This window comes from Olea europaea, chromosome 2 (genome assembly GCF_002742605.1).
Source record: "Olea europaea var. sylvestris chromosome 2, O_europaea_v1, whole genome shotgun sequence".
NCBI classification, from domain to species: Eukaryota; Viridiplantae; Streptophyta; class Magnoliopsida; order Lamiales; family Oleaceae; genus Olea; species Olea europaea.
Window position 1 is genome coordinate 1228265 of NC_036238.1, and position 72089 is coordinate 1300353.

At 31.9% G+C, this 72089-nt stretch overlaps 3 protein-coding genes across 3 annotated transcripts; all 3 read left to right on the forward strand.

Annotated features, from left to right (window-relative positions):
• Nucleotides 1-25263: 25263 nt before the first annotated feature.
• On the forward strand, nt 25264-25857 carry LOC111370910 (ankyrin repeat-containing protein NPR4-like). The gene has a single exon (XM_022992815.1). The coding sequence runs from the start codon at nt 25264-25266 to the stop codon at nt 25855-25857; it is 594 nt and encodes a 197-aa protein (XP_022848583.1).
• Nucleotides 25858-33703: 7846 nt separating this feature from the next.
• On the forward strand, nt 33704-35757 carry LOC111370920 (UDP-glucuronate:xylan alpha-glucuronosyltransferase 1-like). The gene is made up of 3 exons (XM_022992826.1): nt 33704-34352; nt 34502-35152; nt 35375-35757. The coding sequence occupies exons 1-3, from the start codon at nt 33704-33706 to the stop codon at nt 35755-35757; spliced, it is 1683 nt and encodes a 560-aa protein (XP_022848594.1).
• Nucleotides 35758-51063: 15306 nt separating this feature from the next.
• Nucleotides 51064-59107, forward strand: LOC111375514 (ankyrin repeat-containing protein ITN1-like). Its single transcript, XM_022998350.1, has 2 exons — nt 51064-51486; nt 58326-59107. Exons 1-2 carry the CDS (start codon nt 51163-51165, stop codon nt 58971-58973), a joined length of 972 nt encoding a protein of 323 aa, XP_022854118.1. The 5' UTR covers nt 51064-51162; the 3' UTR covers nt 58974-59107.
• The last annotated feature ends 12982 nt before the right edge of the window (nt 59108-72089 follow it).

Genomic DNA, 72089 nt, shown 5'->3' on the forward strand with positions numbered 1-72089 from the left:
AACTCTTAACTTATCGAGATGTTCATCCATATAATTAGATCTTACTCATTTGCACATCAAATATTCTAAAGTTCACAAATAGTGAACACTACCTCTGTTTTGAATTCAAGTAAACTATATCTAAAATAGTTATTTAGAGTTTAATTCTTTGCATGATCATTCCATAGAATTAAGCTCTATCAATATATTCTATCTGATGCCCTTCGAGATACATTCAGTGGACTAGTGTTACAACCCCTGAGATCGTCTCGCCACGACTCACGATCAAGACTAATCACATATTCCAATAGCTAATCCCATGACTTTATTAAAACAAAGTGTTAAAGTTTGCTCATTAGTCTAGGGCAATTAATTTTCAATTAGTATATAAATTGTGGATGGCTATACTTTTTAATGCAAATACCCTATTTTTATATCACCCATCAATGGAAGACACTCGGTTAAATGCTCAATAAATGCATCAATTTGTTTAAGAAAAAAAATAATAAATATATAGTCAACATTAAAAATTTTCCACTATTACAGTAAAATTTTAATTTTTTATAGTGATTTTTTTGGAGAATGTGTGATTAGAAAAAGAGATTTTTTTTTCTTTTTCTTTTTTTTTTCTTTTTTTGAATTTGAGGGTAAATTTATTTGAAGGGAAAATGTATTGCTGAAAATGTATTTTAGAAAAAATAGTTTTGGAAAAAATGGAGCTGCTAAACTTGCAAAACAAACGCAATGAAGAAACTAATATTTCTCTTTCTTGGCCTTTTTCTTATAAGTTAGGTAATTGATTGGAACACTTGCACTTTAATAAATAGAGCGAGACACTTTTAAATGCAGTGCATTAAAAGTTGCTTACTTAGGCCATCTCCAATGGTGACACCAAACCACCAAATTGCACCAAAAAATGATGTAAAACTACTCCAATGCAACACCAAACTTTGCACTATTTAGGTGCAAATGGTCCAAAGTCATTTTTACCCAAATAGGTTGATTAAGGGTATTTGTGTCATTTGTGCTATATATATTTTAATACAATAAATTATTATTATTATTATTATTATTATTATTATTATTATTATTATTATTATTATTATTATTATTATTATTATTATTATTATTATTTGCATTTAAAATAAATTTTAAATGTAAAAAATAATAATTAATTAATTAATTAAAATAAGAATACAAAAAAATTAAAATATAACAGACACGATTATCTAAAGTTAACACGAAATATATTAAACAACGACATACATAAATTAATCGATCATTTATGGGAAGAACATACGAATCTCAAGAATTAAATTGTAATGATATTTCGGCTTCGTAATATCATAATATCCAAATTTGAAATGCATTGCACTATTTTTTAAATGGCATGATTTAATATTTTTATTTTTGTAGTGTTCTTAATAATTTTACTATGTTTTTTTATATTTATTAATGATTTTAATCTTTTCCTTAATTTAACATAATTATTTATTTAGTAATTTATGTATTTGAAAAATAAATAATATTTTCAAATAGATAAATTATTAAGGAAAAAAAAGAAAATAAATAGTTAAACACTGTTCATTTGGTGTAAGTTTTGGTGTAATGATTGAAGATGAATTTTAGTTTGGTGCAAAGCTGGAGACGGCCTTACTATCAAAGTGTGCAATTATCCTATTAAATGGTCCATGATATTGCAAATTGATTTACGATATTAATACTGATGTAGAGCAAAGTGGTATCACGCTATAAAAGAATAATACAACCAACTATTTGTTGATTATGCGAATACCTGAATATTTGGAGACAATAATTTATTTATTCGATACTGAAATTGATAAAGAGAATTGACTTTCTAACTGAAAACCTGGTGAAGTTTGAACTAATAAAAAAAGCTAATAGAAGAGAAGAAGCCAGAGACATTTCCTGTTACTGTAATATGTAAGAAGCCTCATGAAGGGTAGGTTAAATTAAATATTGATGGTACCCTTAAGGATGATCTATAAGCGGCTGGCGGGGGTGTGATAAGTAACAACTCAAGTGATATGTTCTGGGGATTTCAAAAATTTAATGGGGTTTGCTCAATTCTGGAAGTTGAGATAAAAGCTCCTGCCACAAGCCTGAAAATCCGTTATCAATAACGATACTCTGGAACTTGAGCAGATGAGGATTCGAAGATTGCTTACATGTTAATCCAACAAAGAAATAGAAAAATGGATGTAAAAATTACTCGCATATGGAGGGAAGACAATAGTGTCGTTGACTAGATTGCCAGCTGTAACAAGGATTTTCAAAAATTAAAAGTTACTTTTGAACCTATATGGATTTTTTTCTGAAAATGCTTTATTTAAGTATAAGATGTTTTAGAGAAAACTGACCTGCACGAAGTTTTTTTACAAGAAGCATACCCTATAAACTGGCCAAACAGGCACTGCAAAGGTTGGTTATAAAGGGAAGTGCTTTAAAATGAGGTAACTAGATGCATTTGAAGGATTGGAGAAGGACATATCAGATTTGATAAGCGGGGCTTGACATCGATTAGAATGACAAATCATATTTGAAGATCAAGGACAAGATGATATATGGTTTCTAGTGATATTTATAGTATATATTTGTTAGTTTTATCTGTCCTTATTATTGTATGCTTTGACATTGTAAAAAAGCATAAGTTGTTTAGAGTCTTCATCGTTCCATTATTCCGCGAAAGATGTAATAGTGGAGGTGAGGTAAGGTGAAGTTTCACTCCTTGTGTACACTTCTTTGCAACGTATATTAGAGGTTGGGGAATCCAAAACGTATGAAGGTTTAGACTGATAGCCTACTAATGTCTAAGTTGGAATGGCCTTAAAAAAAAGGATGAATACCTAAATATTGTTAAGTTTAGAAAACTCTTAATGCATAATGTTTTATTTAAACACATCCTCTCTAAACCTAACAACCTTATACCTAAAAAAAAAATAAATAAATAAATAAATAATAAAAAATAAAAAAGCGGTGGCAACATAAGATGTTAACAGGGTCTCCATTCCAAAATCAAGAAAGAGGAAAGGGGAAAACAGTAACACAATGAACCAACTGGATCACATCTCTTGTCATTTAACCTGCTTTGCACATGAATATATGTTTCAGTAGCATATTATTACTTCTATTCGCTTATTTAACAACTGATTCCAGTATAGTTATCCATAACTAACAAGCGCAAAGTTCTAAATCAATACACATTTCAAAAAATTTAACATATAAAATACAAATTAAATAAAATCGTAATATCTGTTTTTTCCTTTAAGAAGTCCTTGTCCTCAACGGTGAATTTTGGGACAACTTTACCTTTATATCTTTGTTCCTCTGTTTCACACTTACTGTTCTCCTTCACTTTTAGCACGTTTGGTGTTTGATCGTGCTTGAACAACATTCCCTTTTACCATATTCTTAACAACGTTGACTTTTGCCAATAAAGAAACTTGGAGCACAGTTGTAGCCATAATAGTAACAACTGCTTCTGATACAGATCCACAAAGATAGACAACGTTCTTGCACTGGGAAGTTATATCAAAGAAGAATAAGTTACCAAGGACTCAAGAAGAAGAGCTTTTGATTGTCAAAGTTAAACCCTCAAACAAAAGTACTTGTATAGATACATATTCGTGTTAATAATGTTAGGCAAAAGCCATAGGCTGATGCATAAACTGTATAAAAAATAGGATAATTGCTAGTGTCATTTGAAAATTCCTACTCCCAAATGTGACTCAAAACTCAGAATCTTACCTATGGTATGTGTACAGATGTATTAAAAATACACATGTTTTCTGCCTAAATCTGAACATGGTAGGATAATAAAATAAATCGATAAAATATGCAAGAGAGGATGAGATTAATGATCCACAGTTAACATCCATTCCACAAATGAGATACACGATAAAGTATGATTTTGTTTGATTAATCATCTCCCCATACACCGCAGGTTTGACGAAATTCATCAAGACAACGTACAGGCTTGACAAAATTAAATAACGTAAGTGAATTGTCTTTAATTTCTTCTAGGCGTTCATCGACTTGCATGCCTTCCTCACGCTCCTTGGAACTAGAACATAGTCTGTTTCACATTAAATGATTCACTTTTGATTCTCGTAGTTGTATAGTTGAGAAGCCAAATATGTCCTTGTGACATTTGGAAGGAACTTTTCAGGCATATCTTGAATCTTATCATTGATTATGAACTCTATATACTTTATCACAAAAACTGTCATATGCGGTGTCTCTGTTTACTCAAGCCGAAAATCAGACTTCACATCAATTTGAAAATCTATAATCTGTTCTTCTTTCTGTTGGATTCTTGGACACGATTAGTTAAGTCTTTGAGTACAGTCATAATGCTAGGCTGGAGAAAAATAGAGAATGGATAAGATAGCAAGAAGCAACGCCATTGCAGGATAAGTTAACTTAATTGAAGATTTCAGATACATTACACACTATCGTGGCTTCTGATCATGTTGATGCGAGCTGTAAGATCAAAGACATCATAATTAATTCAATTGACTCAATTTTATCAAGACGTGGCATGGTTTGGGCACATGAATAATGGTACGAGTTCCGGATATCTTTGAAACAATATAGAAATCATTTTATTGCATAGCAACATGAGGTAATAAGATGGAACGTATATGTTAGAGTTGTGACTCAAATAGGAGTCTTGAATCGCGTGTTGTTGGTGTTGGAAAGGAGTCTAACTGCATTCAATAACAAAGAAATAAAATCTCATTAAAATTGGGTCTCATAATTGTAATATTTTTTTCCTTTTAGGACTCTTCTAGGATTTGGAACGTGGCCTATAAATACAAGGCTCCTTTGTCAGTTTAGAATAAGTAACCAAGAAGCATTTATTGCTGTTCTCTAATATTTTCTCCATATTGTTTAATAATAAATATCGTTCCTCAGCATTTAATCCTTCTTGTTCCTCTTTACAACTAAATCTTGTTATTTGTGGTGTGATCTTGTTTACTTCATAATATTATCATTAAATTTCATTCTTTACAATCCGTTGGAATCAACAAGTTGTATTCGAGCTTCCGCACCCAACAGTATCTTGAGTGTACAATATTACAATCATTGGACGTGTAACCGATACATAGTTTAAAAATTGTTAAGGGAATATAATCCCACATCGGTAAAATACCGAAATAATGACCAATATATAAAGGATTGAGACACTTCTCTTAACAAGGTTGACCTTATTAAGATGGACCCCAAATCTTAACATGGTATCAAAGCCCATTAAGCTCCAACGAGCGATTCGATCCGATTAAGTCTCTAAAAATGAGCACACGGATTTCAAGATTGGTCTGCTCAAATAAGCCACCATCTTGCGGGGGCATGTTAAGGGAATATAATCCCACATCGGTAAAATATCGAAATAATGACCAATATAAAAAGAATTGGGACACTCCTCTTAATAAGGTTGACCTTATTAAGATGGACCCCAAGTCTTAACAAAAATCGTCAAATCAGGTACGTATGACATTCAGTCTTCTCAACATTTGCTTCCCGCTTTTCACCACCAAAATCGCTTCCCTATTGTTAATGAATAAAATTTCACATCAAATAAAGATCAAAATATAGACCAACTTATAAAAGATTAAACTACTCTTCTTAATGAGGTTGACATTTTTAGACGGAACATCAAATTTTAATATGGTATCGGAGCTCATTAAACTCTAATAAGTAATTCAATCCAATTAAAACTAAAAAATGAGCATATGAATTTCATAATTGATCTACTCAAACAAGCCACATCTTGCAGAGGCAAGTTAAAAAATAAAATCTCACATCAAATAAAGATGAAAATATAGATGAAGTTATAAAAGATTGGATTACTTCTATTAATAATGTTGACTTTTTAAGATAGAACGCCAAATCTTAATACCCATTTTGCTACCTCTCTAAATCCTCCAATTTAGCATCAATTCCATTACTACTCACCAAGTCCTCATCTTTCCCTAAAGAATTAATATCACTCTCGTCACTCCTGAATTCCAAAAATTCGTTTTCAAATCCTTTGCTTCATTGGTTCTATCTCTACCAATAGAAATCTCTATTTTCTCTTCTTCGTTATTGGAATTTTGGCTTTTCTTAAGTTGACTATCCCATCTTCTTCTGCCCTCACCCCTCCCCCCCATAAACCCTAAATTTCGATCATTAAATTATACTCGTCAGAACAAAAGGGAATTGGATTTTGAATGGGTCTTATTTTCTAAAGTTCATTTTCAGTAGGGAAATGCAAATGCTTGAAACAATTGATAATCTAGAACAACTATTTAGCCACAAGTAGCGAATTGAGGAGAAAGAATGAAATGATAAATTTTCAAATATATATGGTATACATGACATGAGATCATGATAGAAATAATATAAATTTAGCATTTGAGATAAGCGGAGATATTTGGGGCGTGATTGAATACTATGAAAGAGTGGACGGTTTCCATCCATTTGGACTTCGGCCACACGAACTTGAATGGCTTAGGACCATGGTTGCAAGAAATGAAATTTAAAAGGTTTGGAAGCATAGCTGCAATTTTCCCTTGATGATTTATCATTCTTACTTCTTTATTTCAGTATTTGTAGGATAAGAAAATGTGAAATTGGTCCATAATTTGATGCTTAGCACTTGGCCTAGCATGATTAGGCAATTAAATCAACATTATAATCCCGAGGGAAAAAAATCCACGTCCAATATCAAAAAACTTGAGGACTACTTTTCAAAATTCAGGTCATAAATAATATTTTAATTAAATTTATTACAAATTAATGAAGGGAAACTGAAATAGGTATATTTTACAATCAAATTCCATCTCTCCGTTCAACTGGACGGAAATCTCATTCGAAATTATCTCCCAATTCATCTATCTTCTCTTAATTTCTTCCTCACTTCATTCTATTAATTTTGTGTATAATGTAGTCTTATTAATTTCGGTGTAAATAATTTTAATTTACTTAATGGAGGCAATGGTAAGTTCAACAGCCCCGGCCTCGTATATAGGGTGGGAGGAGGTGGTGGTTTTCAGTGAGAACGTAAAGCGACAGGTCCATTATTATTTGAAGCGAAGCGGCAGTGGCGATCCAGATCTGGTCATCGTCGGGAAGGAGAAGTACCCACGTAGTGGTTGTATTATTATGGGATTAGAGATAAGAAAGAGTACTGCTATTTTCTTTTACATTTTTTATAAGTACATCCCACTCTAAATTCATCCCTAATAAAATTTTAAAAACTTACAAAAATACTATTTACATCCATGTCATATTCCAATCTTATTACAAAAATACTATTTACATCCATGTCATATTCCAATCTTATCCTTATTAAATTCATTCATTTAAATAATATATATCCATATGAATTGTATGTATTCATCCCACTTTAAATATATCCCTAACACTATAGATTTGCCCAATCCCTAAAATCATAAATTCTTAAACCAAATGAATTAAATAAGAACGAAACTGAATTGATTGAACATTAAATTAACATGAAATAAATTCTTTGTTTATTGAAGTTTTGAGTATTAGAATATTTCAAACAACAAAAGATAAAGAAACAAAGAAGAATAAAGTCCAATTTAAGCAAGCAGAATTTTACTAACTTTGTTGGCTACAATTATTCTTCTTTCTTGATTAAATGATGAAACCGCATCAGATTTCGTTTGAATGCAAATGAAATCTGATATGATTCCTGTAATACATTAGTTTAATTAAAAGAAAAGTCAAAAATCAAAACATTAGTTTAATTAAAAGAAAAGTCAAAACTATTAAAAAAAGTGAGGCAGTGCATTTATTTTATATCAATCCATTGCCAAACAAATCCATTTGCCTACACGTACAAAAACATGCAGAGAGACATGGAAACAGGGAGAAAGAAAGAGAATGAAGAAGGGGGGAAGAAGGAGAAAAAGAAAAGAAAAAAAAAAGGAAAACTCGCTAACGTGTTAGAAAATAAGTTCTTCTACTATTAGGCTTAAATTCTTCGAAGTTAAAGGTAAGTAAAAAGCTACTTATTGTCAAGTTATGTTTAATTTTATAGTTGTTAAATTGTTAGATTAAATTCAATTTTAGTAAAGGGGTTAAATATAATAAACTATGAAATTGAGTAAAATGAAAGAAAAACTAATTTTAGTGATTAAAGAGGTTTTACAAATCGCTTAAACATGAAATGATTAAGTTTGAATATCGTCTATTTAATTATTGAGATTACTTAAAATAGTTAATTGTTGATTTAAAAATTATATCATATTTCAGACGGCGATACAGATATCGAGACAGCTTACCAATCGAGTTGATATTGGTGTATATAGCTCTGTGAGTGAAAAAAAAATATATTTTTTTAAAGTATGTATAAATTAAGTATATTATTAAAGTATGTGCAATTATGTGTTCGAATTACATGATTATTATGGAAATATCTTTTATTATGATACATGTGAAATTTCAAGGATTATTTATTGTACATTTGTGACTTGGTATATGAGACATGTGATATTGAGATTTGTTTGGTATGTGAGACGTGATATTGAGATCGACCAGAAAAGTACCGGTGATTATGTACTTCTTTTAGTTCACAAAGGAGCCTTGGCCGTGTTCTATACTACACTGAGGGACTGGGGATGAAGGGGTCGTGACCGTGTATATATAGTGCACTGAGGGGCCTTGGGGTGTTCTAGAATTGATTATCAGAGATCTTGAGATCCGCTTTCGTTCACGAAGGGGCCTAAGACCCCTGGCGAAAGTTCTTAGCCCGAGGGGCGGATTACAGATTTTAGTCAGAGGATACATTTTTGGTGAATTATTCAGTACATTTGATGTGGTGAGATTATAGCATGATTACCAGCTTATATTTGTATCATGACTTGAGATGATATTTTACCATGTTATGTGAATGTCTCACGTTTTGGGTATAATTATATGACATTATCTAGCGAGTTATTAATGATATGAACTCGATTTTCGATAAAAATGTAAAAATGAAAAAGTATAATTATTTTCGAACTTCTCCACTCACTGAGCTATCCACTCATATATTTTCCTGTAATTTTCCTACAGGTGGAAATTGATTCTTTTTAGCTTGAAGAGCCTAATGATTTCGGAATGAGAGCCGCACGACATGTTGAGTGTTATAACTCATTTTGATGAAGCACAATGTAAATAATTTGGGCCCATCGCATTATGTTTTACATAAGCATTTGATTTTGTTGTATTTTTTGAAATAACTCATAGTCAGCCTTGGTGATAGATTTGACATCTAGTCAGCATCTATCATCGGCGCACGTCACGTTTTAGGTCCACTAGGGTGATTCGGGACTGGTCGTGTCAAAGTGGTATCAGAGCATGGTTTTGAAAATTTTTATGGTTCATGCATGTTCAGTGGATATGATTGCATGTCGTGGTGGCAGAAATCACAGGCTCTCTAACTCAAATGTATGGAACCAAAAATGATATAAAGATATTTTTAACAGATCCAGAAAAGACTAGTATAATGATCCGATGGTTGGAAATGTTATTAGTTGTTGGGTTGAAACTATGTGTATATGTAACCTATTAAGATTTGAACAGATTTTGATGATTTTGCGGGGCATTCGAAGTTATAGATTTTACAACTAGCGTGGAATTTTAATTATTTTTGAAGCCAAATGGTCTTTGGTGTTATCAGAATTTTGTGGTGATTTGTGGCCACTTATAAGGGATGATAATAGAAATCATAATGGTGTATATTTATGCTATATGATAAGAAATTGTGGACGACAAAATGATGATTTGTTGATTGATAGATGACAATGTGTTATGGTGTATTTTAGGCATTGAGAAAATTAATGGTAATTCCAATTATTTCGATTATTTATGAGCGGTTTGATTACAAGGAATGTGAGAATAATAGGAATGAATTTCATAATGATTACCTATTATGGGGTGATTTGTTGCTTTAAAAATAGAATTAAATGGATATGTGCATTTAGATATGTTTATGTGGAAAAAAAAAATAGAGAATGGTAGAATTGAAATTTGTTGAGATTGGAAAATTAACATGCGGTATATTGATGTGTGAAATGTTCACTTGATAAATATGAAGGTTATCATCTTATGATATTAAGGAAAATTGACATAATTAAATGTTTTAGGTCATACGATATGACGATAAACGCCAAGTTACATGATCATAACATGATATGGTGAATAGCATGTAAATGAATATAATGGTTGTCCTATAGCAAAATAATGTGATGATAAATTTGGGTTATCAAGTTAATTAATTTTGTTAAGGCCATTCATTGGATTATTGTGTTATATTCCATACAATTGAGAAGCATTGAGTTAAATTTTGAAGTTAAGATGAATTTATTGAAATTTTAGTGATGTAATTTTTGGGCTATTTTCAATTGTATGGATTATGAACAAAGTATTCCATTTTTATCAAAATATATTTGTTAAGGAATATAAGTAGGACATGTTGGCTATGTCTAAAGTTTAAGATGATCATCAAATATAGATTTTACTCATTGTGAAATAGTATCTTTAGGTTATATCATCTTAATTAAAGATCTTTATGTGATATACAAGAAGGATGATGCATTAATGATAGATCAACGACCTATTTATGGAATAAGAAAATAGATTTTTATGGATTAAATGTTATTATTGTCTCTTTATAGAAAGAAAGAACAAAATTTGTATGGGTATAGAAATGTCAAAAGTTTTGCTATTGGGAAATTATGAGGAAATATTTGCTCTTATATTTAAAGATGATATCAATAATGATTTATGTTAAGGTTTAGAACGTATTCTGAAGTAAACTTATAAATTATGGATGATACTGTAGATTGTTAAAGATGCATGATTAAAACATGATTTGAAGTTGGTTATATTGGGATTTTGTCATCACATTGAGAAAAATATCAATAGTTTTCAATCATCAGACTTTAAGGTATATTTTATTCGAAATAGTGGAAATGGAAATTGTGTATATATTATCATTGGGTGATATAGAATTAAAGGAAAAGAACACCATATTGAGCTATCTCAATTGTTTTGTTGAGGATAACTAGAATTTTACAAAATCATGAACAATTGAATTTTTGGAGATATTGTTAATTTAAAATGGAGGCAATTACCCTCAAATATTTTTGTTTGGGGATTCCAAATACACGGAATGGAGGCAAAATAGTAATTAAATTATTGTGGATATATTAATTAAGGTTACAAGATTCTTTTTAAATGATATAGTCAGTTCATAGGATAGACTTGTAAAATTATATATAGATAATATTGATAATTACATGGTGGAATTGGAATATTTATCTTTGATTAGTTGTAAGAACTTATATAATTAAATTACATTGTGCATCTTCTTTTGGTAGAATGCTAGACACTATAAAGACAAGTTCAAAAAAATAGAACGTTAGACACTCTGAAGATAAGTTCAAAAGGGAGGTTATCAATTATGGTTGGTTAATTAAAGGAGAATCGGATAACTATTTATTTTCATGGAATTGACATATAAAAACTAGACACAAGTGACAATAATTGATGTTATATATAATATTGAAATATTCCAAGGACGTATGATGAAATGGGCAAAAGAATGTTGTTCGATCTTAGTATGTAACCATTGTTATAGAAAAAGAATGTGTTTGGAAAAAAAAAAGAAAGAAAAATGAAAGATGAGAATATCATATATTGGCTTAGGAAGTTATTAAAAGTATGATAGGAAAAATTAAATTTTGGGACTAAAAATTCGTTGTAGAAATCATGTTGTAGAAGAGGCGACATGGGAGAGGGAAAAGCAGATGCGTTCTCAATATCCACGACTTTTCCGCACTTAATTAATTGAATTTCGAGGACAAAAATCTTTTAAGGGGGTGAGTTTTGTAATACATTAGTTTAATTAAAAGAAAAGTCAAAAAAACAAAACATTAGTTTAATTAAAAGAAAAGTCAAAAGTATTAAAAAAAAAAAAAGGCAAACAAAAAAGGTGAGGTGGTGCATTTATTTTATATCAATCCATTGCCAAACAAATCCATTTGCCTACACATACAAAAACACGCATAGAGAAACGGAAACAGGGAGAAAGAAAGAGAAAGAAGAAGGAAAAAACAAAAGAAGGAGAAAAGGAAAAAAAAATGGAAAATTCGCTAACGTGTTAGAAAATAAGTTCTTCTACTATTAGGCTTAAATTCTTCAAAGTTAAAGGTAAGTAAAAAGTTACTTATTATCAAATTATGTTTAATTTTATAGTTGTTAAATTGTTAGATTAAATTCAATTTTATTAAAGGGGTTAAATATAATAAACTATGAAATTGAGTAAAATGAAAGAAAAACTAGTTTTAGTGATTAAAGAGGTTTTAGAAATCGCTTAAAAATGAAATGATTAAGTTTGGGTATCGCCTATTTAATTATTGAGATTACTTAAAATAGTTAATTGTTAATTTAAAAATTATATTATATTTCAAACGGCGATACAGATATCGGGACAGCTTACCAATCGAGTTGATATTGGTGTACATAGCTCTATGAGTGGAAAAATATATATACTTTTAAAGTATGTATGAATTAAGTATATTGTTAAAGTATGTACAATTATGTGTTCGAATTACATGATTATTATGGAAATCTCTTTTATTATGATACATGTGAAATTTCAAGGATTATTTATTGTACATTTGTAACTTGGTATATGAGACATGTGATATTGAGATTTGTTTGGTATGTGAGACGTGATATTGAGATCGACCAGAAAAGTACTCGTGATTATGTACTTCTTCTAGTTCACAGAGGGGCCTTGGTCGTGTTCTATACTACACTGAGGGGTCGACTGGAGATGAAGGGATCGTGATCGTGTATATATAGTTCACTAAGGGGCCTTGGCCGTGTTCTAGAATTGATTATTAGAGGTTTTGAGACCCGCTTTCGTTCACAGAGGGGCCAAAGGCCTGTGGCGAAAGTTTTTAGCCCGAGAGGTGGATTACAGATTTTAGTCAAATGGTATATTTTTAATGAATTTTCCAATACATTTGATGTGATGAGATTATAGCATGATTACCAGCTTATGATTATATCATGACTTGAAATGATATTTTACCACGTTATGCGAATGTCTCATGTCTTGGCTATAATTATATGATGTTATATTACGAGTTATCAATTATATGAACTCGATTTTTGATAAAAATGTAAAAATGAAAAAGTATAATTATTTTTGAACTTCTCCACTCACCGAGCTATCAACTCATATATTTTTCCATAATTTTCCTACAGGTGGAAATTGATTCTTTTTAACTGGAAGAGCCTAATGATTTCGGAATGAGAGCCACACGACATGTTGAGTGTTATAACTCATTTTGATGAAGCACAAAGTAAATAATTTGGGCCCATCGTATTATGTCAGCCTTGATGATAGCCTTGACATCTAGTCAGCATTTATCCTCGGCGCACGTCACGATTCCAGTCCACTAGGGTGATTCGGAACAAGTCGTGTCAATTCCCGACACAGAAATCACATTTAGGGCCACCATCACCTATAATTTTATTCATGTATTTTTTTCTCTTTCTATTAGGATTATAGTCAAGCATAAATGAAAATAAAAACTAGTGGATCAATTTAGAGTTATGTAGTTTTATTTAATTTTGTTTATATCTATTTAAGTAAATTTACATAGGATTTTAAAATATAATAAAATTTAATTTTTAAAAGTGGATGTATATATAAAAAGTGTTGATGGAAATAGTGGTACCGGATAAGAAATTGTGTTTCATCCTTGAAATACGCCACTGTTTAGCAATGAAGGATTCCCCGTCGAACATCTAAATCATACGGATAAATCACCAGATTGTTCAACAACAAAGCAATTATTGTCTCATGCTCAGAGCCTGTCTACTAGATGTGCATGAAATGATACAAAAAGTAATAGTGTCTGCTTAGTCTATTGTTTTTTAATAGTGTGAGAACTTTTTGTTGGAGATATACAGCGAGAATTGGTTATTAACTTGGTTTGCAACAATTATTATGTATTGGTCATTCAATTGAATGGGGGGAATTGAGGTTGAAGAAGGAGACAGATGAGGGAGAAATGTAAAGGATTTAGTATTATTCTTTATATTTTATTTTAATTGTTTAAAGGGTTAAAATCTGTTTTGAAACTTGATTGTTGTTGGAAAGTGCAATTTTTTATTTTCTTTGAATTTCGAATTAGGGGTACTTTTAAATGGATATTGAGTAGAATTTCATAAATTTTGTGTAATTACAAAGACAAGATTCTCTGTAATCAATTTTTTCTGTATAAATTCTTCGAAAATATTTTTCTTTAGTTTGACATGTAACCTAGGAGCTATAATCAAATATATCTTGTCGTTACATGTTATCAATGCATAATGTGACCTGTGATATAGGGCATTTTGATCTATAACCTATTACCTTATAGCTGTAACTAAATACCTATCTAGTTGTGATTTGTTATCAATGACATGTGACCAGTGACCTGGAAGTTGTAATCAATTATATGTTTAGTTGTGAGTTGTTATCAGTGTATAATGTGACCTGGGATTTGTGACCAAATATGTCTTATTGTGACCTTTTATCAATTCTAATGTGACTTGATACTTGTGACCAATGACATCTAACTTGTAACCAGTGACCTAGAAGATGTAATTGGATATACGTCTAGTTGTGACATGTTATTTATCGGTCACAATTTCTCAAATTTATCGCTCATAATAACAAACTTTATAAGTCACAACTTATTCACGATCACAAATTGGTCGTAAGTTAATTCTCGATTACAATTTATCAAATTAATTACAACTTATTTCTCAATTACAAATCGCAAATTTTATAGGTCACAACATATTTCATGATCACAAATTATCAAATTAATTGGTGAAAACTCATTTCTCGATCACAAAAAATATAAATTGTCACAATTACAAATTTAGTCACAGGTCACATATTTTTAGGTCAAATGTTATTTATTAACCACAATTTATTCTTTTTATTGATCACAATTATCTGGCTACAACAACTCTTTCTCAAACCTATCCCTCCCCGCTCCTGCTTCCATTCCCACCACCACCCGCATCAACCCTAACACTTCAAAACCAATACCACCTCAATCAAAACTACCATCATCATCACCATCTCTACATCAAATCCTCCACCACCTCCAACCCAACATCACCAACTACACCTCAAATGCCGCATTAACCACCACCACCAAATAATTCACAAATGCCTATTTTCTGCACTAAATTTCTTTCTACCACCACAGCGCCACAACCTGCATCACCACCACAACATCCTCAATTACAACCATCATCACCACCTCTACAATGAGAAATGAGAATATATATGAAGAAGAGAAAGCCTAGACGAAGAAAGGGAAGCCCAATGCAAATCTATGAAGAAGATGAAACAGGAATTTGGTGGTTTTATGCTTTGCAGAAGCTACATTTCCCAATCTCATCTTAGCACATTCATTCCCTTTCGAATTTCAGCAGAATGAAAAAGTCCCAAAAACACTAAACTAGTGCATCAACGACAATGTGAATATTTGCATGTGAGAGAGAGATCTAGGTTTTGAAGATTTTGAAATTAGTTAATCAACTTGCAAATCTGGGTTAATTACTAATCCTACCTTATTTGATAATATAATTAACACCTAATCTTTGAATAAAATTAGTTAAAACTTGATTAATGATAATATAATTTTAATTACATGTTTTCCTATAATGCGAAGTGCCTAAGTTCATTTAAAGAAATGGGCCTACCTTGCTCCAATGTTGTCCTGCCAACAGAGGCTGAAGCCCTGTTTGAGCTCTTTGCGAAAAAATAAATTTTATAATAATAATTTTTTGGAGATTGTGCAGTTAGAGAATAGGAAAAATTTTAGATTTACAAGTAAAATTATTTTATTGAAAGTAGTAAAAATGAGTTATGGAAAAAATTAATTTTTTAAATTAATGAGGGTTAAATCTTTTTAAACCAGTCCAAATCACTATTATTTTGTGAAATTTGAGCTAAATGGCTGCTGTAATTTATATAATTTTCTCTAAATAAAATGTTGTTTTTACAATTATTTAAATTAGTTTAAAAATTTGTAAAAAGAACATTTTATTTAGAGCAAATTACATGAACTTTCCAGGCTATTGTATAAATTTTCTTATTTCACTCGCATACTACAAAACTTATAAAGAGGTGTAGCATAATCTCTTATACTTTTACTATTATCTGCATATCTAAAGAATTTGAGATTTTACCCATCAGAAAATTAATTAGTCCAAAGTTAAGTTACATGTTTTCCTCGTAAATTTGTATTTTATTTTTATTTTTCAGTAAATAAATACTTTTAATTTGTCGTGGTTAATTTAATTAAAAAGAAAAAAAAAGGAAAATTTGAAAACATTTCAATTAGGAACTTTTTTTTTCTAATTTTTTTGGGTAAATATTGTTTTTCTGCACAATGTGCAGCACATTGTTGCCTTGTTGGATCCAAGAAGTTGAGAATAATTGCTAAGGAAGGCACCAGGTCTGTGGACAGCAAAGAAGGAGACAAAAAGAGAGAAGATAGAAAGTAAATGTAAAAATATATATAATAATAATAATAATAATAATAATAATAGTGTACCTTACTTGAGCATAGGGCAATACTATAGAGTGCATGTATAAACACTGCTTGCCTTTCTCGATGATAATAGCATGTTTACAATTGTTCTTCGTCGTGAGAGAAAATGACAGAATTAGAGTCAAGTAAGATGCCTCAACTTACTTTGCGTTATTTTATTTTATTATTATTAATTTTTTTTGTTCATTTGTGGTTGTTGTCTCAAGTTTCCTTTTTCAACTTGAGCTCTATTATTCAATTGCTAGTTCACGAATAAACTTGCGAAGCAACAAAGAAGATAGTACTTTTTATGGTCCATTCACAGGGCCAGGAACAGCAACTTTTCTTGACCAGTTTGAAAAACTGCTTGCCACACTCAACTTATAGCATTGTTTCATTTAGTCATCAAACTTTCTTTTCTTTTGCTTTAAATTTGTCACTGAACTTTCATTTTTTGATTGGCGAATAGATAACACAAAGCTTAATCTAGCAGGTGTGGCTATTGTGCTGGAGGAGCTAACTGAGGATAGTTTTGAAACCTGGAAAAATTGCTTGAAAAATTATTTCATTGGGAATGGGCTTTGGGATGTTGTCTCTAAGGAGAGTAAACCAGATAAGACAAATAAACATGAGCGTGAAAAATGGAAGAAAAAGAATGCTTTGGCTCTGCATGCAATTCAACTTTCATGTGGATCAGCAATATACTCTAAGTTTAAAGACCACATTTCTGCTCACTATGTATGGACTCATTTGACTGAGAGGGATTGGGCTCGGCTTCGACAACCAGCGCCAAGCTCAGATCACGATGAAGAGAGTCATGTCGAAGATAATGGTACTATTTCAATGAACTAGTTTGTCTAAAAACTTATCATGTTATAAGAAACACGAAATTGCATTGTTTGTTCTCATTTATTTAAAAATGAGTAAGTTAGTCATCAACCATTTATTACAGTTGCACAATCAGTTCTCAAAGACGAAAATTGTTCAAATCTTTGTTAAATTGTCATGTAAACTTCAGTAACTATCTATAAAATTTAACTCTTAGATATTCTTCCACAAGAACAATGTGGTGGCGCCAATTTTCCCTTTTATTTAATGAATTCAACACAAGCCCGTCACATACAGGTCGACAACATTGTTTGCAGGGTCGAGAAAGCACCTTGCTTACGAGCACTTATACAAGGCAATTGAAGAAGGTAAGTGGCATTCTATAGAAGAAATCCTTCGGCAGAATCAAGATGCGATTAGGGAAATAGTTTCATCACACAAAGATACAGCTCTGCACATTGCAATTTTGTCTGGACACATTGAAATTGCAGAAAAACTTGTAATCATGATGGATGCAGCTGACTTAGAACTGAAAAATGAATACGGAGCTACGGCCTTATCTCTTGCTGCGATCTGTGGTGCAAAGAAACTGGCCAAGGCAATGGTATGTAAGAACAAAAAATTAGTTACAATAGAAACTGCAGATCATGAAGATGGGCATCTTCCTTTGATTGTGGCTGCATTGTATGGAAAAAAGGAAATGGTTCGTTATTTATATAAAGTGACGCCAAAAGATGAGCTCAGTCCTGAAAAGGGTGAAAATGGAGTCACACTACTCAATTCCCTTATTACTGCTATAATTTATGGTATGTGAATGGATAATGAGTGGAGTCCAATCACACTTTTGAATAATTCCCTCAAATGCAAATAAACCTAATATTTTTGCATATATACTGCATATTTTAGGTGGCCATTTTTTACCACAGTAATGAAGACAGAGTATTCACGTTGAGTGTGAAGTACTAGAAATCACTGTTTGAATGCAATTTATAAACTGGTTTTAAATTCAGTCAGAATCTAACATAATTTCAAATACGAATTCAAAATTACCACTCATTATTATCCACAATTTTTTGTGGAATTCACTACTATTTCTCACTATAAATTGATCTATAAATTTTCTAGACGAGGGCTATATGTTTTTTGATTTCAGTTTACCAAAAGTTTTAGTAGCAATTGAGATTAGGGCTTAATCCCTATGATATGGATACCTAATTCACGCTTTTTTGCTTATTGTAGATGTTGCTTCTATGCTATTGAAAAGGTATCCAAAGTTGGGTGTTACCCCAGATCATGGTGGTAATTACACACTCAAAATATTGGCTCACAAGCCTTCCGCATTTCTTAGTGGGACTAAGCTTACATTTTGGGAAAGATGGATCTACCATTGTAAGTACATAAATGCTCTCCTATTAATTTCATTCACAAACAATTTTACCTCAAGGGCACATTTAGATAAATTTTGGTTTCTTTTTCATACTATCTAGTGCAATATATAAACATGCTTTAAATGCAAATGTTGAACGTTAATCATTTTGAAAAGTAATCTGAACTTTTTACACAAGGTGTAAGTGTATACACACCTTGGGACAACGAGCATGTAGAAATGCAAACATCAGGTACTACTGATCATCACATCATTCAAATTGATGAATCTGTTGATGATTTAAAGATTTAATGTTGTCACTTTTGTTGCCATTTTGTTTTTGTAATTGTTTAAGTTCAAGTCAGCCAAGTTATTATTATAAAATTGTAATATGCTATCATGTATAGTGTAATCTGTCACAAGGTAAGGTGTAGTAGGTTGGAGGGATGGTTGACAATCTTTTGTGTAATTTATATATACATAGTTGGTAGAGCCAGCCATATATATCAACCAAGTGGATAAAAGTTTAAAAAGATTTTTCTGGTTTTTTGATCTCCATCTTGCTCTTTCTTTTTTGGTTAAAATCCATCATGGTATCAGAGCTGTACTGATCTTTGAAGTGGGATCTGTGAGATCAAAAAGAAGAGAAAACAAGTAAGAAACCTGAACATAAAAAACCTTCATCATATCAGTCGTAATATAGGATCAGATCCAGATGGCATCAACTGGATTTTCAGCACCTTTACCTTCGGTTTTCACAGGAGAGAACTATGACTTTTGGGCAACAAAGATGAAGGCTTATTTAAAGGCTTATGACCTGTGGGAAATCACAGAATCAGGTGTTGAACCACCGGCCTTAAGAGCAAATCCTACAATTACTCAACTGAAGCAACATAGTGAGGAGGTTGCAAAAAAGTTCAAAGCCTTGTCTTGTATCCAGTCGGCTGTGTCTGATGGAATATTCACCAGGATAATAACCTATGAATCAGCAAAGGAGGCCTGGGACAGGTTGCAGGAGGAGTTCAGAGGCAATGCAAGAACAAGACAAATGCAAGTCTTGAACTTAAGAAGAGAATACGAAGGCCTGAAGATGAAGGACACTGAATCTGTCAAAGACTATGCTGATAGACTGATGAAGGTTGTGAACAAAATAAGGTTGTTAGGAGATGACCTTCCTGATAGGAGAATAGTGGAAAAGGTTTTGATAAGCTTACCAGAAAAATTTGAGGCTAAGATATCATCTCTTGAAGACTCAAGAGATCTTTCCACTATAACTCTAGCTGAATTGATAAATGCTCTCCATGCCACTGAACAGAGGAGGCAGCTGAGGCAAGAAGAAGAACAGGTCGAAGGAGCTTTGTTTGCAAAAGGGAAGTACAAAGCTCAAACAAGTCTTAATATGAAGAAAGCAGGATCTGAGAAAAAGAAGGGGGAAAGCAGCAAGTCTGCTGATACAGCAAACTCATATCCACCATGTCCACATTGCAAAAAGACTGGACATTCACCAAAATGGTGCTGGTATAGACCAGGAGTTCAGTGTCGAAACTGTAAACAATTTGGTCATGTGCAAAAGGTGTGTAAATCACAAAAGGAAAGACATGAAAAGAAGCAGGCTCAGATGGCAGACGATCAGCTGCAACATCAGGAGGAGCATCTCTTCACTGCCAATAATTTCAAAGGCTGCAACAGTGATAAAACCTGGTTACTGGACAGTGGCTGCACCCACCACATGGTCTCTAATTCAAGCACCTTTGTTGAATTAGATCGAACATATAAATCGAGGGTAAGAGTAGGCAATGGAGATTATGTCAAAGTGGAAGGGATTGGAGTGATTGTTGTACACACTCCATCAGGTATTAAACGAGTTTCAGATGTTCTTTTTGTACCTAAAATTGACCAGAATTTAATTAGTGTTGGTCAATTAATTGAGAAGCAATATACATTGATTTTCAAAGGAGATGGCTGCACCATACTTGATCCAAAAAATCAGGAGTTAATGTCTGTTGAAATGAAGCAAAGAAGCTTCCCTTTAGAATGGAAAAATTTGACATCTCATGCATACTCTTGTACTGATATGAAATCTACACTTTGGCACAAAAGGTTTGGTCATGCAAACTTCACTTCACTTAAGCAAATGCATAAGATGAATCTTGTTGAAAACTTGCCTGACATATGTGATGATAGCTGTGTATGTGATATCTGTCAACTTGGAAAGCAAGCGAGACTACCATTTCCTAAAAATCAGTCAAGAAGAGCATCAAAAAAGCTGGAATTAATACACTCTGATGTTTGTGGTCCAATGAGAACACAAACACTAAATGGTAGTAGATACTTTATACTCTTCATTGATGATTTAACAAGGATGTGTTGGGTTTATTTTTTAAAGAAGAAGTCAGAGGTTGCTGGTGTATTTCAGAAGTTCAAAAATCTGGTGGAAAATGAGTGCAATTGTAAGATCAAAGCCATCAGAACAGATAATGGAACTGAGTTCAAGAATGATCAGTTCGATAAGTTCTGTAATGCTGTTGGAATCAAACATCAGTTGACAATACCGTATTCACCACAACAAAATGGAGTTTGTGAAAGGAAAAATAGGACGGTGATGGAGATGGCAAGATGCTTGATGCTTGAGAAGAAAATTCCAAAGGATTTTTGGGCTGAAGCTGTGAATACAGCAATCTACCTTCTGAACAGATTACCAACAACAGCTTTGAACAAACTAACTCCTTTTGAGGCTTGGTATGGAGTTAAGCCAAATGTCTCGCATTTGAAAGTGTTTGGAAGTATATGTTATACTCATATACCTGATGCAAAAAGGGATAAATTGAGTCCAAAGGCAAAGCTTGGAATTCTAGTTGGCTATTGTGACAATGCAAAAGGGTATAGAGTCTACAATCCTCAAACCAAGAAGATGATATCCAGCATGGATATCAAGGTGGATGAAAATAATTCATGGAATTGGGAAGCAAGTACCTTGGATAAACCTCAAGTTCCAAGGTTGGTAGCTCAAGAAAATGAAGACATCATCAATGAGGATGAACCGGAACATGACAGTGGTTCTGATTCAGAAAATGAAGTGCTGAGGACCAGAACTCTTGTAGATGTTTATGCCAGATGTAATTTAGCCATGTTGGAGCCTTCAAACTTCAATGAGGCAATGAATTCACATGATTGGATGACTGCAATGAAGGAGGAGATTAATATGATAGAAAAGAATGAAACTTGGGTGCTAGTTGATAGACCAAAAGAAAAAAATGTGATTGGTGTTAAATGGGTGTACAAGACCAAACTGAATTATGATGGGTCCATTAACAAGCTCAAAACCAGATTAGTTGCAAAGGGTTATGCTCAACAAATGGGTGTTGATTACTCCGACACATTTGCTCCGGTGGCTAGGTATGAAACCATCAGATTACTGCTGGCAATGGCTGCTCAAAGTGGCTGGAAAATTCATCAATTGGATGTGAAGTCTGCCTTCCTAAGTGGTTATCTAAATGAAGAAATTTTCATTGAACAACCCGAAGGCTTCTTGCTGGAAGGAAATGAAGAGAAGGTATATCTATTGAAGAAGGCACTATATGGATTGAAGCAGGCTCCAAGAGCCTGGTACAGCACGGTAGATGAGCATTTGAGCCGTCTTGGTTTTGTGAAAAGTGTCAATGAGCAAACCTTATACATTAAGCAAGTGGAAGAAGAATCAGTCATTATTTCTCTATATGTTGATGATCTTCTAGTAACCGGCAGCAATGAATCTTTAATTGACAAAGTAAAGGCTGAAATGATGTTGGCATTTGAGATGACTGATTTGGGGGAGATGAAATATTTTCTTGGAATGGAAGTTGATCAATCTCAAGAAGGTATTTTTATCTGTCAAAGGAAGTATGCCAAAGAAATCTTGAAGATATTCAGCATGGAAAATTGCAAACAGGTAAGCACTCCTCTGCCCCAAAACTTAAAGCTCGTTAAGGATGATGGAAACAAGAAAACTGATGAAAAGGTATATAGAAGTTTGGTCGGACACCTAATGTATTTGACAATTACAAGACCAGACATCACTTTTGCTGTAAACTTGCTCTCCAGATTTAGACAAGAACCAAGTGAGTTGCATTTTCAAGCGGCAAAGAGAGTCCTGAGGTACATCAGAGGGAATGCTGAAATGGGAATCTGGTTTAGAAAGTCTGAAATTGTGGATCTGATTGGGTATACTGATAGTGATTGGGCTGGATCCTTAGATGATATGAAGAGCACCTCTGGATATGTTTTTTATCTGGGATCAAGTCCAGTTTGCTGGAACTCAATTAAGCAAAAAACAGTTGCTCAATCAACAGCAGAGGCAGAATATGTGGCTGCATCAGAAACAACAAATCAGGCGGTCTGGCTAAGGAAAGTCTTGAAGGATTTAAATCACAATCAATCAAATCCAACTGTGATTTATTGTGACAATCAATCGGCTGTTGCTATGGTTAAAAATCCCGTGTTTCATGGAAGGACAAAACATATCAAGATTAAGTATCATTCAATCAGGGAAGCACAAGAAAAACAGGAAGTGAAGCTGGTGAACTGCAAGTCTGAAGTTCAGTTTGCTGATATCTTAACTAAGAGCCTGGGAAAAGAAAGGTTTGAAACACTAAGAAAATGTCTTGGTGTTTCCAACAAAAGTGTCAAGAAGGAGTGTTGATGATTTAAAGATTTAATGTTGTCACTTTTGTTGCCATTTTGTTTTTGTAATTGTTTAAGTTCAAGTCAGCCAAGTTATTATTATAAAATTGTAATATGCTATCATGTATAGTGTAATCTGTCACAAGGTAAGGTGTAGTAGGTTGGAGGGATGGTTGACAATCTTTTGTGTAATTTATATATACATAGTTGGTAGAGCCAGCCGTATATATCAACCAAGTGGATAAAGTTTAAAAAGATTTTTCTGGTTTTTTGATCTCCATCTTGCTCTTTCTTTTTTGGTTAAAATCCATCAGAATCAAGCGACGAAGATCTGATGGGAAGGATTTCTATGACTACTCGAGATACGTCAAATACCACCACATTCCTCCCTTTCCTAAATTTAATTTAGAGGCATCAATCAGGCCATGATGACTCATCGACTATCTCTGGCTCGGCTCGGCCAGTTCATCCCATGCCTAAGTCTTTTTCCAAATTTAGTTTGAACACATGGCCCCATGATCTGTCACGGTTGAGCCTGGCCAACTGTAGATGTGGGCTGACCACAACATGGCCTGTGATGGGTCTAGCTGGCTTTCATGCATTATGTATTCCTAGGCTTTGATAACCAAGTACATTTTGACACTCTAAGTAAAATCCTGTTGTACAGCTCTAGAGTTGGTGCGCAAATTCGGTTGGGGGATATTGCAATTTCTTGGTATGTATCATCTTCCTCTATAAACATATAATTTCCGTTACACATGAATTGGAAATTAATAACACATGATTGGCTATTTAACATTAGTTTTCTTAGTTTTTCAGTTCCAGAGATCAATTACATACACCAGAGGAAGTTAGTCCATGTCGAAGTCGTGAAATTCCTAAGTCACGTGTTTAAAGAAGTGCGACATCTGAACAAATCAGATCTTTAAAAAAATGGACATGGATACAATAATATATGATGCCATAAAGCATGGAATTTCTGAATTTATAGAAGAAATGATTAAATATAAACCCGAAATTATATGGAGAAAAGATCAAAAAGGGAAAACAATTTTTTCACATGCAATAGTTTTGCGTCAAGAGAAGATTTTTAGCCTTATATTTACTTTAGGAACAAAGAAGAGTATAATGGCAAGGAGGCATGATATGTTTAAGAACAATTATTTACATCTTGCTGCAAAAATATCTCCTCCTTCTCAACTTCAAAGGGTATCTGGAGCAGCCCTACAAATGCAAAGGGAACTCCAATGGTACAAGGTAATGTATGTGTGTGGATGTGAGCATGCATGTTACTGTTGTTGTTGTTATTCAAGTCATAATATCTAAAAGTTTAAGCTGTTCAGAGATATCGTATACTTATTTATTTGAATTTTATTTTCAACACGCTCCCTCTCTACAACACGTACAATTTTCATAAATAGGTGATAGTTATTGAACACTTAATTCACATATATAAGTTTGTCTTGTTTCCAAAAGTTTAAGCTTTATATGAGGTGATTCGATATGGTATTATTTAGGAAATGAACTTGAGTTCAAATTGTGAAAAAATTGTGCACACGATTTTATCCCAAAAAAAAGTAGTCCAAAGTGACAGATAATATAGTGTAATTTTTTTCTCTCCTACTCACAAGTGTTCTTGAATTCACGACATTTTATCTACTCTAATGGTACATCAATCTGTCTTATCTAAAATTTTGAATCCTCATCTTAAGTTGTTTCTTCCAATAAACAGGAAGTCGAGAGCATAGTACAACCCAAACTCAAAGAGGAAAAAATGCCATCAACAAAACACCCGAAATGTTATTCACTGATGAACACAAGAAATTAACCAAAGATGCAGAGAACTGGATGAAAAGCACAGCAGGATCAAGCATGATAGTAGGCACTCTAATTGCTGCTGTAATGTTCACAACAGCTTTCACAGTACCAGGTGGTAATAAAGAAAACTCAGGATTGCCAACAATGCTAGAAACTCAAAGAACTCCATTCTTGATTTTCATGATTTCAAATGCCTTGTCAATGTTCAGTTCGAGTACGTCGCTGTTGATGTTCTTAGGAATTCATACGGCGCGTTATGCAGAAGAAGATTTTCTCAAGTCTTTACCGACGAAATTAATATTTGGATTGACATGTTTGTTCTTTTCGATCGTTACGATGATGGCATCCTTTGGTTCTGTATTGTATCTGATTCTACATGAGAAGTTGTCTTGGGTTACCACTCCGATCATCATCCTTTCAACGATTCCGATAGTTCTTTTCTCCATCTTGCAGTTCCCTCTCTTGATTGAGATGACATATCAGACTTATGGATCTGGGATATTTGATAAACCTAAGAAGAAATCCTATTTTGCTAAGTTCCCAGCATGTTTGGTTTGGTGGTGGAATAAATAGTGTTTGCCACTATTGAGGAAGAAAAGAAATTGAAATCTTATCGTATAGTAATATTGAATGTGATGTTCCAAATGTGCTCTCTAGTTCGTTTCGGTCTCTGTCATTTTAATTGTTGATGTATCCATGGTGTTTTTTCATATGAATTCAACCTGCTGGAATGTTTTCCTTATAGCCACATGGCACGCCATTGTTGAATTCTATTTCGCATGTTGCAGTATTTTATAACACAAAATAAGAAGTTAATTTCAGATTATATATCTTACAAATTATCTTGCCTTCAAACCGGTAATAGCGCTTTGAAAAAATTAATTTAAAAAACAATGTCCAAGAATCTTGTTTCCCTTGTGCCTCATTATAATGGAAAAAATTTGATTATTATTTCATTCATCAGCCATATATACATTCAGTCATCCATAAATAAATCCAATCATTCAAATAAATGCATAGAACCCCCGAGGAATCGCACAACTTCAAAATCATGCAATAAATCAAATTTTGGAGTGGGCAGACCCAGGATTAATTAGACCTTGAAATAATGATAGAAAGCAGAAACATATTGTTGAGAAAAATTTAAAACAAAATAGAAAACTAAAAAAGTAATAGTGATTTAATAGGGCACCCAGGATTAATTAGACAGGGGCTTGCAAGTTCTTCTTTAAAAGATGACTTTGGCAATACAAGGAACCGTAAAAAGCAAAAAACTTAAAATAAGATGCCAAAAATCAATTAAAAAAAAAAAGGAGGATGATGAAAATGAGGGCATCGTGTGGCATGGTGAACCTTACCTTTAAATTTGCGTAATTAATGCAATACATTACCTTAAATGACTAAAAAAAAAAAGAAATCGAAAATATTACAAAAGTATCAAAAACATGAAATACTAGTACCTTAAAAAACTGCTATATGGGATGTACTTAATTGAGACTTTTAAAATCTATTTGAAATTTAAAAAGTTTAAAAGTATTTAATATGAACCTTTTGAGACTTTCTAAAAGTATTGGTGTATTCAATGAAAACTTATAGACTTCTAAAGAATCTTTAAAAATCACGTGGGATATCAATGAGCCGAATCAAGCTGGCTTACGAGCTGAAACTTGAGGTTCCAGGCTCAACTCGAGTAAAATTGGTTCAAGTTTTTTTAGGCTCAAGCTTTTCTTCGACCAAAAAATCTAGGCTCGGGCCTTATTGAGCCGAGTTGGGCCTGCTCAAATTTTTTTAAATATATACACAAACAGCCTGCAAGCAAGCAATAGTGCAGGCAGCTACATTGCTGCAATAATTTTTTTAAGAATCTGCTCGTCACTAATCGAAAATTGGCTGTGACACGAGCTGGCAGTGTGGTTTGTCGAGCCACATGGGCTGGCTCTGGCTATGGCTCTAGCTCGGGCTTGGGCTCGAGCCACTGCTCCAAAATGGGACTTGACTAGAGCCTCGAGCCTGGCCGACTAAAGTTTTTCTGAGTCTAACACGAGCGACCCAAACCGACAAGTCTAATTGACACCCTCTAAAATCGCGGCATAGTCAACTAAATTTTTTTAAAAAGTTTGGAGGACGTAAATTGTCAATGACTTATAATTTTTTTTTATAAAAGTCTATAACATACTAACTTTTAAGGAGACAGTAGAAAAGTAAAATATTAAAATTTGTCTCTCATTCATTCTAAAATTTTGGGAAACTTTTACAAATAAAAAATATATATTATTATGTATTTTTTATCTCTTTCAATATTTCTATTTCCTTTTTCCCTTCTATGGACATTAGAGTCATGATTAAAATATTATTTTTTTCTACGGGTTATATTTGTTTCTATTTTTCTTTTTTCTATATTATTGTTTATTTCTATTTTCTATGAAAATAAATTGTAATTAAAGATTCTTATAAAAAAATTTAACAATTTGTTATGAAAAATATCTATATAGTTAAATTATAAGATTTTTATATAAAAAAAGTACTAATTTAAAATTAAACTTATATATTGATTTTCTATATATGTGTGAGCGCGCGTATGTTATTTTGATTACTATTTATTTAATTGAGGTTACTCAAATTTTTGTTGTTTTAAAAATATTTTTTATTACATAAAGAGAGGAAAGAGAATGTAGAAACCAATGAACCACAACACACATACGATGTGAGAAGTGAGAACTTCACACTGTTGCATTAGACTAACGTGAATTTCATTTTAAATGAAAATTTTCAAAAGTCTTTTGAATTCTACAAAAGTTTTAGAATGAAAGTCTATAGAAGTCTACGAACGACTTCCATTAATTTCATACAAATCTATAGAAAAGTCCAAAAAAATTACAAAAATTATCAAGTGAATTGCCCAAATGGTCACTGAATTTTGTAAAAAGTTTGCAGTGGGTCACTGAACTTTAAAAATCACCTAAATAGTCACTGAACTTTGTAAAAGGTTTCTATAAGGTCACTGTACTTTAAAAATCACCTAAATGATCACCGAACTTTGTAAAAAGTTTCCACGAGATCACCGAACTTCACAAAAGGTTTCCACGAGGTCACCAAATTCAGTGATTCCTGGGAAACATTTTACAAAGTTCAGTGACCATTTAGGTAATTTTTAAAGTTCAATGACCCCCTAAAAATATTTTACAAAGTTCAGCGACCATTTATGTGATTTTTAAGTTCAATGACCCTTTGAAAATCTTTTGCAAAGTTCAATGACCATTTGGACAATTCACTCAAAATTATCACTTAAAAAAAGTCTATGAAAGTTTTCAAATGTCTCATTGAACACACCCCCTATGTTGCTATTTGCAATTCCTCAAATGATTAAAATGATCACTTATTAACTCTATATTAGAGCCGAGAACTACAATATACAAATTCAACGAAATAATATCAAATTTTCAATTCATCAATTCAATTAAAATAACAATATATATACAACTCGTAGCAACCAGAAAATTAGCCATACTTATAAATTTGATAATAATTGACATCAAATATCATTTTATTTAAGTCCACCACTAAACGGTTTTTCATTTCAAACTATGTGATGGCATAAATAGCTAATCATGAGTTTCTCAAAATGATACCCACAACCTTTTCCAAAGATTGAAATATAGGCCCCAAAAGAGGTGATGGCTATGAATTAGATTTCCAACTCACTATTTTGATCTCATTGTTAGCGGTTTAGCAGATTGAAATATGCATTGCAAAATACACTGTGAGTACTTCAAAACGTTATTAAAAACATCGATTATGAATTGAAGCACAAACTACTCGGTGAAATATGTCGGCTGCAAAAGTTTCTATATTTTTTTGGGGATCTGAGTGAAGGATTTTATGGATATATATTCTGTTCCAAAAAGTTGCCAGAAATTTTATCATTTATATTTAAAAGAGTCAAGTATATATATATAGATTTCTACAATAAATCAAAGAGTACTACATATATCCAGTTTTCTCCAATTTAAATTTAAATTGGCTTCTTGTCTTTTGATGTTTTAATTCAGCGAGCTTAATTAAAATATGTTAAAGTTGTTCTATAAAATGTAAAAACTTGCCTTGCGATTAGGAAACACGCGAGCAGCTTGCATTGCGTAATTCTACAGTGTTTTTTGCAGTTGACTAAGTGGACAGTTGACCATAAGAAAATTTTGTTCAATTTAAGTGCAGCAGAAAAGGAAACATAGAACACTAATAATCTCAACATTATAATTTGAAGAATACTCGAATTGGTATGTAATTATGCTCATATGTAAGTTGCGATGAGGCTTATCATGGTTTAAATTGAAAACCACTTTGCAAAAGCGAATAATGTTTGCCTACGAGCGAGTATGATTTTAAACTTGAAAGCGCTGATTAAAAAAAGGATTATTGAAAGACCTAGTAGAATTTTAAAATTTAAAATGTTACAAATGAGATATTCTACCTTGTTATGTATAAAAGATTATTACAATTTTGCCATTTGGTAAGACATTGCACGTGTTTTATTAACTCAATACATTTAATACACCCGTTCTTTTATAATGTTTTTTAATAGCCATAAAGGCAAGAAGAATATGATATTTGTTTTACTCGATTAAGAAAATATTTATGACAAATCTGGCATGGTGAACACTACAACAATGGACAGTATTGAAGAAGAACAAAATGTAAATCTTTTTTATTGCACTACGGATCGACCTCTAACTTATAGAATATGATCTAAATGGTATAGTTGATTTTTCGACATTAAAGATTTTGAATCATACATACATCAAGGAGAAATATAGGTCGTAGAGACCTTCACACCATCTGAGGTGGTCGACATACGGGTATCTCAACTAGCACATCTTGAGTTCAAGCTTCAATTTTTTTCCTAGTTTGAAATCATATTTCAAATCCTCTTGAATGATAAGGTGTTTTGTCGATAAATTTCGTCTGCGGTCTTTAGATTAAAATGTTTAGATGTATTTTTTTTTATTTTAACACTTTTACGTAATTGACATACCATGCATCGACTACATGGAACATTCATTGTGGTATGGCTGCTAATCCAATGGTCTTCATTAATTTGGAGAAAGCAGGTGACGAAATGGTGAAATTAGAAAATAAATTGAGGTTTTAATAGCCAATTAAGATTTCATCGAATGTTAAGTGACTACATATGAAATTTAGATGTATTTTAACTATGACTTCTAAAACAACAGCGATGGAAGTGACTATTGATGGGCGTATGACCTTTTGAAATGTGTCCTATACATAGCAACTGGAAAAGGGATCAAATATTTCTGACAGAGGGGATAAAAGTTTTTCATGAATCAAACGAGAGGGTGTTTCCAAAATAAGTAGAAACCTTAAGACAGATCAAACTTTCCTAGAATTACCTACAAAATTTCCAAAGCTAGAAGGATTTCTATACAATGGGAAATATATTCTTATTCTTTTAAAAGAAAGAGATAACTGCACGTTTTCTACGTGGTATTAGATCAATTGGTATTAAGGATTTTAGTTTCGTTTTCTTTCTTGCTATTGTAACATTATATAATCACATTACCAAACATGAATTCAATATATGATTGTTCATATTCCCAAAATAAGTAGAAACCTTAAGACAGATCAAACTTTCCTAGAATTACCCACAAAATTTCCAAAGCTAGAAGGATTTCTATTCAATGGGAAATATTTTCTTATTCTTTTAAAAGAAAGAGATAAATGCACGTTTTCTACGTGGTATTAGATCATGTGGAATGGTTCTAAAAAAGACAAGATTTTAGTTTCGTTTTCTTTCTTGCTATTGTAACATTATATAATCACATTACCAAACATGAATTCAATATATGATTGTTCATATTAGTAGGCTGTACTCTCTACTTGCTCTATATTCCATCAGTCACAAAATTTTTCTCTCTCTTGGTTTTCATCTTAACCTCTCGATCCTTGAGGGATGGAAATTGTAGTGGCATTTTCAAAGGTAAATTTGGAGAGTTCTATTACAGCGTTTCCAACGTATGAATGGCTCTCGAGAAGGAATCACATATTCAAGTTTCTGAAACAATCTTCGTGCAATATTTTTCTTTTAAACGACCCTATGATGTTATTGTTTATTAAAGTTTGTGGGCCTATGATGTCATGACCTGGATTCTATATTGTATTGCAGATCAAATTATCACGTAATTCAGACTGATATTGCAGTGATAAATTGTTCCAGAAGTCTCATGGATACTAGACAAAGAATGTGAGTTCATTCCTGAATTGGTTATGTTTCTTATCCATGGATTCTCCTTCTCAATTGTCTTAACATTCAATCTTATGTAGTGCTTTAAGCCCCTCATGAACTTTTTCCTTGGGAAAAATGTCGCAAATTCGGTACTTCGTCATACTAGAGGCCTACAACTGTTGACGAGAAAGATAAAAAACATTTGGAAGGTTTTGATCATTAGATTATGAATGCGAAGGTTTCGTATGGTATTATATCCGATGTAGTAAAGAACTCTGTTCAAGTCCCACCCGCCGTAAATTTGTGAACATTCACCTGCCTCTAAAAAAAAGGAAAAAAAAAATCATATTATGTGTCTATGATTTGCATATGAGGGGTATTTTATAAGAGAGAGGTCTAAGAAAAACAAAAAAAAAAAAAATCATCTCCCTTTTAACGACTTAAGCTTTTAGATAAGTTGTTTTAGCATAAGAAGTAGTTCAAAAAACTATGTAATTGACATGATGAAGTGACAGAATAACACAACGGCTTGTTTGTTAAGTCAGAACAGACACACTTGAAAATAGGCATAACCAAAATAAGTCCGTTTATGTTAAGAGTTGGGGTTCATCTTAATAAAGTCAACCTTGTTAAGAGGAGTGGTCCAAGATCTTTTTAAGTTGATCAATATTTCGATATTTTACCGATGTGGGATTATTTTCCCTTAACATGCCCCCGCAAGATGGTGGCTCATTTTTTGAGCAGACCATCTTGAAATCCGTGTGCTCATTTTTGAGACTTAATCTGATTGAATAACTTGTTGGAGCATATTGGGCTTTAATACCATGTTAAGAGTTGTGGTCCATCTTAATAAGGTCAACCTTGTTAAGAGGAGTGGCCCAAAATCTTTTTAAGTTGGTCAATGTTTCGGTATTTTACGATGTAGGATTATTTTCCCTTAACGGTTCACGTGACATTTTTCTTAAGATATGACCAGTTATAACTAATTTAACATGTCAACTCGACGTGCAAAGATACATATAAACACACACACACACATTCATGGAATACTGGTTCTTACTGTTCTTATTTATTTGTTTATTAAGGATTCAGTTCATCTTGTTTACTCTAACATGCGTCTGCATGCCCTATTAACAGAGATGATGCATATAAGAAAAGGTTGCAGAAAATCAAATTTAGAAGTGTTGAGAATCCTTTCCAGTTTGCCATTGCAGGGAAGAGTACTAGAATCAAGATCCACCCACTAAAAATTGTCAGATAGGGTCGACTAAAGGACTCCTTTTTGGCTGGTCCTTTCAATCCATTAGAATTCATATCATAGGATGTGCTAAAATTTATTCTGGCTGTCAACTCACCGCAACTCTGTTATACGGTTGGGGCTTTAGGCTATAGGATTCATGTGCATAATCTTAATTGAGCTTGTACAAGTCTTCTATTTTGATTCTGTCTTAATGGATAATGTCCCATTTAAAGTTTTAGTGCACGGCCCTTCGAATTCGAGTCAGATATTCTTCCATTGCAGGCTTTAAACTCCCTTGAACTCGTAGAACACATAGAAGCCCCGTGCTTTTGTTCAAAAACGTTGTTCGGGAACTTGTATAGAGAAGACCATAATAGAAGCAGACCTTAAGAAAGGGTAATTGACACAAAACACCCCTAACCTTTAGCTCTATTGACATTTCTTTGCGGACTACGACCTTTTCATTTTTGAGGAAAATCCCCCTATATGACATTTTCTTTGCGGAATACAACCTTTTTTTCCATTTTCTCAATAAAGCCTTGTGAAATGACGAATATATCGTCCTCTTTAAACAAAACAAAAAGAAAATAAAAAATAATTAATTAATTGCCTCCCAAATTTTTCAAAATAAATATACAAATGAACTCCAAATAATTAATTAAAAAATTAAATGGACTTATAAGTTAGTTTTTACATTTTATTTAAAAAATTAAATAAATATTTATTCGTTTTTATATTTTATCTAAAAAATTAAATAAATAATTTTCACTTTTATTTCTTTTATTTATAATATTATTCACATGTCAGTTAATTTTTCATCTTCTAAATCGTTATCAATTATTTTTTTATAATTAGTATTAGTATAAACTATGTACACGTAAATCAAATGAACGACGAGTCAACGACAATATCATCAAATATATGATCGACGCTTTTCAATAATGCTAGCTTATATATTGAAGCCACATTTTGTGAACAGGTGGATATGGAGCGAGTTGGATCCTCGATACGTATCAGATTTAGACATCAATTGGCATGATATTTTAAGAGCACTGGAGCAGTTACCTGAAGATAATAAGATTCGACGAGTAGGACTTCTCAATTTTGATAAGAGCGAAATCCATCAATGGAAACAGCTTATTCCCACGGCTAATCACGAAGTTCTACACCTGGATTATGCCCAGAAAAACATTACTTGGGATTCCTTGTATCCTGAATGGATTGATGAAGAACAGGATGACATAGTTCCTAGTTGCCCTCGTCTATCTAACCTTAAAGTCCCAAGACATCGCCCTGATCTTGTTTCTGTCAAACTCCCTTGTCGTAATAAAGTGAATTGGTCGAAAGATATTGCTCGACTACACTTGCAGATATCAGTGGCTGGTTTAGCTGCCTCTTGCAAAGGTAGATACCCTGTTCATCTTTTTTTAATTACAAAGTGCCCACCGATACCAAACTTGTTCACGTGCAAGGATCGAGTTGTTCGTGTTGGCAACATGTGGTTATATAAACCGAACATGGATGTGCTTAGAAAAAAGCTTCAGCTTCCAATAGGATCATGTGAACTTGCACTTCCCCTTGGAGCCAAAGGTAAGTTCTATCTAGTTTCGCGCACTAAATATTCTTGATACCAAATATGGGATTTTGCCAAACATCAAACTTGATTCTTTGATAACATCACGAAGTGCGTGTTACTTAATACTCACTAATCGTATAAAGATTTGTTTGGCACATAACAGCACAGGATTACACCAGAAACAGGCAACGAGAGGCTTACGCTACCGTCCTGCACTCGGCCAACGTCTATGTGTGTGGAGCCATAGCTGCAGCCCAGAGCATCCGCATGGCTGGATCCACCAGGGATCTCATTATCCTTGTCGATGACACAATCAGCGAATACCACAAAAGTGGACTCGAATTAGCAGGCTGGAAAATCCGAATAATACAAAGAATCAGAAATCCTAAGGCCGAAAAAGATGCCTACAACGAATGGAACTACAGCAAGTTCAGATTATGGCAACTTACAGATTATGACAAAATAATCTTCATCGATTCCGATCTGCTTATTCTCAAAAACATCGATTTCTTGTTTTCGATGCCAGAAATCTCTGCAACGGGGAACCATGGAACACTTTTCAATTCTGGAGTAATGGTGATTGAGCCATCGAATTGCACATTCCAGTTTTTGATGGATAATATTAATGAAATTGAATCATATAATGGTGGAGATCAGGGATACCTGAATGAGGTTTTCACATGGTGGCATAGATTTCCTAGGTATATGAATTTCTTGAAGAATTTTTGGGTTGGGGACGATGAAGAAGTAAAGCAGAAGAAAATTCGGCTTTTCACAGCAGAACCACCGGTTATTTACGTTCTTCATTATTTGGGTAAAGTTCTAGCCTTATTTCATGTAAATGGTGACATTGTTTGTATTCAAATCTCATCTCAATTATTTTGTCTCGAAAGTAAGGTCATCCAGATGAGATTAGCTATAAGTTCGGCATGTGCATAATTTTTCAAGAATAGACAGTTGCGAAACTTGATTCCACAATCATTCTAACATGTTGAACCAACTCATCTAAAAACTCGAGTATTTGTCGTTTCAACAGGTAACAAGCCATGGATGTGCTTTCGTGACTACGACTGCAACTGGAACACAGATTTCCTACAAGAATTTGCAAGCGACATAGCCCACAAGAAGTGGTGGAAACTTCACGACTCCATGCCAGAAACACTCCAACAGTTTTGTCTATTGCGATCAAAACAAAAGGCTCAGTTGGAATGGGACAGAAGGCAGGCTCAAAAGGCAAACTATTCTGATGGGCATTGGAGAATCGAAATAAAAGATGAACGCATTGACAAGTGCATTGATCCTCCGCATAATTGCAACTGGCGAGGCATGTTGAATCATTGGGGGGAGACGCAACCGGCAAACAGTGCAATGCCTATTCCCACTCCACCTGCAATAAATATAAGCTCTTTGGGATTATAAGCTTGCTTATTTTGAGATTTTGTTTTAAATTTGAATGCTATATGATATAGTTTTATTATAGATGCTTTCAAGGTTTTCTTTGTTTTGTGTTTTCAACTACTTTACATAAGATCTTTTCTACATGGAAGATCAAGTAGAAAGGGTAGTGTTAGGCGAGTTTGATCGGCCGACCCTTTTTATGTAATCCTATGCCAGCAAGCTATAGATCGAACACAAGACAATCTAAATAACCAGAGACCTAGCACGTCCCATAGATTCATATTAGGTTGGGGCTGGCTGGGTTAAGCCAATGTAGTGGTCAAAATTACTCGTAACAATGCATTATAGCCAATGTAGAGATTACAATCAGATTTTTAATAAATTTTGATAAAAGTTGATGGAATATGTATGATTAAAAAGTTGTGTGCCATATGAAATAGTTAAAATTAATTGATAACTTTGACTTAGATTTTAACAATTTTGTTAGCGGTACCAAACAGTGGCATAAACTTCTTTCCATCTTTCGTGTAGCATAGCTCCCACTTTTAATACTTGCATTTCTCAATTATTTTTCTTCGTTGATCCTATTGTTCAATTGCATTCAGTATTATGTACAATACATTGACAGCATGCTTAGCAAAATTAGACCATGCAAAAAAGTGAAACTAGATACAAATATTATAGCCTGCGTGCAGTGGCGACGCATACATTTTAAATTAGGGGCACAATCAAATTTGCAAAAAAATTATGAAAAAGCTGCAAGCGCCAATTTTTTCAACTCAAGTGTGAGTACTTGTTCAACCTTGCAACTCCTAAACGCACATAACTTGTCTCGAAAATATTAAATTGGGATCCATAAACAAATTCAAACTTAAACTAAACATAGAAAGTCCAACAACTCCAATTGGGCGGAGGACGAGGTTAATTTGGTTGATCTTAGTGAAGTTTTGAAGCTGTCTTGTGAAATGAAGTATCCACTATGTGCTGTTACCGTTTCAAGGAAGGTTCCATTTTAGTGTGTTCTTAATTTTGTCTTATTAGGAATGTTTTCTACTTATATGTCTAAGGTTCTAACATAATATTTGATATTTCCTAGAATTGTTCGTGTTTCCTTGTGTAGGCGATAAATGTTGGCTCCAAGTTTTGAACTCATTTTCTCAGGAGCCTATTCTCGGCTGATAATGCAATTTATATTAATGTTTCCTATTAATTTCTCTTTATATTTTCTTGTCAATGATTTCTTGGAGATCGGAACATTTTTTATTAGCCCTTTGAAATATTGAAATTGCAATGGACTGATCCTGTTGGAAGTGGCTTGTGAATTGACATGCTGGAAAGCATTTTAGGTTTTTGTTTAGGGCAAATATTATTTGCGGTTGTTCACTGCTTGTCTTAAGTGTCATAGATGTAAAGCATTTTAGGTTTTTGTTCAGGGTTAATATTATTTGCAGTTGCATACTGCAGTAGTTGTCTTAGATGGCATACACGTAAAGCATTTTAGGTTTTTGTTCAGGATTAATATTATTTATAGTTGCTCACTACGACAGTTGTTTTAGGTTACATACATTTGACAAGTAGTTCTTTGACACATTAACACAACGTGGTAGTTTTTATTGATTTATGCATCAAATAACTATTTATCATGTGTGTTACATAGGATGACTGTCGCAGTGAACGACTGCGAATAACTTTTTTTTTTTTTTTTTTTTTTTAGATAAAATTACATCTTATCAGAGCATTGTAAGAGATTATCTAGTTAAAAGATATTCTTTAATTTAAAGGATCAATGTTTAAAATTAAGGCCCTGTTTGAACCACTAAAAATGAAAAATATAGTCGTTACGGACCTCACATAAGAGATAGAAAATCAAATATAATGATTTGATGTGATGAATAACGATCATATTTTTATTTTAATAAACAAATAATGGGAAACAAACAGGAGCTAAGCTTTAATAATATTGAGTTTTGGCTCAGACAAATTCACTTTCTATACAAATAATTACATCCCATCAATCCTCAACCTATTACGCTATGAACATCTATTTTGTATTTTTAAGCATGTTCTAAAGGAAAATCTAGTTCCATAATTAGATACAACGAGAATCATGCAATGATTGACACACATTTTGAAATTATAATTATGCAAACATAGACAAATATGTCGGGGACTAACTTGTAATTAGAGAAAGCCTTATAGTTGCATTATCAATAATAGTGAAAAGGATAATAGAAGAAATTATTTAAATTTTTGTTAAATATTTTGAAAGGATTCCTATGAGAATGCGACTTTAAGGCCATGTTTGATTTACATTATTTGGAAAAAATACATTTTTAACCAGAGATTTAACATCATTTCAATGACACAGTTTTCAATAAAATAATATTAAAAATAAATCCAAAATTTTTTCTCATTTTTTAATCACATATTTCTCATCAATACACTATTTAAAAATGCATTTTTTCCAAAATAAAATTTCTTGGATGATCTAGGGTGTGATGCAAAACTCAATTTCATAAATTAGAGTTACGAAAATTATGCAACAATTGATCATATACTCTGAAAATTTCCATTCTTAAGGACTAACTTGTACAGATTATATTACTGTGATCCACGTGGCCATTTTTCACTGGATGTTGAATTAAAAAAAATAAAAATAAAAAATCAGCCATACAAGTCCATTGTGCAAACAGCTTATTTCTTTAGTTTATATTACTAGGATTAATCGGCCTAGATAGGCTGTAGGTATTATGTTTATTCGATGAATTAATTTATTTGTACAAGATTTGCTTATGAATTTACTGTTGACAACATTTAGCCCATTGAATTCTATTGATTTGAAAAATTATTTTTGAAATAACTGGTCTAAATATTGTCAACACATACTTAATGCTTATTTGATAGGGATTCTGATAATTAATTTTTTGATCGTTAGAGATAAAGTGGGTCCTATTTGTAAAAGAATAATTCAAAAATGATAGTTAAAATAGAGAAATAATAGTTAAAAAATTGATTTTAATTAGCTTAAAAGCTCTACCAAACAAGTTCTTAGTAAATTAAGCTTGTCAATTTAGTTTGTGCAAATAAAATGATTCTTATTTGTTTGTAAGAAGATTGAAAACAAATAATTGACAGTTTTGACTCTAAATTAGGTCTTACGTAACGTCACAGATTTGGTCAATTATTTCTAAAATAATATTGATTTGGTCAAAGTATTCCTAAATTAGGTATTACCAAACGAAGAAGATTTGGTCAAATACTTCGGAAATCACATCTACTTTTGCTCCTGATTTATTTTCCTTAAAAAGGCAGATGTTTTCATTTTATTTTTATTTTTTTTCAAAACAATATTGATAGTAATTGAATAATCAATTTGATTTATTTTTTTTACTTATATTTTATTTTCCCTCCTTTTTACTGTTCATTTTTGTCAGATAAATTTTCACACGAAATTGGTTTGAAATCGGTTTGACAATAGTAAATTATTTTATTCAATGACGTTGTAGCATTATTCTCACACGTCATTTCACCATTTTCACACGCCGTTTCATTATGATGTCACCTCTACTACACAATTTCACAAGTTTCACACTACTTCACTTAATTAAAGGCAATACCATATATTATATAATAAAGAAACAAAATTAAATATAAAGATTATTTAAAAAAATTGCAAATAAAAATAGAAAAAATTATTATAAAGTTTTTAAATTAAATTAAAACGATTTAACGAAAAAATAAATATTATTTAATTCAAATTTAACGAATGTCTTTATATCATAAGGAATGTATAAAGATTATTTTATTAAACCAAATAAATCAAATAAAAGAAAAGAAAGTTACAAAAATTAAATAAATAATATATAAATATTATTTAATTAATTAAAATTAAAAAAATAAATTTAAAAAAATAAAAAATCTCTTCGTGGACAGAGAGAATCTCTGCTTTCAAAAGGAAAGTTTTCTTTTTTTGCACAAAGTGATAACACTCCGTGCAAGGAGTGGTGATAAATTTTTTTTATTTTATTTATATTAATTCACTCCTTATCTTAAAAAGAGAGAGTGTGAGGTTTACTGTTCATTTTCATCACATAAGTTTTCATTCGAAACTGGTTTGAAATCGATTTGACAACAGTAAATTATTTTATTCAATGACGCTGTAGCATTATTCTCACACGCCATTTCACCATTTTCACACGTGGTTTCACTGTGATGTCACTATTTCTCCATTTTCACACTATTTCACTTGATTAAAGGCAATACTATACATTATATATAATAAAGAAACGAAATTAAATATAAAGATTATTTTAAAAAATTGCAAATAAAAATAAAAAAACTATTATAAAGTTTTTAAATTAAATTAAAACGATTTTAAAAAAATAAATATTATTCATTCAAATTTAACGAATATCTTTATATCATAAGAAATGTATAAAAATTATTTTATTAAACCAAATAAAACAAATAAAATAAAAGAAAGTTACAAAAATAAAAATAAATAATATATAAATATTATTTAATTAATTAAAAATGAAAAAATTAAATTAAAAAAAATCTCTCCGTGGACAAAGAGAATCTTTGATTTCAAAATGAGAGTTTTCTCCTTTTACACAAAGTGATAACACTCCGTGCACGGAGTGATGATAATTTTTTTTTATTTTTTATTAATAAATATTTAATTTTAAAAAAATTCCTCCATATCTTAAGAGAGATAATGTAAGGTTTACTATTTATTTTATTAGTGATAATATCTTTTTACATAAAAGTAATTTTTTATTTCTAAAATGCAAAAAGTTACTTATAACTAAAAAGATCACTTCAAGTTATTTAAAAGTTAAAAATATTAACTTCAAATTTTTAAGTATAAATATTTAGATATATTTAGTTTTTAAATTAAATATTAATAAAAAGATTGCACTATATAGAATGTAAAAAGTTACTTCTAGGTAAAAAAAATCACTTCAAATTATTTAAAAGTAATAACAAAAACTTATAATTGTATAAAAAAATATTAATTTTAATATTTTTAAGTAAATATTTAGATATATTTAATTTTTAAATTAAATACTAATAAAAAATTACTATATTTAAAAAAAAAAAGAAAAGAAAAGTTGACTCCATGCACGGAGTGGTCATCAGAAACTCCATACACAAAGTCGTCATCAGAAACTCCATGCAAATGCATGGAGACTCCATGCTCACTCCATGCAAATGCATGGAGTGAAAAATCTCACTCCATGCATATTTTAATTTTAATTATATTAATTTTTTATTAATATTTAATTTAAAAAATTTAAATGTATCCGAATGTTTATTTAAAAATGTTGAAGTTAATATTTTTTCTCAATAAGTAGCTTTTACAAATATATGTTTTTGTATTACTTTTAAATAATTTGAAGTTATTTTTTTACTTATTAGTAACTTTTTACATTCTATATAGTGTAATATTTTTATTAATATTTAATTTTAAAAAATTAAATATATCTAAATATTTGTACTCAAAAAATTTTAAATTAATATTTTTTTACTTATAAGAAGCTTTTACAATTATAAGAGAATGTGGGATTAGTGTTTATTTTTACCTATAGTAGTTTTTGTTGTAAATGGAAAGTCCATTAAAGTTTATTAGTGAATGACATTGGTTTCTGCAAATTTCATTCTTTAATTGGTTAATACTAATTCAATTCTTTTAATTGCACATAATTAGAATTTCGTGCTATAATATGGGAATAGGTTTCTACATGTCACCAATTTTTTTTTTTTTTTGTATTTCACTCGACTCACGTTATTAATTCAAAATAATATTTTACATGTGTTTGTATATTAATTAATGGTGAGCAATTGGATGTATTATCATTTTTTTTTATGTTTAGTTGTGAAACATTACATTAAATTTATTTTTAATTGTTGTTGTTCCTGAAATAGCACAACATTATAATTAATATTCCAGAAGAATATTAATCATAGATCTATTCGTTGTTGCTCCAGAAATAGCACAACATTATAAGAATATTATTTGCTCATGAAGAGCATAAATTATAACTCTCAATATTCCAGAAAAATATTGACATATTGCACTTGGAGAAATAATAGCAAAATATAATGTACTCCAGAGTAGTATATGTTTTGAAGAACATATTATTTCAAATTAGTGTTTATCCCTAGAGGAAAACACGTAACTTAAAGTCATGTTGATATTGACTATTTGATTAACATGTGATGATTAATCATATTCTTCGAAACTAATTGTATTTTTTTATTGTGTAGTTAAACAAATGACAAACATTACGAAACTTGAGTTTGCTGCACTTGACATATCTGGTAAAAATTATCTGTCATGGATACTGGATGCTGATATCCATCTCGTCTCAAAGGGTCTGGGGGAGACAATAAAAGAAGGAAACAATGAATCCCTGCAGGATCGTGCAAAAGCACTCATTTTCCTTTGTCACCATCTTCACGATGAATTAAAAATTGAATATCTCACTGAGAAAGATCCACAAATTCTTTGGAAAAAGTTAACTGAAAGATTTGATCATCAGAGGACTATAGTTCTCCCCAAAGCCCATTATGAGTGGATGCACCTTCGTTTGCAAGACTTTAAAACAGTTAGTGAGTACAATTCTGAATTGTTCAGAATATGTTCAAAGTTGACTTTGTGTGGAGAAAAAATCACCGATGAAGATATACTGGAAAAAACTTTCTCCACCTTTCATGCCTCGAATGTGCTCCTGCAGCAGCAATATCGTGAGCGTGGCTTCAAAAAGTACTCAGAACTTATATCTTGCCTACTAGTTGCTGAATAAAATAATGAATTGTTGATGAAAAATCATGGATTACGTCCAACTGGTTCTGTACCATTGCCTGAAGCAAATGGTACTACATTGTCTGAAGCAAATACAATATCAAGACGTGGACGTGGACGTGGACGTGGATGTGGACACAGATTTGGACGTGGACACGGACACAGACGTGTACATGGAATAAATCATGGAAGAAATAATCAACAAAGTTATCAACAACAAGGCAATAAATTCAAAAGGCACAAAGCAAACGAGAGTGGCAAATTTAAAAAGGAGCATGAAGAAAGTTGCTTCAAATGTGGAATGAAAGGGCATTGGGCACGTACGTGTCATACTTCAAAACATCTTGTGGATCTCTACCAGAGATCAATCAAGGAAAAAGAAAAATTGGAGACCAATTTTGCTGATTATGATGGTCCAATTGATGTGACTCATTTGGATGTCTCCGATTTCTTTACTGATCCAAATGGAAATATTGACCATTTGGTTGGGGGTGGTGTGATAGAAGATATAGATTAATTTACTAGTATTTCTTTCGTTTTAAAAATTCAGTTTGAAATATGTTTTTACTTTTCCGCACAAAAATAAAAAAAAAATAAAACTCTATTATGCACCGTTTATTTCATGATATTAAGTAATGTTTACTTCTTTAAATCTAAATTCAAGTTTTTTTTTTTTTAAATTTTGTTCATTTTGTTATATTTATAGATTTATGATGGATAGTCAAGACAACTGATTTAATTTATAGTGCAACTACACATACTATTCTTCAAGACAAAAAAATACTTTTTGGACTTAATATTAGCTGAAAACAATGTTAACGCGATATCGGGTGCGTCGAATATCGTTGAAGACTCCGGAAGAGCTTATATTATTTTACCAAATAATACAAAATTATATATTGACGATGCACTTTATTCTAACAAATCCAGAAGAAATTTGCTTAGTTTTAAAGATATTCGCTGCAATGAATATCACATTGAGACGATGCAAGAAAATAATGTTGAATATCTTTGCATCACTTTTTTTGTATCTGGCAAGAAGCAGATAAAGAAAAATTTCATGCACTCCCGTCTGGCATTATACAAGAAGGATGATGCATTAATGATAGATCAACGACCTATTTATGGAGTAAGAAAATAGATTTTCATGGATTAAATGTTATTATTGTCTCTTTATAGAAAGAAAGAACAAAATTTGTATGGGTATAGAAATGTCAAAAGTTTTGCTATTAGGAAATTATGAGGAAATATTTGCTCTTATATTTAAAGATGATATCAATAATGATTTATGTTAAGGTTTAGAACGTATTCTGTAGTAAACTTATAAATTATGGATGATACTGTAGATTGTTAAAGATGCATGATTAAAACATGATTTGAAGTTGGTTATATTGGGATTTTGTCATCACATTGAGAAAAATATCAATAGTTATCAATCATCACACTTTAAGGTATATTTTATTTGAAATAGTGGAAATGGAAATTGTGTATATATTATCATTGGGTGATATAGAATTAAAGGAAAAGAACACCATATTGAGCTATCTCAATTGTTTTGTTGAGGATAACTAGAATTTTACAAAATTATGAACAATTGAATTTTTGGAGATATTGTTAATTTAAAATGGAGGCAGTTACCCTCAAATATTTTTGTTTGGGGATTCCAAATACACGGAATGGAGGCAAAATAGTATTTAAATTATTGTGGATTTATTAATTAAGGTTACAAGATTCTTTTTGAATGATATAGTCAGTTCATAGGATAGACTTATAAAATTATTTATAGATAATATTGTTAATTACATGGTGGAATTGGAGTATTTATCTTTGATTAGTTGTAAGAACTTATATAATTAAATTACATTGTGCATCTTCTTTTGATAGAATGCTAGACACTATAAAGACAAGTTCAAAGGAGTAGAACGTCAGACACTCTGAAGATAAGTTCAAAAGAGAGGTTATCAATTATGGTTGGTTAATTAAAGGAGAATTGGATAACTATTTATTTTCATGGAATTGACATATAAAAACTAGACACAAGTGACGATAATTGATGTTATATATAATATTGAAATATTCCAAGGACGTATGATGAAATGGGCAAAAGAATGTTGTTCGATCTTAATATGTAACCATTGTTATAGAAAAAGAATGTGATTAGGGAATAGTTTAAATTAGAACGTAAGGTGAAGATTTGGAGAACATAAAAAGAAGTATCTTGAATTTCAACTTGAAAAAATAATTGAGTTTTCCTAAGGTTTTGGAAAAAAAAAAAAAGAAAGAAAGAAAAAAGAAGGATGAGAATATCATATATTGGCTTAGGAAGTTATTAAAAGTATGATAGGAAAAATTAAAGTTTGGGACTTTTAAGTTCGTTGTAGAAATCATGTTGTAGAAGAGGCGACATGGGAGAGGGAAAAGCAGATGCGTTCTTAATATCCACGACTTTTCCGCACTTAATTAATTGAATTTCGAGGACAAAAATCTTTTAAGGGGGTGAGTTTTGTAATACATTAGTTTAATTAAAAGAAAAGTCAAAAAAACAAAACATTAGTTTAATTAAAAGAAAAGTCAAAAGTATTAAAAAAAAAAAAGGCAAACAAAAAAGGTGAGGTGGTGCATTTATTTTATATCAATCCATTGCCAAACAAATCCATTTGCCTACACATACAAAAACACGCAGAGAGAAACGGAAACAGGGAGAAAGAAAGAGAAAGAAGAAGGAAAAAACAAAAGAAGGAGAAAAGGAAAAAAAAAATGGAAAACTCGCTAACGTGTTAGAAAATAAGTTCTTCTACTATTAGGCTTAAATTCTTCAAAGTTAAAGGTAAGTAAAAAGTTACTTATTATCAAATTATGTTTAATTTTATAGTTGTTAAATTGTTAGATTAAATTCAATTTTATTAAAGGGGTTAAATATAATAAACTATGAAATTGAGTAAAATGAAAGAAAAACTAGTTTTAGTGATTAAAGAGGTTTTAGAAATCGCTTAAAAATGAAATGATTAAGTTTGGGTATCGCCTATTTAATTATTGAGATTACTTAAAATAGTTAATTGTTAATTTAAAAATTATATCATATTTCAAACGGCGATACAGATATCGGGACAGCTTACCAATCGAGTTGATATTGGTGTACATAGCTCTATGAGTGGAAAAATATATATACTTTTAAAGTATGTATGAATTAAGTATATTGTTAAAGTATGTACAATTATGTGTTCGAATTACATGATTATTATGGAAATCTCTTTTATTATGATACATGTGAAATTTCAAGGATTATTTATTGTACATTTGTAACTTGGTATATGAGACATGTGATATTGAGATTTGTTTGGTATGTGAGACGTGATATTGAGATCGACCAGAAAAGTACCCGTGATTATGTACTTCTTCTAGTTCACAGAGGGGCCTTGGTCGTGTTCTATACTACACTGAGGGGTCGACTGGAGATGAAGGGATCGTGATCGTGTATATATAGTTCACTGAGGGGCCTTGGCCGTGTTCTAGAATTGATTATTAGAGGTTTTGAGACCCGCTTTCGTTCACAGAGGGGCCAAAAGCCCGTGGCGAAAGTTTTTAGCCCGAGAGGTGGATTACAGATTTTAGTCAGAGGGTATATTTTTAATGAATTTTCCAATACATTTGATGTGATGAGATTATAGCATGATTGCCAGCTTATGATTATATCATGACTTGAAATGATATTTTACCTCGTTATGCGAATGTCTCATGTCTTGGCTATAATTATATGATGTTATATTACGAGTTATCAATTATATGAACTCGATTTTTGATAAAAATGTAAAAATGAAAAAGTATAATTATTTTTGAACTTTTCCACTCACCGAGCTATCAACTCATATATTTTTCCGTAATTTTCCTACAGGTGGAAATTGATTCTTTTTAACTGGAAGAGCCTAATGATTTCGGAATGAGAGCCACACGACATGTTGAGTGTTATAACTCATTTTGATGAAGCACAAAGTAAATAATTTGGGCCCATCGTATTATGTCAGCCTTGATGATAGCCTTGACATCTAGTCAGCATTTATCCTCGGCGCACGTCACGCTTCCAGTCCACTAGGGTGATTCGGGACAAGTCGTGTCAATTCCCGACACAGAAATCACATTTAGGGCCACCATCACCTATAATTATATTCATGTATTTTTTTCTCTTTCTATTAGGATTCTAGTCAAGCATAAATGAAAATAAAAACTAGTGGATCAATTTAGAGTTATGCAGTTTTATTTAATTTTGTTTTTATCTATTTAAGTAAATTTACATAGGATTTTAAAATATAATAAAATTTAATTTTTAAAAGTGGATGTATATATAAAAAGTGTTGATGGAAATAGTGGTACCGGATAAGAAATAGTGTTTCATCCTTGAAATACGCCACTATTTAGCAATGAAGGATTCCCCGTCGAACATCTAAATCATACGGATAAATCACCAGATTGTTCAACAACAAAGCAATTATTGTCTCATGCTCAGAGCCTGTCTACTAGATGTGCATGAAATGATACAAAAAGTAATAGTGTCTGCATAGTCTATTGTTTTTTAATAGTGTGAGAACTTTTTGTTGGAGGTATACAGCGAGAATTGGTTATTAACTTGGTTTGCAACAATTATTATGTATTGGTCATTCAATTGAATGGGGGGAATTGAGGTTGAAGAAGGAGACAGATGAGGGAGAAATGTAAAGGATTTAGTATTATTCTTTATATTTTATTTTAATTGTTTAAAGGGTTAAAATCTGTTTTGAAACTTGATTGTTGTTGGAAAGTGCAATTTTTTATTTTCTTTGAATTTCGAATTAGGGGTACTTTTAAATGGATATTGAGTAGAATTTCATAAATTTTTGTGTAATTACAAAGACAAGATTCTCTGTAATCAATTTTTTCTGTATAAATTCTTCGAAAATATTTTTCTTTAGTTTGACATGTAACCTAGGAGCTATAATCAAATATATCTTGTCGTTACATGTTATCAATGCATAATGTGACCTGTGATATATGGCATTTTGATCTATAACCTATTACCTTATAGTTGTAACTAAATACCTATCTAGTTGTGATTTGTTATCAATGACATGTGACCAGTGACCTGGAAGTTGTAATCAATTATATGTTTAGTTGTGAGTTGTTATCAGTGTATAATGTGACCTAGGATTTGTGACCAAATATGTCTTATTGTGACCTTTTATCAATTCTAATGTGACTTGATACTTGTGACCAATGACATGTAACTTGTAACCAGTGACCTAGAAGATGTAATTGGATATATGTCTAGTTGTGACATGTTATTTATCGGTCACAATTTCTCAAATTTATTCACTCAAACATTTTATAAAACATATTAAGAGGTGTGGCATAATCCATTAGTTGTATATATATCTGAAAGATTTGAGATTTTACCCATGAGAAAATTAATTAGTCCGAAGATAGGTTACATGTCTTCTTCCTAAATTTGTATTTTATTTTTATTTTCAGTAAATAAATGCTTTTACTTTGTATCGGTAATTTAATTAAAAAGAGAAAGAGGGGGGGGGGGGGAGGGGGGATTAGCCCTTCTTGATTATCACAGCATATTTACAATTGACTTCCTCGCTAGAGAAAATGACAGAATTAGAGTCAAGTAAGTTACTTTAACTTATTTGTGTTATTATTATTATTTACTTTTATTTTTATTTTTTGTGTTTGATGTCTCCAGTTTCCTTATCTTCTTGAGCTCTATTATTTAATTGCTAGTTCAACTAGCATTATTGATATTAAGCTTTGAATGTAACTCTTGAAGCAACAAAGAATATATTACTTTTTGTGGTTCCTTTACACTGCTGGGCATTGTAGCTTTTCTTGACTGTTGGTGTATGTATGTAAAATGTCCTCTTTTTTTTTAATACAAAAACTGTTTGCCACCCAACTTATAGCATTGTTTTATTTAGTCATCAAACTTTTTTTTTTCCTTTGCTTTAAGTTTGTCATTGAACTTTCCATTTTGATTGGCGAACAGATAACGTAAAGCTTAATCTAGCGGGTCTGGGAATTGTGCAGGAGGAGCTAACTAAGGAGAATTTTTAAAATTGGAAAAATTGCTTGAAAAATTATTTTGTTGGGAATGGACTTTGGGGTGTTGTCTCTTGGAAGGAGACTAAACCAGATAAGAAAAACAAACCAGAGCATGAAAAATGGAAGAAAAAGAATGCTTTGGCTCTGCATGCAATTCAACTTTCATGTAGATCAGCAATGTACTCTGAGATTAAAGGACACATTTCTGCTCACAACGCATGGACTCATTTGACTCATGAGAGAGATTGGGATGACGACGAAGAAAGTTATGACAAAGACAATGGTAATGTTTCAATCCTTGTGATGCACTAGCTCGTCTAAAATCTCATCATGTTATAAGAAACATGAAATCACACTATTGGTTCTCATTCATTAAAGATGATCGAGTTATCAACCTTTTATTGCAGTTGCACAATCAGTTCGGAGAAATCGTTCAAATCTTCGTTAAATTGTCATGCAAACCTAGGTAGTTATCTATAAATTTTAAGTGAGATATACCTTCACAAGAACAATGTGGTGGTGTCAATTTTCTCTTTTTTTATATGAACTCTGTATTCGATACAACCACCTTACATACAGGATGACTTCATTATTTGCAGGATCGAGCGAGAACCTTGATTACGGGCTATTGTACAAGGCAATTAAAGAAGGTAACTGGCATGCTACTAATGAATTCTTTCAACGGAACGAACTGCCATTTAATGCAAGAGTTTCAGCACACAAAGAGATAGCTCTGCACATTGCAACTTTGTCTGGACAAATTGAAATTGTAGAAAAACTTGTAAAATAGATGGAGCCACAAGACTTAGACCTGACAAATGGATATGTAGCTACTGCCTTATCTCTTGCTACAATCTGTGGCAAGAACAAACTGACTGAAAAAATGATAAGTAAGAACAAAAAATTAGTTACAATAGTAACTAAAGGTCATGAAGATGGGCATCTTCCTGTTATTGTAGCTGCATCGTATGGACAAGAAAAAATGGTTCGTTATTTATACAATGTAACACCAAAAGATGAGCTGAGTCCCGAAAAGGGTGAAAACGGAGTCACACTACTCAATCGCCTTATTACTGCCTAAATTTATGGTATGTGAATGTATAATGTGTGAAGTCTAATCACACTCTTGGATAATTTCGTTAGTTGCAGATAAACCTGATATCCATGCATATATACTTCATAGTTTAGGTGGCCATTTTGTTTCACGGTAGTGAAGACATAGTTCTCACTTTGAGTGTGTGAAGCACTCAAAATCACTATTTCAATACAATTTATAAATTGTTTACAAATTCAGTCAAAGTCAAACATTAATTTCAAATGTGTATTCATAATTACTACTCATTACTATCCACAAAATTTGTGGAATTTACTACTATTCCTCATTATAAATTGATCATAAATTTTGCCAGACATAGGCTTTTTTTTTCTTTTTTTATTTTTTTTTTCGGTTTACTAGAAGTTTCAATCGCGATTGAGATTAAGGCTTAATCCATATGATATGGATACCAAATTCTCACTCTTTTTCTTATTGTAGATGTTGCTTCTATGCTATTGAAAAAGTATCCAAAGCTGGGTGTTACCCAAGATCATAGTGGCAATTCCACTCTCAAAATATTGGTTCACAAGCCTTCAGCATTTCTTAGTGGGACTGAGCTTACTTTTTGGGAAAGATGGATCTCCCATTGTAAGTATATAAATGCTCTCCTATTAATTTCATTCACAAACAATTTACCACGAAGGTACATTTAGATAAATTCTAGTTTCCTTTTCATACTGTCTAGTGCAATATAAAAATATAAATACACATGTTTGAATGTTGATCATTTTGAAAAGTATTTTGAATATTTTACACAAGGTATAAGAGTAGATACACCTTGGGACAGTAATCATGGGTCCCATGAAAAAGAGCAAGTAGAAATGCAAACATCAAGTACTAGTCATGATCATAACATTCAAATTTCCGAATCAAGCGACGAAGATGCACATGGTGGCCTAACTATGACTACTCGAGGTACATCAAATAGTCCCTCCCCTTCTTGTTCAGGTCTCCTTCACACACCTAAATTTAGTTTAGAGGTATAAATCGGGCCATGATTGACTCCTGGACCACCCCTGGCTCTGCTCGGCCAGTCCATCTCAGGCCCAAGTCTTTTTCTAAATTTATTTTAAACATGTGAAACCATGTTCCTTCACAGTTGAGCCCAGCCAAATGTAGATGTAGGCTGACCATACCATGGCCTATGATGGACCCGGCTGTGCTTTCATTGGTTAAGGTACATTTTGATACCTCTAAGTCAATTCTTGTTTTGCAGTTCTAGAATTGGGGTGCAAATTAGGTTGGCGGATATTGAAATTCCTCGGTAAGTATCATCTTCCTATTTATATATTATTTCTGCTACATATGAATTGAAATTTTTCTTAATTTTCCAGCTCCAAAGAGCTATTACATACACGAGAGGAAGTTAGTCCATGTCGAAGTTCCAAATCTCCTAATTGTCGTGTTTAAAGAAGTGCATCGTCTGAACAAATCAGAGCTCGATAAAATGGACATGAATACAATAATATATGATGCCATAAAGCATGGAATTCATGAATTTATAGAAGAAATGATTAAATATAAGCCTGAAATTATATGGGGAAGAGATAAAAAGAAGAGAACAATTTTTTCACACGCAATTGCTTTGCGTCAGGAGAAGATTTATAGCCTTATATTTGATTTAGGAACAGAGAAGAGGATAATTACAAAGAAGCGTGATATTTCTAAGAACAATCATTTACATCTTGCTGCAAAATTATCTCCTCCTCCTCAACTTGAGAAGGTATCTGGAGCAGCCCTACAAATGCAAAGGGAACTGCAATGGTTTAAGGTAACGTATTTGTGTATCCCATTGTGATTGTTATTCGAGTCAAAACATCCTAATTTTCATCATCTTATGTTGTTTCTTCTGATACACAGGAAGTCGAGAGCATAGTACAACCCAAACTCAAAGAGGAAAAAAAATGCGATCAACAAAACACCCAAAATGTTATTCACTGATGAACACGAGAAATTAGTTAAAGTAGCAGAGGACTGGATGAAAAGCACAGCAACATCATGCATGATAGTAGGCACTCTAATTGCTGCTGTAATGTTCACAACAGCTTTCAAAATACCAGGTGGTAATAGAAACGACACAGGATTGCCGACAATGCTGGAAACTCAAAGAACTCCATTCTTGATTTTCATGATTTCAAATGCCTTGTCGATGTTCAGTTCGACTACGTCGCTGTTGATGTTCTTAGGAATTCTTACGGCGCGTTATGCAGAAGAAGATTTTCTCAAGTCCTTACCTAAGAAATTAATAATTGGATTGACGTGTCTGTTCTTTTCGATTGTTACCATGATGGCATCCTTTGGTTCTGCATTGTATTTGATTCTGCATGAGAAATTGTCCTGGGTTACCATTCCGATCATCATCCTCTCAACAATTCCAATAGTAATTTTCTCCATCTTGCAGTTTCCTCTCTTGATTGAGATGACAATTCAGACTTATGTAGGCGGGATATTTGATAAACCTAAGAAGAAATCCTGTTTTGCTAAGTTTCGAGCATATGGTTGAATAAATAGTATTTGATACTATTGAGGAAGAAAAATAATATTATTAGTCATACTATATGGTACTACTGAATATGGTGCCCCAATTGTGTTCTTTGTTCATTTTGGTTTCTGTCATTTTAAATGTTGATGTATCCATGGTGTTTTTTTTTTTTTTTAATAAGAATTCAACTTGTTGAAGTACTTTTCTTTTAGCCACACGCCATTGATGAATTGTATTTCGCCTTTATTAAATTAGAGCTTATGTGCCTGTTCTAACAATCGTTGCCTAACAATATTGTTTCCCTTGTGCCTCATTTTAATAGGAAAAAAATTGATTATTATTTCATTCATTAATCATACATACACTCATTCATCCATAAATAAATGCAATCATTAAAATAAGCACATAGAACGACTCTAGGAATCGATCGACTATGAACTCATGCAATAAATCAAGAATTAGACTTACAACACAAACAATTCTAGACCTACGCTGGTCCGTTAGGATTAGGAAAAACAAAAACAAAAAAACAAAAAAAACAAAAAAATCAAAATAAGTTTAATGGACAAGATCTTTACCAGATTGCTATGTGTCGCATTTCTAATCAATTGTCACAAAAGTGTTTAGAAGTTACACGTATTCCAAGCAATAAATTTCTTTATCTTCTTGCTTGAGTTTGATTGATTTGCAAGCTTCCAACCCATCCAATAATAGTTACTGTCTTGATCTACAAGCTTTTAACCCTGAGCTCTTCTCTCTGATCTTCTCCAAAACCTGGTTGCACTTGATTTGTGGCACCAATAATGGAAGCTGTATTGGTATATGTATGTACTTTCACAGCCCATTAGATTTATGTATATAGAACTAAATTGCCTTGTCCATTGTTCCAACACGATTGGGATTCAAATTATAAAGGAAACTTGATAACCAAGGTATGTTGATAATAAAATTATGTGATTGTAAAATAAGTTGTGACCCGTAAAATTTGTGAATTGTGATCGAGAAATAATACGTGACCTAGTAATTTGATAATTCATGATCGATAAAATAAATTGTGACATAAAAAATTTGTGATTTGTGACTGATAAATATTACGTGATAAATTAATTTGATAATTGTGATCGAAAAATAAGTTGTGACATATAAAATTTGTAACTACTACTATAAATTGTACAATATTGTAATCTTAATATATTTAATTAATGAAATATTTTTTAATGTATTATTTAATTAATTAATCTTAATTAAGATCTAATTTTTGAAACTTTAAAATTATTTTCTTAATTTTGAAATTGTTTATTATAACTACCTTATATATGAATTTTTTTTTCCCTAATAGATATGTACTTTTCCCTTTGATGCTTAGCACTAGGCCGATTATGATTAGGCCCAATTAAGTAAACATTATAATGTCGAAGTGCCCAAGTTTATTTCAAGAAGTAGGGCCACCTTGCTTCAATGTTGCTCTGCCAACATGGTTTGAGGCTATGTTTGAGCTCCATTTTTTGTGAAAAATGAATTTTGTAATAGTGATTTTTTTGAAGATTGTGGGAATAAAGAGTAAGAGAAAAAGTATCCATGTAAAATTATTTTATTGGGAGAATGTGGTTAAAAATAAGTTATGGAAAAATTTTATTAATAAAGTGTTGCTTTTACAACTATTTAAATTAGATAAAAAAAATATTTTATTTAGTGAAAATTACATAAATTTTTCAGGCTGTTGTATAAAATTTCTTATTTCACTCGCACGCTACAAAACTTATTAAGAGGTGTAGCATAATCTCTTACACTTTGATTTTTATTTGCGTATCTAAAAGATTTGAGATTTTACTTATCAAAAAATTAATTAATCCAAAGTTAGGTTACATGTTTTCCTCTTAAATTTTTATTTTATTTTATTTTATTTTCATGTAAATACTTTTACGTTCTCATGGTTAATTTAATTAAAAAGAAGAAGGGAGGAGGGAATTTGAAATCATTTTAATTAGGAACTTTTTTGTTTTCCAAATTTTATTTTTATTTTTTGTGAATTTTGTTTGTCTACAAAATGTGCAGCACATTGTTGGCCCTCCAAGAAGTTGAGAACAATTGCTTGGAATACACCAGTTCTGCGAAAAAGAGAGAGGAGACAAAAAAGTAAAAGTAAATAAATAAATAAATAATTTACCTTACTTAAGCATAGAGTAATTCTATATTATGCATCTATAAAGACTAATTGCCCTTCTTAATTAATCATAGCATACTTAGAAGTGTTATCCCAGTGAGAGAAGATGACAAAATTAAAGTCAAGTAAGATGATTTTAATTTACTTTGCATTGTTTGTTGGGTCTGTGGTTTTTTCTAAAGTTTCTTTTTTGTCTCGAGTTCTATTATAGAATTGCTAGTTTTATGCTTTGAATAAAACTCCTGAAGTAACCAAGAATGTATTACTTTTTTGTGGTCCCCTTACAATGCAAGGCACTTCAACTTTCTCGACCAGTTTGAAAACACTGTTTGTCACCCAACTTACAGCATTGTTTCATTTAGTCATCAAACTTTCTTTTCTTCTGCTTTAAGTTTTTCGCTGATTTTTCATTTTGATTGGTGAACAGATAAAAAGCATAATCTAGCAGGTTTGGGAATTGTGCCAGAGGAGCTAACTGAAGATAACATTGAATCTTGGAAAAATTGCTTGAAAAATTATTTGGTTGGGAATGGGCTTTGGGGTGTTGTCTCTGGTCAGGAGATTGAGCCAGGTAAGACAAATAAACAAGTGCATGAAGAATGGAAGAAAAAGAGTTCTCTGGCTTTGCATGCCATTCAACTTTCATGTGGACTAGCATTATTTTCTAAGTTTAAAGATCCCCACCTTTCTGCTCAAGATGCATGGACTCATTTGGCTGAGAGAGCTTCGGGAAAGGCACAACGGCCAGTGCCAGTCTTAGATTATGTTAAAGAAAATCCAATTGAAGATAATGGTAATGTATCAATCTTTGTGATAAACTAGCTTGTCTAAAATCTTATCATATTAGAAGAAACGTGAAATTGCAATATAGTTTCTCAATCGTTAAAAATGAGCAAGTTAGTCATCAACCTTTCATTACAGTTTCACACTCAGTTCTCAAAGACCAAAACCATTCAAATCTCCATCACATTGTCATGTAAACTTGGGTAAAATTTTAAGTGAGACATTCTTCCACAAGAACAATGAGGTCGAGCGAATTTTCCCTCTCATTTATTTGATCTTTGTATTTGACACAACACCCTAACATACAGGTTGACTTCATTGTTTCCAGGGTCGGGAGAGTACTTTGAATACAAGCCCTTATACAAGGCAATTGAAAAAGGTAACTGGAAGGATACAGAAGTTTTCCTTCAGCAGAAGCCAGGTGCCATTAGGGCAAGAGTTACATTGCACGAAGATACAGCTCTGCACATTGCAATTTTGTCTGGACAAATTTCAATTGCAGAAAAACTTGTAGAATTGATGAACGAGGATGACTTACAACTGATAAATGATCATGGCGCTACGGCCTTATCTCTTGCTGCGATTTGTGGTGAGAAGAAACTTGCTAAGGCTATGATACGTAAGAGCAAAAATTTAGTTAGAATGGCAACTGTAAATCATGAAGACGGGCAACTTCCTGTGATAGTGGCAGCATTGTATGGACAAGATGGCATGGTTCGTTATTTATACAGTGTGACGCCAGAACATGAGCTAAGTCCTGAAAAGGGTGATAATGGAGCCACACTACTTAACTGTCTTATTACAGCTGAAATTTATGGTAAGTGAACGCATAATGAGAAAAGTCTAATCACACCCTGCGTTGAGTCCGTCATTTGCAGATCAACCTAATATTAATGCACATATAAAATTAGTCAATATCAAATATTAATTTCAGCCACAATTAATAACTACTATTCATTATTATCCATGGGACCAACTAGTATTCCTCTTTATAAATTGATTTATTAATTTTCAAATGGAGGCTATATGTTTTCTGATTTCATTTTACTAAAAGTTGTGGTTGTGATTGAGATTAGGCATAATCCCCACGACATGGATACCTAATTCTGGCTGTTTTCTTAATGTAGATGTTGCTTCTAAGCTATTGAAAAGGTACCCAAAGCTGGGTGTTACCCCAGATCCTAGTGGCTATTTTGCACTCGGAATATTGGCTCACAAGCCCTCTGCATTTTATAGTGGGACTAAGCTTAAATTTTGGGAAAGATGCATCTACAGTTGTAAGTATACAAATGCTCTCCTATTAATTTCATTCACAAACAATGTACCACAAGAGCACATTTAGATAAATTTTAGTTTTAGTACAAAATTACAAACGAGCTATAAATGCACATGTTGAACATGATCGTTTTGAAAATTATTCCTTGTCTGGACTTTTTACACAAGGTTTAAGAGTACATTCACCTTCGGAAAGTCATCATGGTTCTCATGACAATGAGCATGTTGAAATGCAAACATCAAGTAGTATTGATGATCACAATATTGAAATTGAATCATCCGATGGAGATACGACGGAAAGGAAGGCACATGGAGGCCTAACTATAACTACTCGAGGTACATCGACTTATATCATATTCATATTCCTCCTCTTCTTGTTCAAGTCTTCTTCATACACCCTAAATTTAGTTTTAGAGATACAAATCAGGCAAGGATGACTCCTGGACCAACCCTAGCTCAGCTAGGCCAATCCGTCCCGGGTCAAAATCTTTTTTAAATTTATTTTGAACATGTAGACCCATGGATCTTCGAAGTGGGCTGACTATGTCATGGCCTATGATGGGTTCGTCTGTGCTTTCATTAAGTGGCATTAGGCTTTTATAACCCAGTACATTTTGACACCTCTAAGTAAAGTCTTGTTTTGTAGCTCGCAAATTCGGTTGGGGGATATTGCAATTCCTTGGTATGTATTATCTTCCCATATATAAAATTTCTGCTATGTATTGGAAATCGATTACATATGATGGACTATTTAACATTAGTTTTCTTAATTTTCAGTTCCAGAGATCAATTACATATATCAGAGGAAGTTAGTCCATGTTGAAGTTGCGAAATTCCTAAGTGTCGTGTTTGAAGAAATGCCACAACTGAGCAAATCAGATCTTGAAAAAATGCACATCGATCAAATAGTATATGATGCCATAAAGCATGGAATTCTTGAATTTATAAAAGAAATGATTAAATGGAATCCCGAAATTATAAGGAAAAAAGATAAAAATGGGAAAACAATTTTTTCGCATGCAATTGTTTTGCGTCAAGAGAAGATTTATAGCCTTATATTTGATTTAGGAACAAAGAAGAGTATAATTGCGAAGAAGCATGATATTTTGAAGAACAATTTTTTACATCTTGCTGCAAAATTATCTCCTCCGTCTCAACTTGAGAGGGTATCTGGAGAAGCCCTACAAATGCAAAGGGAGCTGCAATGGTTTAAGGTAATGATGTGTGCTCGGCTGAGTGCGTGTATGTGTGTGTGTGCACGCGCGCATGTGTGTATCCCATTGTGATTGTTATTCGAGCTATCATATCTAAAAGTTTAAACTATTGAAAGATATCATATACTTATTTATTCAATTTTATATCATGTCCATGTTTGTCTCCTTTTAAAATAAATTTTTTAATGTTCATACTATTTTCAACCATACATTCGTACAATAAAATAATTTGCACTTAAACCCAAAACTTTTCCTACTTCCAAATTATACATTCTCCAAAAACACTATTCAAAACATCATTTTTTTCGAAATAATAACCAAGGGCTAAATGTTCTCTCTCTGCAATACATGTACAATTTTTATAAATAAGTGATAATTATTAAAGACGTAATTCACATAAATAAGTTTGTCTTGTTTCTAAAAACTTAAGCTTTAGATGAGGTAATTCAATATGTATTAATTAGGTAATGGTCCCGAGTTCAAGTCGTGTCACCCTCTATTTATGAAAAATTGTGCACATGATTTCATCCCAGAGTGGAGTCTCAAGTGACTGACCATATAGTATAGTTTTTTTCTTCCATATTAAGAGGCGAAATTGGAATTCATGACATTTTATCTACTCTAATGCTACGTTGATCTATCTTATCCAAAATTTTGATTCATCATCTTATGTTGTTTCTTCCAATACACAGGAAGTCGAGAACATAGTACAACCCAAACTCAAAGAGGAAAAAAATGAGTTCAACAAAACCCCCGAAATGGTATTCAGAGATGAACACAAGAAATTAGCCAAAGAAGCAGAGAACTGGATGAAAAACACAGCAACATCAAGCATGATAGTGGGCACTCTAATTGCTGCTGTAATGTTCACAACAGCTTTCACAGTACCAGGTGGTAATAAAAACGACACAGGATTGCCAACAATGTTGGAAACTCAAAGGACTCCATTCTTGATTTTCATGATTTCAAATGCCTTGTCGATGTTCAGTTCGAGTACGTCACTGTTGATGTTCTTAGGAATTCTAACGGCGCGTTATGCAGAAGAAGAATTTCTCAAGTCCTTGCCTTTGAAATTAATAATTGGACTGACGTGTCTGTTCTTTTCGATTGTTACCATGATGGCATCCTTTGGTTCTGCTTTGTATTTGATTCTGCAGGAGAAGTTGTCTTGGTTTACCATTCCGATCATCGTCCTTTCAACGATTCCGATAGTAATTTTCTCCATCTTGCAGTTTCCTCTCTTCATTGAGATGACAATTCAGACTTTTGGAGCTGGGATATTTGATAAACCTAAGAAGAAATCTTGTTTTGCTAAGTTCGGAGCATGTTGGCAAGGTTGAATAAATAGTATTTGATACTACTGAGGAAGAAAAAGAATAATATCAATCATACTATACGGTACTGCTGAATATGGTGTCCCAGATGTGCTCTTTGTTCATTTTGGTTTCTGTCATTTTTTAAATGTTGATGTATCCATGGTGCTTTTTATTTGAATTCAACTCGCTGAAATATCATTTTCTTTTATCCACACGCTGTTGATGCATTCTATTTCTCCAGTATTTAATTAGACCATATGTGGCTGTTCTGTTGGAATAAAACAAATTTGACCCTCATATTTTCTACAATAATTCATGTATTGAATCCAGTCAAGTGTCTCATAGAATTCCATTGTTTGGGGAATCATCTTGAATTCTTAGCATGTTAATTCAATTATTTCCATAATTAAATCCCACTTTTTTTTTTTAAAAGCTATCAAAGGCGCCTAATCGGACTTATATGATTCAAGCTTCCGATAGTTTGGGGCCAATATCTCGGATCCATATTGTCCGATCCAAATATTATTTTACATTTATTCCACTAAAAGTCCACAATTGCACTGTCAAATTATATAAAATCGCATAAGCAATATTGTTTCAATTCTCCATAGTTACATCCTTTTGACTTGCTATCTATATGTTCGACAGACAATTTTTAAATAGTGACGGGTCAAAATGAATGTTTTGCCCTTTTAATTATTATGTCACTTAAGCTATCATTTTTTCCTAAGTTTTCTTAATTTACAAACACATTTTGGGATTATTCATGCATTCCCAAATATCGAGTTCAGACTTAAATTGAAGAAAATAATTAAATTGGTTCATTAGCCTATTTGCATAGGGAAGGATTTTGAAAACGAATGTGTTCACTAATTCGTCCGTTTTCAACTCTTAACTTATCGAGATGTTCATCCATATAATTAGATCTTACTCATTTGCACATCAAATATTCTAAAGTTCACAAATAGTGAACACTACCTCTGTTTTGAATTCAAGTAAACTATATCTAAAATAGTTATTTAGAGTTTAATTCTTTGCATGATCATTCCATAGAATTAAGCTCTATCAATATATTCTATCTGATGCCCTTCGAGATACATTTAGTGGACTAGTGTTACAACCCCTGAGATCGTCTCGCCACGACTCACGATCAAGACTAATCACATATTCCAATAGCTAATCCCATGACTTTATTAAAACAAAGGGTTAAAGTTTGCTCATTAGTCTAGGGCAATTAATTTTCAATTAGTATATAAATTGTGGATGGCTATACTTTTTAATGCAAATACCCTATTTTTATATCACCCATCAATGGAAGACACTCGGTTAAATGCTCAATAAATGCATCAATTTGTTTAAGAAAAAAAATAATAAATATATAGTCAACATTAAAAATTTTCCACTATTACAGTAAAATTTTAATTTTTTATAGTGATTTTTTTGGAGAATGTGTGATTAGAAAAAGAGATTTTTTTTTCTTTTTCTTTTTTTTTTCTTTTTTTGAATTTGAGGGTAAATTTATTTGAAGGGAAAATGTATTGCTGAAAATGTATTTTAGAAAAAATAGTTTTGGAAAAAATGGAGCTGCTAAACTTGCAAAACAAACGCAATGAAGAAACTAATATTTCTCTTTCTTGGCCTTTTTCTTATAAGTTAGGTAATTGATTGGAACACTTGCACTTTAATAAATAGAGCGAGACACTTTTAAATGCAGTGCATTAAAAGTTGCTTACTTAGGCCATCTCCAATGGTGACACCAAACCACCAAATTGCACCAAAAAATGATGTAAAACTACTCCAATGCAACACCAAACTTTGCACTATTTAGGTGCAAATGGTCCAAAGTCATTTTTACCCAAATAGGTTGATTAAGGGTATTTGTGTCATTTGTGCTATATATATTTTAATACAATAAATTATTATTATTATTATTATTATTATTATTATTATTATTATTATTATTTACCTTAATAACCATTTCCTATAATTTTATTGTTACTCTATTTATTGTATTGTTTCCTTCTATTATTCTATTTATATAATTCCAGCAGTATGTCTGATTTTCCTTTTGTATTTTCCTAACAGACATTGATACAATGGCAAATCACATGTAAAGATCTAGTACAAGATGATATATGGCCTCTGGTCATATTTATAGTATGTATTTGTTAGTTTTATTTGTCTTATCATTGTATGCTTTGACATTGTAAAAAAGCATAAGTTGTTTAGAGTCTTCATCGTTCCATTATTCCGCGAAAGATGTAATAGTGGAGGTGAGGTAAGGTGAAGTTTCACTCCTTGTGTCCACTTATTTGCAACATATATTACAGGTTGGGGAATCCAAACCTTATGAAGGTTTAGACTGATAACCTACTAATGTCTAAGTTGGAATGTCCTTAAAAAAAGGATGAATACCTAAATATTGATAAGTTTAGAAAACTCTCAATGCATAATATTTTATTTAAACACATCCTCTCTAAACCTAACAACCTTATACCTAAAAATAAATAAATAAATAAATAAATAATAAAAAATAAAAAAGCGGTGGCAACATAAGATGTTAACAGGGTATCCATTCCAAAATCAAGAAAGAGGAAAGGGGAAAACAGTAACGTAACGAACCAACTGGATCACATCTCTAGTCATTTAACCTGCTTTGCACATGAGTATATGTTTCAGTAACTTATTATTACTTCTATTCGCTTATTTAACAACTGATTCCAGTATAGTTATCCATAACTAACAAGCGCAAAGTTCTAAATCAATACACATTTCAAAAAATTTAACATAAAAGTTACAAATTAAATAAAATCGTAATATCTGTTTTTCCTTTAAGAAGTCCTTGTCCTCAAAGGTGAATTTTGGGACAACTTTACCTTTAAATCTTTGTTCCTCTGTTTCACACTTATTGTTCTCCTTCACTTTTAGCACGTTTGGTGTTTGATCGTGCTTGAACAACATTCCCTTTTACCATATTCTTAACAACGTTGACTTTTGCAATAAAGAAACTTGGAGCACAGTTGCAGCCATAATAGTAACAACTGCTTCTGATACAGATCCACGAAGATAGACAACGTTCTTGCACTGGGAAGTTATATCAAAGAAGAATAAGTTACCAAGGACTCAAGAAGAAGAGCTTTTGATTGTCAAAGTTAAACCCTCAAACAACAAAGTACTTGTATAGATACATATTCGTGTTAATATTGTTAGGCAAAAGCCATAGGCTGATGCATAAACTGTATAAAAAATAGGATAATTGCTAGTGTCATTTGAAAATTCCTACTCCCAAATGTGACTCAAAACTCAGAATCTTACATATGATATGTGTGCAGATGTATTAAAAATACACATGATTTCTGCCTAAATCTGAACATGGTAGGATAATAAAATAAATCGATAAAATATGCAAGAGAGGATGAGATTAATGATCCACAATTAACATCCATTCCACAAATGAGATACACGACAAAGCATGATTTTGTTTGATTAATCATCTCCCCATACACCGCAGGTTTGACGAAATACATCTAGACAACATACAGGCTTGACAAAATTAAATAACGTCAGTGAATTGTTTTTAATTTCTTCTAGGCATTCATCGACTTGCACGCCTTCCTCACACTCCTTGGAACTAGAACATAGTCTGTTTCACATTAAATGATTCACTTTTGATTCTCGTAGTTGTATAGTTGAGAAGCCAAAAATGTCCTTGTGACATTTGGAAGGAACTTTTCAGGCGTATCTTGAATCTTATCATTGATTATGAACTCTATATACTTTATCACAAAAACTGTCATAGGCGGTGTCTCTGTTTTCTCAAGCCGAAAATCAGACTTCACATCAATTTGAAAATCTATAATCTGTTCTTCTTTCTGTTGGATTCTTGGACACGATTAGTTAAGTCTTTGAGTACAGTCATAATGCTAGGCTGGAGAAAAATAGAGAATGGATAAGCTAGCAAGAAGCAACGCCATTGCAGGATAAGTTAACTTAATTGAAGATTTCAGATACATTACACACTATCGTGGCTTCTGATCATGTTGATGTGAGCTGTAAGATCAAAGACATCATAATTAATTCAATTGACTCAATTTTATCAAGTCATGGCATGGTTTGGGCACATGAATAATGGTACGAGTTCCGGATATCTTTGAAACAATATAGAAATCATTTTATAGCGTAGCAACATGAGGTAATAAGATGGAACGTATATGTTAGAGTTGTGACTCAAATAGGAGTCTTGAATCGCGTGTTGTTGGTATTAGAAAGGAGTCTAACTGCATTCAATAACAAAGAAATAAAATCTCATTAAAATTGGGTCTCCTAATTGTAATATTTTTTTTTTTTTGCCTTTTAGGACTCTTCTAGGATTTGGAACGTGGCCTATAAATACAAGGCTCCTTTGTCAGTTTAGAATAAGTAGCCAAGAAGCTTTTATTACTGTTCTCTAATATTTTCTCCATATTGTTTAATAATAAATATCGTTCCTCAGCATTTAATCCTTCTTGCTCCTCTTTACAACTAAATCTTGTTATTTGTGGTGTGATCTTGTTTACTTCATAATATTGTCATTAAATTTCATTCTTTACAATCCGTTGGAATCAACAAGTTGTATTCGAGCTTCCGCACCCAACAGTATCTCGAGTGTACAATATTACAATCATTGGACGTGTAATCGATACATAGTTTAAAAATCGTCAAATCAGGTACGTATGACATTCAGTCTTCTCAACATTTGCTTCCCGCTTTTCACCACCAAAATCGCCTCCCTATTGTTAATGAATAAAATTTCACGTCAAATAAAGATCAAAATATAGACCAACTTATAAAAGATTAAACTACTCTTCTTAATGAGGTTGATATTTTTAGACGGAACATCAAATTTTAATACGGTATCAGAGCTCATTAAACTCTAATAAGCAATTCAATCCAATTAAAACTAAAAAATGAACATACGAATTTCAAAATTGATCTACTCAAACAAGCCACATCTTGCGGAGGCAAGTTAAAAAATAAAATCTCACATCAAATAAAGATGAAAATATAGATTAAGTTACAAAAGATTGGATTACTTCTATTAATAATGTTGACTTTTTAAGATAGAACCCCAAATCTTAATACCCATTTTGCTGCCTCTCTAATTCCTCCAATTCAGCATCAATTCCATTACTACTCGCCAAGTCCTCATCTTTCCCTAAAGAATTAATATCACTCTCGTCACTCCTGAATTCCAAAAATTTGTTTTCAAGTCCTCTACTTCATTGGTTCTATCTCTAGCAATAGAAATCTCTATTTTTCTCTTCTTCGTTATTGGAATTTTGGCTTTTCTTAAGTTGACTATCCCATCTTCTTCTGCCCTCGCCCTCCCCCATACACCCTAAATTTCGATCATTAAATTATATTCGTCAAAACAAAAGGGAATTGGATTTTGAATGGGTTTTATTTTCTAAAGTTCATTTTCAATGGGGAAATGCAAATGCTTGAAACAATTGATAATCTAGAACAACTATTTAACCACAAGTAGCGAATTGAGGAGAAAGAATGAAAAGATAAATTTTCAAATATATATGGTATACATGACATGAGATCATGATAGAAATAATATAAATTTAGCATTTGAGATAAGCGGAGATATTTGGGGCGTGATTGAATACTATGAAAGAAGTGAACGGTTTCCATCCATTTGGACTTCGGCCATAGGAACTTGAATGGTTTAGGACCATGGTTGCAAGAAATGAAATTTAAAAGGTTTGGAAGCACAGCTGTAATTTTCCCTTGATGATTTATCATTCTTACTTCTTTATTTCAGTATTTGTAGGATAAGAAAATGTGAAATTGGTCCATAATTTGATGATTAGCACTTGGCCTAGCATGATTAGGCAATTAAATCAACATTATAAACCCGAGGGAAAAAAATCCACTCCCAATATCAAAAAACTTAAGGACTACTTTTCAAAATTCAGGTCATAAATAATATTTTAATTAAATTTATTACAAATTAATTAAGGGAAACTGAAATAGGTATATTTTACAATCAAATTCCATCTCTCCGTTCAACTGGACGGAAATCTCATTCGAAATTATCTCCCAATTCATCTAACCTCTCTTAATTTCTTCCTCACTTCATTCTATTAATTTCGTGTATAATGTAGTCTTATTAATTTCGGTGTAAATAATTTTAATTTACTTAATGGAGGCAATGGTAAGTTCAACAGCCCCGGCCTTGTATATAGGACGGGAGGAGGTGGTGGTTTTTAGTGAGAACGTAAAGCGAGGGTCCATTATTATTTGAAGCGAAGCGGCAGTGGCGATCCAGATCTGGTCATCGTCGGGAAGGAGAAGTGCCCACGTAGTGGTTGTATTATTATGGGATTAGAGATAAGAAAGAGTACTACTATTTTCATCCACATTTTTTATAAGTACATCCCACTCTAAATTCATCCCTAATAAAATTTTAAAAACTTACAAAAATACTATTTATATCCATGTCATATTCCAATCTTGTCCTTATTAAATTCATTCATTTAAATAATATATATCCATATGAATTGTATATATTCATCCCACTTTAAATATATCCCAAACACTATAGATTTGCCCAATCCCTAAAATCATAAACTCTTAAACCAAATGAACCAAATAAGAACAAAGCTGAATTGATTGAACATTAAACTAACATGAAATAAATTCTTTGTTTATTGAAGCTTTGAGTACTAGAATATTTCAAAAAACAAAAGCTAAAGAAACAAAGAAGAATAAAGTTCGATTTAAGCAAGCTGAATTTTACTTACTTTGTTGGCTACAATTATTCTTCTTTCTTGATTAAATGATGAAACTGCATCAGATTTCGTTTGAATGAAATCTGATATGATTCTTGTAATACATTAGTTTAATTAAAAGAAAAGTCAAAACTATTAAAAAAAGTGAGGCAGTGCATTTATTTTATATCAATCCATTGCCAAACAAATCCATTTGCCTACACATACAAAAACATGCAGAGAGAAATGGAAACAAGGAGAAAGAAAGAGAATGAAGAAGGGGGAAAAAAAAGGAAAACTTGCTAACGTGTTAGAAAATAAGTTTTTCTACTATTAGGATTAAATTCTTCGAAATTAAAGGTAAGTAAAAAGTTACTTATTGTCAAGTTATGTTTAATTTTATAGTTGTTAAATTGTTAGATTAAATTCAATTTTATTAAAGGGGTTAAATATAATAAACTATGAAATTGAATAAAATGAAAGAAAAACTAGTTTTAGTGATTAAAGAAGTTTTAGAAATCGCTTAAACATGAAATGATTAAATTTGGATATCGCCTATTTAATTATTGAGATAACTTAAAATAATTAATTGTTGATTTAAAAATTATATCATATTTCAAACGGCGATACAGATATCGGGACAGCTTACCAATCGAGTTGATATTGGTGTACATAGCTCTGTGAGTGGAAACATATTTTTTTTTAAAGTATGTATAAATTAAGTATACTGTTAAAGTATGTGCAATTATGTGTTCGAATTACATGATTATTATAGAAATATCTTTTATTATAATACGTGTGGAATTTCAAGGATTATTTATTGTACATTTGTGACTTGGTATATGAGACATGTGATATTGTGATTTGTTTGGTATGTGAGACGTAATATTGAGATCGACCAGAAAAGTACCCATGATTATGTACTTCTTCTAGTTCACAGAGGGGCCTTGACCGTTTTCTATACTACACTGAGGGGTCGACTGGGGATGAAGGGGTCGTGATCGTGTATATATAGTTCACTGAGGGATCTTGGCTGTGTTCTAGAATTGATTGTCACAGGTCTTGACACCCGCTTTCGTTCACGGAGGGGCCAAAGGCCCGTGGTGAAAGTTCTTAGCCCAAGGGACGGATTAATGATTTTAGTTAGAGAGTACATTTTTGGTGAATTTTCCAGTACATTTGATGTGGTGAGATTATAGCATGATTACCAGCTTATATTTATATCATGACTTAAGATGATATTTTACCACGTTATGTGAATGTCTCACGTTTTGACTATAATCATATGATGTTATCTTGCGAGTTATCAATGATATGAACTCGATTGTCGATAAAAATGTAAAAATGAAAAAGTATAATTATTTTCGAACTTCTCCACTCACTGAACTATCAACTCATATATTTTTCCGTAATTTTCCTACATGTGGAAATTGATTCTTTTTAGCTGGAAGAGCCTAATGATTTCGGAATGAGAGCCGCACGACATGTTGAGTGTTATAACTCATTTTGATGAAGCACAAAGTAAATAATTTGGGCCCATCGCATTATGTTTTACATAAGCATTTGATTTTGTTGCATTTTTTGAAATAACTCATAGTCAGCCTTAGTGATAGATTTGACATCTAGTCAGCATCTATCATCGGTGCACGTCACGTTTCGAGTCCACTATGGTGATTCGGGACGGGTTGTGTCAAAGTGGTACCAAAGCATGATTTTGAAAATTTTTATGGTTCATGCATGTTCAGTGGATATGGTCACATGTCGTGGTGGCAGCAATCACAGGCTCTCTAACTCAAATGTATGGAACCAAAAATGATAGAAAGATATTTTTAACAAATCCAGAAAACACTAGTATGGAAGTATGATACTTGTAATGATCTGAAGGTTGGAAATGTTATTAGTTGTTGGGTTGAAACTATGTGTATATGTAACCTATTAAGATTTGAATAGATTTTGATGATTTTGTGGGGCATTTGAAGTTATAGATTTTACAACTAGCGTGAAATTTTAATTATTTTTAAAGCCAAATGGTCTTTGGTGTTATCAAAATTTTGTCGTGATTTGTGGCCACTTATATGGGATGATAATAGAAATCATAATGGTGTATATTTATGCTATACGATAAGAAATTGTGGAAGACAAAATGATGATTTGTTGATTGATAGATGACAATGTGTTATGGTGTATTTTAGGCATTGAGGAAATTAATGGTTATTCCAATTATTTCGATTATTTATGAGTGGTTTGATTACAAGGAATGTGAGAATAATAGGAATGAATTTCATAATGATTACCTATTATAGGGTGATTTGTTGCTTTAAAAATAGAATTAAATGGATATGTGCACTTAGGTATGTTTATGTGGAAAAAAAAATAGAGAATGGTAGAATCGAAATTTGTTGAGATTGGAAAATTAACATGCAGTATATTGATGTGTGAAATGTTTAGTTGATATCTATGAAGGTTATCATCTTATGATATTAAGGAAAATTGATATAATTAAATGTTTTAGGTCATACGATATGACGATAAATACCAAGGTTACATGATCATAACATGATACGGTGAATAGCATGTAAATGAATATAATGGTTGTCCTATAGCAAAATAATGTGATGATAAATTTGGGTTATCAAGTTAATTAATTTTGTCAAGGCCATTCATTGGATTATTGTGTTATATTCCATACAATTGAGAAGCATTGAGTTAAATTTTGAAGTTAAGATGAATTTATTGAAATTTTAGAGATGTAATTTTTGGGCTAGTTTCAATTGCATGGATTATGAACAAAGTATTCCATTTTTACCAAAATATATTTGTTAAGGAATATTAGTAGGACATGTTGGCTATGTCTAAAGTTTAAGATGATCATCAAATATAGATTTTACTCATTGTGAAATAGTATCTTTAGGTTACATTATCTTAATTAAAGATCTTTATGTGATATACAAGAAGGATGATTCATTAATGATAGATCAACGACCTATTTATGGAATAAGAAAATAGATTTTCACGGATTAAATGTTATTATTGTCTCTTTGTAGAAAGAAAGAACAAAATTTGTATGGGTATAGAAATGTCAAAAGTTTTGCTACTAGGAAATTATGAAGAAATATTTGCTCTTATATTTAAAGATGGTATCAATAATGATTTTTGTTAAGGTTTAGAAAATATTCTGAAGTAAACTTATAAATTATGGATGATACTGTAGATTGTTAAAGATGTATGATTAAAACATGATTTGAAGTTGGTTATATTGGGATTTTGTCATCACATTGCGAGAAATATCAATAGTTATCAATCATCAGACTTTAAAGTATATTTTATCTGAAATAGTGGAAAATGGAAATTGTGTATATATTATCATTGGGTGATATAGAATTAAAGGAAAAGAACATCATATTGAGCTATCTCAATTGTTTTGTCGAGGATAACTAGAATTTTACAAAATCATGAACAATTGAATTTTTGGAGATATTGTTAATTTAATATGGAGGTAGTTACCCTCAAATATTTTTGTTTGGGGATTCCAAATACACGGAATGGAGGCATAATAGTATTTAAATTATTGTGGATATATTGATTAAGGTTACAAGATTCTTTTTAAATGATATAGTCAGTTCATAGGATAGACTTATAAAATTATATATAGATAATATTATTAATTACATGGTGGAATTGGAGTATTTATCTTTGGTTAGTTGTAAGAACTTCTATAATTAAATTACATTGTGCATCTTCTTTTGATAGAATGCTAGACACTATAAAGACAAGTTCAAAAGAGTAAAGCGTCAGACACTATGAAGATAAGTTCAAAAGAGAGGCTATCAATTATGGTTGTTTAATTAAAGGAGAATTAGATAACTATTTATTTTCATGGAATTGACATATAAAAACTAGGCACAAGTGACGATAATTGAGGTTATATATAATATTGAAATATTCCAAGGACGTATGATGAAATGGGCGAAAGAATGTTGTTCGATCTTAATATGTAACCATTGTTATAGAAAAAGAATGTGATTAGGGAATAGTTTAAATTAGAACGTAAGGTGAAGATTTGGAGAACATAAAAAGCAATATCTTGAATTTCAACTTCAAAAAATAATTGAGTTTTCCTAAGGTTTTGGGAAAAAAAAAAGAAAAATGAAAGATGAGAATATTATATATTGGCTTAGGAAGTTATTAAAAGTATGATAGAAAAGATTAAATTTTGGGACTAAAAGTTCGTTGTAGAAATCATGTTGTAGAAGAGGCGGCATGGGAGAGGGAAGAGCAGAAGTGTTCTCAATATCCACGATTTTTTCGCACTTAATTAATTGAATTTCGAGGACAAAATTCTTTTAAGGGGGTGAGTTTTGTAATAAATTAATTTAATTAAAAGAAAAGTCAAAAAACAAAACATTAGTTTAATTAAAGAAAAGTCAAAAGTATTAAAAAAAAAAAAAGGCAAACAAAAAAGGTGAGGCGGTGCATTTATTTTATATCAATCCATTGCCAAACAAATCCATTTGCCTACACATACAAAAACACGCAGAGTGAAACAGAAACAGGGAGAAAGAAAGAGAAGGAAGAAGGGAAAAAAAAAAGGAGAAAAAGAAAAAAATAAAATAAAAAGAGGAAAACTCCCTAACGTGTTAGTAAATAAGTTCTTCTACTATTAGGCTTAAATTCTTCGAAGTTAAAGGTAAGTAAAAAGTTATTTATTGTCAAGTTATGTTTAATTTTATAGTTGTTAAATTGTTAGATTAAATTCAATTTTATTAAAGGGGTTAAATATAATAAACTATGAAATTGAGTAAAATGAAAGAAAAACTAGTTTTAGTAATTAAAGAGGTTTTAGAAATCACTTAAATATAAAATAATTAAGTTTGGGTATCGCCTATTTAATTATTGAGATTACTTAAAATAGTTAATTGTTGATTTAAAAATTATATAATATTTCAGACGGCAATACAGATATCGGGACAACTTATCAATCGAGTTGATATTGGTGTACATAGCTCTGTGAGTGGAAAAATATATTTTTTTTTTAAAGTACGTATAAATTAAGTATATTGTTAAAGTATGTGCAATTATGTGTTCAAATTACATGATTATTATAGAAATCTCTTTTATTATGATACATGTGGAATTTCAAGGATTATTTATTGTACATTTGTGACTTGGTATATGAGACATGTGATATTGAGATTTGTTTGGTATGTGAGACGTGATATTGAGATCGACCAGAAAAGTACCCGTGATTATGTACTTCTTCTAGTTCATAGAGGGGCATTGGTCGTGTTCTATACTACACTGAGGGGTTGACTGCGGATGAATGGGTCGTGATCGTGTATATATAGTTCACTGAGGGGCCTTGGCTGTGTTCTAAAATTGATTATCAGAGGTCTTGAGACCCGTTTTCGTTCACGGAGGGGCCAAAGGCCCGTGGCGAAAGTTCTTAGCCCGAGGGGCGGATTACAGATTTTAGTCAAAAGGTACATTTTTGGTCAATTTTCCAATACATTTGATGTGATGAGATTATAACATGATTACCAGCTTATGATTATATCATGACTTGAAATGATATTTTACCACGTTATGTGAATGTCTCACGTCTTGGCTATAATTATATGATGTTATCTTGCGAGTTATCAATGATATGAACTCGATTTTCGAGAAAAATGTAAAAATGAAAAATTATAATTATTTTCGAACTTCTCCACTCACTGAGCTATCAACTCATATATTTTTCCGTTATTTTCCTACAGGTGGAAATTGATTCTTTTTAGCTGGAAGAGCCTAATGATTTCGGAATGAGAGCCGCACGACATGTTGAGTGTTATAACTCATTTTGATGAAGCACAAAATAAATAATTTGGGCCCATCACATTATGTTTTACATAAGCATTTGATTTTGTTGTATTTTTTGAAATAACCCATATATAGTCAGCCTTGGTGATAAATTTGACATCTAGTCAGCATTTATCCTCGGCGCACGTCACGTTTCCGATCCACTAGGGTGATTCGGGACGAGTCGTGTCAATTCCCAACACAGAAATCACATTTAGGGCCACCATCACCTATAATTATATTCATGTATTTTTTCTCTTTCTATTAGGATTCTAGTTAAGCATAAATGAAAATAAAAACTAGTGGATCAATTTAGAGTTATGTAGTTTTATTTAATTTTTTTTATATCTATTTAAGTAAATTTACATAGGATTTTAAAATATAATAAAATTTAATTTTTAAAAGTGGATGTATGTATAAAAAGTGTTGATCGAAATAGTGGTACCGGATAAGAAATTGTTTTCATCCTTGAAATACGCCACTGTTTAGCAATGAAGGATTCCCCGTCGAACATCTAAATCATACAGATAAGTCACCATATTGTTCA

Excerpts from the sequence above, each read along its gene's own strand:
- LOC111370910 (XM_022992815.1), top strand. The coding sequence starts at position 25,264 with ATGTTATTCACTGATGAACACAAGAAATTAACCAAAGATGCAGAGAAC.
- LOC111370920 (XM_022992826.1), top strand. The coding sequence starts at position 33,704 with ATGCTAGCTTATATATTGAAGCCACATTTTGTGAACAGGTGGATATGG. Across the intron at positions 34,353-34,501 it reads ACTTCCCCTTGGAGCCAAAG|CACAGGATTACACCAGAAAC; the intron begins GTAAGTTCTATC and ends GGCACATAACAG. Across the intron at positions 35,153-35,374 it reads TTACGTTCTTCATTATTTGG|GTAACAAGCCATGGATGTGC; the intron begins GTAAAGTTCTAG and ends TCGTTTCAACAG.
- LOC111375514 (XM_022998350.1), top strand. The coding sequence starts at position 51,163 with ATGGACATGAATACAATAATATATGATGCCATAAAGCATGGAATTCAT. Across the intron at positions 51,487-58,325 it reads GGGAACTGCAATGGTTTAAG|GAAGTCGAGAACATAGTACA; the intron begins GTAACGTATTTG and ends TCCAATACACAG.